The following is a 72089-nucleotide window of genomic DNA, read 5'->3' as shown; positions in this document are numbered from 1 at the left end:
ATAAATTCCCAAAACATGTCCTGTCGGGAGTACTTGAGGACTGAGGCTGAGAACCACTGCGCTAAAATGCAAAATTGAATACTTACCTCTCTGTAATTTTCCTTTCCTGGTTCCTATCCATGGCAGCATATGCACAATCCATACATATGCTACCATGAAGGCACCAGTAAAGTAGCTTGTACACAAATCACACCTTTTTTGTTTTGCCATGCCAATCAGCCTAGTTAAGCTGCAGGTGGGAAATCTGTTGCATGAAACTTGTTTGGGGGGGGTGTAAAATGCATTACTTGGATCGAGCATGCATCTGCAAAACAATTATTAGCAAAACACATTAAACATAAAAATTTGCTACAAATTTTATTGGTCAACAAAACAAGACATGGAAAAGAGCAAGGAAAGCAAAAAATACATGTATGTTAATTTGAGACATTAACAGAATATGGTTTGGAGGTCTGACCATTTTGCAGAGGAAATTAACACGCCCACAAACGGACAGTCTCTTAAGATTTAAACATTTAGTAGTCACAACAGCTTGAGGAAGATTTTGCCAAATAATGCAGCACAGACAATTAAATCAAAGTGAAACTAACATTATGAGTCCCCACTTGGCTGGACTATATTCTACTTATTGGCCTTAAAATGGATATGGGGGCCCAGGTCCCACCCTGAGGGACATATATAAATGTCACCAATTTGGACAACCCCAAAAACGAAACAAGGAGAAGTGCCTTTAAAAATGCTAAATTGCTTAAAAGCTAGTAACTTGGGGGGGGGGTTACTCTGCCTGTAAAGTGGTGCATCTGTAGCATGTATCCAAAAGGCTGCTTCAAAGATGTACGGCTTTAGAGAAAACTTACAAATCTACATTGCAGCTGCATAATTTTAACACAAAACAAAAAATAGCCTGCCCCCCCCCCAATACATACAAGGCCATTGGGGTCTGTTAAGGCTTAAAATGAGAACCCCCACGTGAAAAATACCACCCCAAACTGAAAAAAATATTGGGCCCCTCCAACACACTAACAAACCCCTAGCCAAACACACAGCAAGCCAGCCCATGAAAGGAGGGTGTATGCTTGGGGGCAGGAGGGGCTTGGGCACCCCAAAAGTCAACCACCTTGTTCCCATATTCAGGGGGACAAGGGCCTCTTCCCCACAACCCTAGGCTGGGGTTGTGGGGGGCTGCAGATAGGGAGCTTTACAGAATATGGAAAGCCCCTTTAAACTAGTGGGTACAAGTTGCTTTGTGGTTGGTATTGGGCTGATCCCAACATGCCCCAAAGGCAGCCAGCTATGTTGAGTGCATGTGGCCTTATATGGTTCAGGAGGGGGTTGGGCAATCGCTCTTCTCGCCCCTTTCCTAGCTGGCCCTGTTGTATGCTCTGAAAAAGGATGTGGTTTGGATTGGTGAAGGCAGCTCACAGCCTTTGGAGAATGGCCTTTAAAAGCAAAAGTTTGCCCATGGAAATCCAAGGGGTTAGAGGGGGGAGACAAGAGCATTGGAGAATGGAGTGTGGAGTTTCCCTTTAAGAGCAAAAGTTAGCCCATGGAAATCCAATGGGTTAGAGGGGGGAGACAAGAGCATTGGAGAATGGAGTGTGGAGTTCCCCTTTAAAAGCAAAACTTAGCCCAAGGAAATCATATGCATTAGAGGGGGAAGGTTAAATTGCATTTTTAGGAGGAGCTAGAGGAGCGGGAGTCTTTTTACATAATTTTAACAAAGTGCATGTCACATGTTGGCAACATAACATGCTAACATGACCTGTGTGCAAATCTCCATAAAAAAATATATAAAGGTGAACCCACGCAATTGCATGTACGTTGCTTAACATTTACAAAGATTTTGGCTGCACAGTGAATAAACGCATTTGAACGAGCCCAAGAGCCGCTTGCGCATGCGCACTGCTTACATTGATCTCATGCAGTTCTAAACATACTTGCAGGCAAAGCAGGCTTTCTCTGAAAAAGTTACTTTCTCATTCTATTTTGGGCATATTTGTAACTTGGACAGTTGTTACTAAACTTCCTCACATCACTCCACTTCACCCCATAATATTGGCACCTCCATCTTCTGTTAATATTGAATTGAAGATGCCGTGCGCCATGTCCATAGTGGCGCACAGATTACATCCTCCCGTGCGCCGAGATCGCTATAGTAAATGGAGGCTATATACATGCACAATAAAACAGCAAAAAAAAAACTGTAAAGTCATAACATGCAATCAGTATTCTTTGTTTAACTAATCTGTTGTGGTAAACTAAAATCTGATTATTATACAGTATATCATTGCCCCTTGTATATCATAATTGCTATACATTATATATGATATACATAATTCTCTTTGTTGTATCTTATTAAATAAGCCCAAAAGAAATGTTAACATGGTTCAGTACAATGAATTGTTACATATGACAATATAGAAGACACCAATGAATGTCTGTATGTACTGCATTTTTATATATTTATATACATATATTCACCCCTTTCTGGCAGTGAGAGCTGGGGATCTTGATGCCAGAGACCAGTACGTTGGTTTCTGATCATGTGAGCCCGTCCTACTAGCTGCCAATTGCAAACAATGACTGAGAACTGTTGGTGATGCACTTGGTCCCAATGCTGGGGGGCCAGAGTGAGAACACTTCCAACACAATTCATTGGTGCCAGCTGTATGCATATACTGTATGTGACAGCCCAGCATTATAGCCCAATGTCATGCTGCCACATATATGTGCATAGCCGGTGGGAAGGGGTTAATAAATTAGTGTAAGTACCTTAATTTATCTGTATATTGGTTTTCTGTATTCCCCCCTCACTCAAATTGAGAGAGGGAGCATAAAAGATACATAAGTGGATGTACTGTACATGTTTATCAGGTTGTTTAAACAGATCAGATGACTCGCTTTACAATATCAAGAGAGAAGAAAATAAAATTGAAATACGTGTAGCAAATGCTCAATTCTACCTCAGTGCAACAAAGACACCCTAGCCTAGACCATAGACAGGTGCTCGGTTTAGATAGATAGAATTAGTATGTGCTTTGATAGGTAAATTTAGTTGCCACATTGTAGTCAGTGCGGTTGTGATTGTTTGTAAGGTAAAAGCATAGTTTGCTCACTGTACTAAGTGATAAATTCAGTTAGTCAGGTCTGCTTAGTGTGTTCTGCTGTTGCCACTCTGATAGCCTCTTCTGCATCCAGAGAGCTTGAGAAGTTTATGGATGATAGGTGTGGAGCTATGCAGATGGCAGCATGAATATTGATACAGCCCCAGCCTATCACAGAGAGACAGGCTCTGGTGGCATGCTGAGAGACTGTATATATTCTGTGAGCTCACTGAGCTCTGGGTCTTTTCCTGGAGAGGATTAGTCCAGCCTGGGTGGGCACACTGCCCTCCCAAGCAGTGCTGCTATGACTGCTGTCGTGAGGCCTCAGGTGGGCGACCTTAAGGCCTGAATTCTGAGACCCTGGAGCTTAGAGAAAGCTGACTATGGGGACTGTCCACTGAAGATCTAGTCTGGTATCATTGAAGTAAGTTGTCGCTTGGAAGTTGGAAGGAGGCAACCAGCTGTTCCTTGGGCCTTGAATGAGTACAGACACTTTTGAGAGAGCTTGGGAACCTTTGGGCTTTTGCCACCCCTGTGATGCTACAGAGCTATTGGTCTAGTTAAAGGGGACAGCTGTTGGTCTAGTTAAAGGGGACACCGGCTGATGTCCTGAAGAGCTTTGTCCATGCAATCTTCTACTTAAAGGGACTCTGCTCTTATGGCTCTAAGAAAAAGAGCCATAAGCTGCTCTCCGATGCCCTTCGCCGCTTACCGGAGCCGCCGGCAGTGGCGGAGGTGATTGCGTCCTTCTCCCTGTTAGGCATGGAGATGAGTGAGGGGAAGATGGCCCCCACCTGTCTCCATACCATTGCAGGGCAGAAGCGACGTCAAAACTTCACTTCCACCCATAGCTCTTAAAGCAACATTTTTATTTTTAATTTTTTTTCAAATTACATTTAATATATATATTTTTTTTTTATTGCATTTTAGTGTAAATATGAGACCTGAGGTCTTTTTGACCCCAGATCTCATATTTAAGAGGTCCTGTCATGCTTTTTGTTCTATTACAAGGAATGTTTACATTCCTTGTAATAGGAATAAAAGTAACACAATTTTTTTTTAAAAGAACAGCGTAAAAATAAAAAATAAAAGGTAAAATAAATAAGAATTTTTGGGTTTTTTTTAAACGCGCCCCATCCCACCGAGCTTGCGTGCAGAAGCGAACGCATACGTGAGTAGCACCTGCATATGAAAGCGGTGTTCAAACCACACAAGTTAGGTATTGCCACGATCGTTAGAGCAAGAGCAATAATTCTAGCCCTAGACCTCCTCTGTAACTCAAAACATGCAACCTGCGCAAATACGGTGTGACAAAAAGTATTGCAACGACTGTCATTTTATTCTCTAGGGTGTTAAAAATATTTATATAATGTTTGGGGGTTCTAAGTAATTTTCTAGCAAAAAAAATGATTTTACATTGTAAACAACAAGTTTGAAAAATAGGCCCAGTCCTTAAGTGGTTAATAATTATCAGTCAGTTGCTGCACCTGCAGGGCACTAATGAGGAAAGCTGCTGGGTCCGCATTCCTTTAGACGTGATTTCCCTTTCAGAGTATCACACCAAAAATGACATTTTCGTTGCAGGGGATGCCAAAAATCTGACTTGTATCTTAATACAGACTTTTGGGAAAATCAGTAAGCCAATTACACAAGCAAGAAATTACAAATCTGGGGGGCATTCTGTACACCAACTGTGTATACCCCCTATGTGATTGGGTATCGGGTACATTGTACCCACTACTCATTCACCAAAAAAAAGCTGTGAAATGTGACAAAAAAACAATAGCCGGTTTTTGACAATTCCTTTATTGTAAATTCGCTCTGAACGGTCTTCTCCCCCATCTGTGTCTCCCGCCGCGATCTTCTCCTGGTGCTGTCTCTCTTGCCACCATCTTCTGTTGCGACAAGAGAGACAGCACCAGGAGAAGATGACGGCGGGAGACACGACACGGGGAGAAGACCGCTCAGGGCTATTTTACAGTAAAGGAATTGTCAAAAACTGGCTATTGTTTTTTTGTCACATTTCACTGCTTTCTTTTGGTGAATGAGTAGGGGTACAATGATACCTGATACCCATTCACATAGGGGGGCTTCCAGATTTCCAAAAGGGGCAAATCACATCCGATGTCGGACAGCACAGCAGTGTGAACTGGCCCTAAGGCCCCTTTCTCACTTGTGCGACTTGTCCTGCAACTCCTGCGTCCATAGACCTCAAAATTATATTGGTATTGCTTCAAATCTCATCAAATTTGCTGCAAAAAATGCTTCAAAATCGCGGGACTTTCAGGTCGCACAAGTGTGAAAGGGTGTGAAAGGGTCTTATGGAACTCCGCGCATGCGCCGTCGGTACGAGCGTGTCATGCGCTCGTACCGACGGCGCATGCGCGGAGTTTCGTTTTAAAGCTGTATTGGTTCCTTGCAAGGAAAAGTTTTATGGATGCCAGTGAGGCGATTTTTAATAAACAAGAGATAAAACGTTCTACACCATTGGAGTTTCTCTTTTCTTTTAAACACTTCCATATCGGTGAGAGCTCTCTTCCCTGATTGTACCGCTGTCTGGAAGCCTGTGGCGATCGTTTGTGGATCTACATCCATCATCCCAGCTGAAGTTCCAGCCGCTGTGGAGGGCAAACCCCTAAGCTGTTAGCTCTATGCCTCTGATTAGAGGCTATCTGGTAAGCCTTCAATCTATACCAGGTGACGGGATTTCAACACGGTGACAGTCACGGAGTTATTATTCATAGGAAGTCACATTTAATTGCTTTTTTGGACATTTTGTTTTGATATAAATTTTGCATCTTGGACTTTTTCTAATATGTGGATAAAAAACTGGGAATAGTCACGCACATAATATCACCACAGAAAGTATCAACGTTATTGTTTATTTTTATATTTATTTATCACATATGAAAATTATTGGTGCTTTAATAGCAATATCAATTTTTGTTGTATTTTTGCATTTATATCCAGCGCTGTGCTTTTTGTTATAAAAGCATTAGCATGTTGGGGAATTGAACCAGCAACCCCAATGCAGCTAGATGGAATTACTACCCATTTAGCCAGCGGGCAGCCTTATAGATGTTGTCTGCATCTCTGTGGGGTGAACCAGCCCTAAGTCCATAGACATGCTCAGTGTCACAAGCAATATACAATATATTGTCCTAAGTATTGGGGCGCCTGCCTTTATACGCACATGAACTGTAATGGCATCACAGTCTTAGTCCGTAGAGTTTGAAATTGATTTGGCTCACCCTTTGCAGCTATAACAGCTTCAACTCTTCTGGGAAGGTTGTCCACGAGGTTTAGGAGTGTGTCTATGGGAATTTTTGACAATTCTTCCATAAGTGCATTTGTGAGGTCAGGCACTGATGTTGGACTAGAAGGCCTGGCTTGCAGTCTCCTCTCTAATTCATCCCCAAGGTGTTCTGTTGTGTTGAGGTCAGGATTCTGTGCAGGCCAGTCAAGTTCCTCCACCCCAAACTCACTCATCCATGTCTTTATGGACCTTTCGTTGTGCACTGGTCCAAATCATTTGGTGGAGGAGGGATTATGATGTGGGGTAGTTTTTCAGGGGTTGGGTTTGGCCTCTTAGTTCCAGTGAAGGGAGCTCTTAAGGCATCAGCATACCAAGACATTTTGGACAATTTCATGCTCCCAACTTTGTGGGAACAGTTTGGGGATGGCCCCTCCCTGTTCCAACATGACTGCACACCAGTGCACAAAGCAAGGTCCATAAAGACATGGATGAGCGAGTTTGGGGTGGAGGAACTTGACTGACCTGCACAGAGTCCTAACCTCAACCTGATAGAACACCTTTTGGCTGAATTAGAGCAGAGACCGCGAGCCAGGCCTTCTCATCCAATATCGGTGCCTGGCCTCACAAATGCAATTATGGAAGAATGGTCAAACATTCCCATAGACACACTAAACCCTGTGGACAGCCTTCCTAGCTATCCCAGAACCCATTCTAGCTGCAAAGGATGGGCCAAATCAAATTTTAACCCTACGGACTAAGACTGGGCTGCCAATAAAGTTCATATGTGTGTAAAGGCAGGTGTCCCAATACTTTTGGCTAGATAGTGTATCTAGCAAGATTTACAATGGTGGTGTAACCCTCCTACACATAAATACTACATTTAGACATAGTTTTAGGATCTGAGTCAGGAGTTATGTTTAACAACAAAAGGAGATGAGACAACTTCTCTACATGAAGCAGCATGTTTGGGATAATAATCCAGAAACACAGGGATGCTAATCAGAAGTTCTAACCTCTAAGCCACAGAGCTGCCACGGAAAGCCTCCCACACAAAAATACACATAAATACTGCATTTCTTTGGACATACAGGTGGTGGAATTCTGTAATATTAATATTTATATTACCTTCAAATTTTGGGGAATTACATTTTGATTTCTGATGTTGGTACACATATCACATGTTTTGGGCTCAAATTATGATTATTTGGAAATAATAAAAAGTAAAAAAAAGTGTGACTCGTTTTAAATTTGCATCAGCATTGGTATTGTTTGTGGTTTGTAAAGACACCTGTGTGAGTTTGGGTAAAGATTGTTATGGAAGAAAACAAGAGGGAGAGTAACAAGTGAAAGTGACAGAGAAAAATATATTTTACCAAAACATCAAAACAATCCACATTCTAGCATTCTTAAAAACAAAATAGATTAAGTAGAAGCAACAATGTTGCAAGGAAAATTTATTTCAGAGAAAGATACATTTCATCTCAACATTAAAAGGGATTTATTTGGGGAAAGTTACAATTGTACCATTAGAATTTCACTCCCAAAAGCGCTCTTTAACACAGCGCTCATTTTGGTATTTACTATAGCACCCTGTAATAAGACATTGGAGCTAAAATCAGAGTAGTTTGCATGTCTGATCATGCTCAGTTGTGTTGGCACCTAGTTGCACAGAGACGGGGAATTTATCTCTCCTCAGACTTTTAAAGACATTTCAGTGTAGAAATCACTTTTGACACAGTTTAAAAGCAGAATATCTTTAAACAATATACCACATATTTCAGTACTATTTAGGCAGTTATATCATGCTCTAAACATTATTTTCATGTGCACTACTCCAGATTTTAGCAGAGTAAGGGTTTGTGCACTATTTGTTTTCAGGGAACTATAGTAAATTCGATTTTTGGAGTATTTTTTTACCAGTGATATAGTGAATACCGTTTTAGCGCTAATTCGCTGTAATTAGCGCCGCGGCACTATAGTAAATGAACCCCATAGTGTACATTTAAAATCCGCATTGTCAGATTTTGTATATATTTAGTATGTCAAACCTCTGCCTGGACTGCACCCATTTGCTACTAGTTTCTCTCTTTCAACACTTAAACATTGGGAATGAAATACTGCCACCACTAGAAATGATAAAGAAGCACCTGTGATGACAAGGCCAAAAAGAACCGATGCGTTAGACCTTGTTAGATACATGACCTGTGGAGACCTTATTAACGTTGGTCTCATGAAGCCAGGAAGCTTGTCGATCGCACAGACAACTACAAGAGTTTGGGACCATTTTATTTACCTATCAGATGGTTTGGGGCTCATTTATCAGACTGCGTTAAGAGACTTAAAACTGTTCACATCCATGAACCAGACAAGAGCCTTAAAGGATAAGTTTACCTTTGGGGACATGTTGCATGTTCCACCCATATATGTTTCCTCCTCCTGCAGCTGCTCCCCCATCCCTGTGACAGCACGCCAGGGATGTTTTCCCTGCACTTGCTGACACTATTTGAAAAGAGCAGGCATTTTGACAGCTGTCATCCTCATGTGCGGCTGAGAATGCCGCTGCTGCTAACCATACCTTGAGCTTGCTGGCACCCTGTCATCCTTGGTCTCTGTTTGCTCAGTGATGTCTACAGCCTCACACTGATCACAGCTGCTTGGTATCAGGTGTTCCTTATCCATGCTGTATTATGCTAACTTCAATGTAAGTGTGCTGCTTACTTTAATAAAGTGATTTGTATTTGATACTGACCTTAGCACCCTGCTATTCATTTTCTTCTGCATTTAGGTGATCCTACCCAGATCTTCTGCGGGAGCTGCAGAGGTTCCAGTCTCGGTCCCTTCTCCTGCTTAGCCATCCGTCTATGGATTACTATCTCCTCCATCCATCCGTCCAGTTGCCTGATCCATTCCTCTACCCTGTTGATGGTCTGCAGATACAGATGAAGTTTCCAATGGACTGACTCTGCACTTCTCCTAGGGACGCTGTATCTACTGTGTACTTGTATACTTTTTGGATTCGCTATTAAGCTGTGTCAGGTCCACCATACCAATGTTTTGACAGAGGGAGACTTAATCTTTCCCTTGAGAACTTATGCATATATGTTTCATGTTTTTTTCTGTTTCCTATATTTTTTATGGTCCAGAGGACAAGTCAGCCACATTTATGGACTTATTTTTCTGCAATGTTTATTGTGTTTGTTACCATATTAATGCAAATATTGATAGTTAAATCTACTGATACCAGGCAAGTGCGCCTGTTTTTTTTTGTGTTTTTGGTATGTTCATCTGTTGCCCTCCTGTTGGTACTAGTGTGTACAGTGTTTAGTTCAACACTTCCACCCTCTTCCCTGCTATTCGGTTAGTTTCAGTTCACTTCTAAAGAGGCAGGGCTTAAGATAATGAGTATTTTTTTACAATTCAGATGGATGGAAAAACATCCTCTGTATTGCACCTATTTAAGGTAAAAGTATGTTGGATTCAATTTCTGTATTTTATTAAAATGTTAACCTACTCTGTCGAAGTGGTGATGGAGAGTCATATGGGACGGTATCTTGAATCATAATTTCCTCTGATCATAGGTGCCGTTTATCAATGGATTATTTCTTACTGTCCTTGCATCTTTTCCTCCCCTACCCTTTCCTCCATATCATTCTGGTCTCTTCCCCCCCCCCCTTTTTTTCCCCTCCCTCTCCCTTGACGAACTAAGCCCCCCAGGCTGCGGACCTTGACCACATGGCTGTCTTATTCTTCCTCTTTCTCTTATATACTAGCATCTATTCCTTCTGCTACATTGGGGTATCCTCCCAGCTATAGGTGTCTTTGTTTCTCCACTGAAAACCGAGAGACAACGCAACACTGGGAATGTATCTTTGTTTCACTATTTGTAATTTATTAGGTATGTGGAATCTCAGCTTGCACTGAGATGTGTAAGCCGACAGATGCTTTTTAACCTGCACAATTAAGGTGCTTCTTGCTCTGTTTTTCCTGAATAATGAGATTTGTATAGTTTTTGTCGAGTGTCTGAGGTGTACTCCTTTCTTTAAATAAAGAATATTAAAAAAAAAATGCTAACCTGCCTTTGGATTCTGCCAAGTTAGCAAGGGGCCATACTGACCGCACAGGCTGGTTCCTTGAAAGTATGTCATTGCATTTATCAGCATTTAACAGAACAATAATAAACATATTTCTTTATATATTAATTAGTTGTATTTACAAACTAAAAATACTATGTTTTTAGTTTCACAATTATAAGCATTTATTATAGAACAGGTGTATTTAATTAATTAAAAACATAGGTGAGATACTGTACATATACAGTATGTGCACTGTTTTATCTGCCAAGTGATTTATTTTCTGTTCACGCACTGCTAAACTACAGTATATTTGATGACAATGATACTATGGTTCTATACAAAAGGTATTTTATAGTAGGCGTGTGATTTCTTCCTTTGTCCACAGTACAGTTAGGTTAATTATATTAATCTTAATGCAAAGAATAATGTATGAACTGCAGTAATCCACAGCAGTTAATTAATCAAACTACATTTAACTTATAAAATCAGATTTGCTTCAGATTTTGCTTCTATACTCCTTTTTTTTTTGCTTCTATACTCCTTTTCGCTATGTTATTTAAGTGGTTGTAAACCCTCATGGTTTTTCACCTTAATGCATTCTGTGCATTAAGGTGAAAAACCTTCTGTGGTGCTGCAGCCCCCCCGAGCCCTTGTTTTACTTACCTGACCCCAATCTTTCTCCAGCCGGGAACGAGCACACCAGCTCTAGCTGGTGTCTTGTGTCCTGATTGGATAGATTGATATCAGCGCAGCCATTGGCTCCCACCGATGTCAATCAAATCCAATGACGCGGGCGCCGGGAGGCGGAGCCGGGTTCTGCATGCTGTGTGAATGGACACAGAAGCAGGAGTCGGGAGCGCGTCCGCACGGGTGTCCACCTTAGGAGAGCCTTCTCCAACGTGGGAACTCGATGCGGGGAGAAGCCACCAGCGCCACCGGGGGACTCCAGAAGAGGCAGATCGGGGCCACTCTATGTAAAACGAACTGCACTGTGGAAGTATGTATGACATGTTTGTTATTTAAAAAAAAGAAAAAAACAGAGTTTACAACCCCTTTAAGTGAATGCCTTAGCATAAAGATGGTAGTAAAAGTAAACTTCCCCCATGGCAGCAGTCCCCAGACACAACACGAGCCATTGAGAAGGCAGCTCAGGCCTTGTTCCATCATCAATGGCCAACCTTTTACCATTGCAGTCCCATCATTATTATTAGAATTGTGTAAAGTCATTATATCATATCTTGGAAACTATTTTTATACTTGCTTTCATTTGTCTAACCTTGAATTGTCAGAATACCTGTAAGAGGTGGCTTATCATTTGAATGTTGGAGTGGTAAAAATAAACCAAAACAGGTGTGCTTCCTAAACCATATGTGTATAACTCAATTGTGCCAACAAATACATAACAAATACGTAAAGTTTCAGTGCACAGATCAAAAATGTGAAACATTATACATGTGCATCTCAAAAAATGTGAATATCATCAAAAAAGTTAATTTTATTTAGTAATTCAATTCAAAACGTGAAACTCATATATTTTATACAGATGTGTTACACACAGAGTGATATATTTCAATTATTTCTTCCTTTGGTTTTGATGATTATGGCTTACAGCTAGTAAAAACCTAAAATTCAGTATCTCAGAAAATTAGAATATTACATAAGACCAATAAAAAAAAGGATTTTTAATACAGAAATGTTGGCTTTTGCATGAATTACTGCATCAATGCAGCGTGGCATGGAGGCAATTGGCCCGTGGCACTGCTGAGGTGTTATAGAAGCCCAGGTTGGTTTGATAGCAGCTTTCAGCACATCTGCATTGTTGGGTCTGGTGTCTCTCATCTTTCTCTTGACAATACCCCACAGATTCTTTATGGGGTTTAGGTCAGACGAGTTTGCTGGCCAATCAAACAGAGTGATGCCATAATCATTAAACCAGGTATTGGTACTTTTGGTAGTGTGGGCAGGTGCCAAGTCCTGCTGGAAAATGAAATCAGCATCTCCATAAAGCTGGTCAGCAGAGGGAAGCAGGAAGTGCTCTAGAATTTCCTGGTAGAGGACTGCGCTGACTTTGGATTTGATCAAACACAGTGGACCAACACCAGATGACATAACTCCCCAAATCATCACGGACTGTGGAAAACTTTGCATTTCATTTGGAAATCAAGGTCCCAGAGTCTGGAGGAATTGTGGAGAGGGACAGAATCCAAGTTGCATGAGGTCCAGTGTGAAGTTTCCACAGTCAGTGATGATTTGGGGAGTCATGTCATCTTGTGTTGGTCCACTGTGTTTTATCAAGTCCAAAGTCAGTGCAACCCTCTACAGATATACATTTGGATATGTGCACTGAAATTCCTTTTTATTAAAGGGTAACTCCACTTTTGTGGGAAAAAATAGCAAATAAAGAAAAAATAATATAGCACATATAATTTGCGACATTAATCATATTGTAATTGAATGTTATTAAAAATGACCTTTCCTTTTCAATCTGCAGCCACTGTAATTGTCTGAGAATGCATTGCAATATGGCTACATGGAGTTATTCTGTACACAGAGTGTGTACTGACCACTCCCCAGAAACATAACTTCCTGCTTGTGTAATTGGCTCACCAATTTTCCCAGAAGTCTGCCTAAGATACAAGTCAGATTTCAGGCATCCCCTGCAACAAAAATGTCATTTTTGGAGAGATACTTTCCACAGGAGCATCTCTAAAGGGATGCAGGTCCAGCAGATTTCCTCATTAGTGCCCTGCAGCTGCACACCTGATGGTTAATTATGAAACCATTCCCATTAGACCCACTCAGTACAGAGGCACAGACAAACACACATGGATTTCTTCAGAATAACAAAAGTTGGGGGCGTGTCCTGATGTGAACACAGGAAGACGTGTATCTGGGGAGCTCCAGGCATCCTGATCTGAATCCTTCGCCATCCGTGCATCTGACTTGTCAAATCAGGCTGACACCCTGCCAGCCCATTCCTTGGTATCCCCTGCCTTGTCCTGGGGCAAAATTGCGGAGTCTATCCCCCCTGGGGCCGTCTACTCACCATAGACTCCAGGCACCTGCGGCCGCTGCCATCTTGTAGGCCTGTGCCACTCGGAGGAGATCTGATCCCGGCCGGACTGGAGGTAAGGGACTGTCCTCCATCCATCCATCCACATCTGCCTGCCCATCCACCTGCCTGGTGCGGTCCGGAGGCCGTTTGGCTGCTGGGGAGGTCTGTGGCGGCCGCGGCCTAGCGCGGCCTAGTACAGCCGGTAAAGCACCGGCGTTTCCTGAGAAGCCATCCCGCCGGGGATCCATCCACCCACATCTGCCTGCCCATCCACCTGCCTAGTGCGGTCCGGAGGCCTGTTTGGCTGCTGGGGACTTCCGTAGCGGCCGCGGCCTAGCGCGGCCTAGTACAGCCTACAAAGCACCGGTGTTTCCTGAGCCGCTACCCCGCCGGGGGGGCGCCGCGGCCGGCCTGCCCGAACTCGGGCACATGGATCACCGGCCCCCTTCTGCCCTGCCATCCATCCACACTCCTGCCATCCATCCACCCCCCTGCCAAGGCCTGGTGTGCTGCCCAGCAGAGACTGCTTACCTAAACCGGCTGAAAACTCCTGGGGCCTAGTGTTTATCATCTGCCTCCTTCTGCCTCTCTCACTGCCCTGGACCCTCTCCACCCTAGTGCCCCCAGCTTCACATCCTCACCACCTGGTCCCTGCCTTTGAGTCTGCGGTGAAGTTGGGAGCTGCTGGTGAACACTGACGACCGGCCCAGCGTGTTCGCTCCTGGGGCTCTGCGCCTGCTGCCAAATTGATCGCCCTCTAATTGCCTCCTGCACGCTCACCTGGGCACGGATAAATATCCCATATAGAGGGCTCTCGGGGTGAACTATCTGATGTCCTCCTCCTCCAAAAAAGGGAGGGGGTCCTCCAAAACCACAAAGACCGACGCACCGTCCAGGCTACCGCTGTCATCTTCCCCACAGACCGACCCAATACTAGAGGGGCAGCTTCGGGCCTTGCTGGCCGACCTGGAAATGGACCCTGGCCCGGCTCCAATGGCAGAGGGATCAGCTCCACCGCCTCAAGACAGTACAGCCACGATCCTTGATGCGATCGAGCGAAGTAGGACCTCGCTGCTGGTACGCATCGACCACCTCGCTGAGGAGTGTAACCTTATACGGAACGACCTCGATAAAATAAGGGGGAGAATGACCGAAACCGAGTCCAGAGTATCAGCCACCGAAGATCTTACGGCCACCCATGCCACCTCTATTGCCGAATTGCAGCGCACAGTACAGTCCCTTGTCGCAAAATCGGACGACGCCGAAAACAGGCTGAGGCGCAATAATGTTAGAGTCCTGGGTCTGCCTGAGGGAGAAGAAGGGGACCGCCCTGCTGTATTCGCAGAGGAGTTCTTTAAAAACCTATTGGGCTTCACGGACGTTCCCCCTACATACGTGGTTGAAAGGGCCCACCGGGTGCCCACGGGCCGTGTCATCCCAGGAAGTCCTCCCAGGCCTTTTTTGGTCCGCTTCCTTAACTATCGGGACAGGGACAGGATTCTCTCGGAAGCCCGCAAACACCCCACGCTCAAACATTGCAACTCCTCTATTCTTCTTTTCCCTGACTTCTCGGCCGATCTGCAGAGGAAAAGGAAAACCTTCAATGATGTCCGCAGACGACTCAGAGACAAGAACATTAAATATGGCATGCTCTACCCAAGCCGCTTACGAGTCCAACATGATGGAGCGACCCGCTTCTTTGACAACCCAGCGGATGCTGACGACTGGCTGACCAATTTGCGTTAAAAGTTTCTTCTCAATAAGTCATCTAATGCACGGATCTTCCACATCCTGGTTTTGATCTATCCTACTAAATTGTCTGTAAACACCGGAGTTACCTCAAGTGTACCTCTACACGTAACCCCCCCTCCCAGTTTTTTGTTTTTTGTTAGTTTTGATCTTATCTCTCGGAGCGGAGGGCCGGGTTTGTTTTTTTTTTTTTTTTCTCTACCTATCTGGAGAACTCCACCACCCGGCGGTACTATACAACTGCTCCAGATCACCTGGTTCTCCTGGCTGTGTCGGGACACATATCCCCTAACCCTCACCTACTGTTAGAGGCTGAACACTAGCTGGGGCGATCCCAGGAATTTTGAGCCTCCAGTAAGAGACATTTACTATTCAAGTCGAGCTTAAATTCAGCTCAGTGCTAATGAAGACTGCACTGTGACCTGACTACCAGGTTCACAGGCATAGTGTTTTGTTTTTTTGTTTTTTGGGTATAGGCCGCTTCCTGACCTCCCCCATGTTGTTTCGGGGGATGTTGGGAAATGGTAGGATAAGCACCTGGTGCTTGGGAAGTTTTAAATTGGTTGCTATTTTTTCTATGTTATGTGTGGTTGGCCCTGGCTCTAAATACACTCATCGGGTGGGTTTCAGTTGGGACGCATTCACCCAGAAGTTAGCAATTCTCCCCTGGTGTCATGGAGTCACGTGATCAGGAAACAATGTCGGTGATATCCTGGAATGTCAGAGGCCTCAACTCCAAATTTAAAAGGGCACTGATGTTCCAGTATGTCAAGTCGCACAACCCACAGGTGCTGATCCTACAGGAGACCCACTTGACGGGTGGCAAACTGATGGCCTTGAAAAAGCCCTGGGTGCAGAAATCTTTCCATGCCACGTACTCCTCATATGCCAGCGGGGTCTCTATACTGATAAATAAATCCTACCCGTGTACTGTTGCGGCGGTTCATACAGACCCCCATGGCAAATTTGTAATTTTGGTATTGACGGCCTGGCAACAAAGGTATATCATAGTAGGAGTTTATATCCCACCACCTTTCAAACCGGAAGTGCTATACACTATTTTGGAGAGGATTACCCCGTACTGTCCAGCTAAATTGTTAATCCTAGGGGACTTCAATAATACCCTCTCCCCTGATCTGGATAGGCCCATGCCTTCGCAGTCCTCTACTGGGGACCTGCTGGGGTGGACACTTTCAGCAGGGGTTACTGAGGTATGGAGGTGGTTACACCCCCAGACTAAAGCTTATTGTTTTTCTACCTCATATAAAACCTCCTCTAGAATTGATTATGCGTTTGCAAATCAACTTATGCTAAATGATATAGTGGAGGCAACATACCTACCTAGCGGGCTATCTGATCATTCCCCTCTCAAGATCACTATGCGGACCAGAAACAAACGCAGTGGCTCCATGTGGCACCTTGGGGCCCACTGGATCTCCCATGACGAGATTTCAGGGCAGACTCCACAAACACTGCGCGAATTCTGGGAACATAACGCGGGGTCATCCTCTCCACCCATAGTTTGGGACGCCTTCAAGGCGTTCACTAGAGGACACTATATGTCAGCAATTAAGGCGGTGAAAGTAAATCAACAAGCCAACACAAGGCGGTTGGAGGGGGAGATTGAAGAGGCGTCAGCCACTTACGGGTCTGACCCCTCGGTTTCCAACTTTGAACAGCTGCAGTCCGCAAAGAGAGATCTCCACCTCCATCTCACTGAGGTTACACGCTTAGAGGTATTCCACACCAAACAAAGATTCTTTGAGCAGGGGGATAGAAATGGCAGACTACTGGCAATGATGTCCCATCATGACACCCCCATAACTCTGATCCCCGAACTGATTTCTCCCACGGGTGAATCTATTACGTCCCAAGAAGGTATCCTAAAGGAGTTTCAGGCCTTTTATCAGGCACTATACAGTGCCACACTCCCTCGGGATGTGACCCCTGGCGAGATGGCGCCTCTCCTGGACCCCCTGGCTCTGGGGTGGCTCTCGGATGAGGAGAGGTCCCATCTGGTTAGGCCTATCACTGCGGAGGAGGTACATGCTATCATTAATGCACTGGCAGTTGGGAAGGCACCGGGTCCTGATGGTCTACCCGTCGAATTTTATCGGTCTCATGCGGATCTATTGGCCCCCCTGTTGGCGGACCTGTATACCCGATGTCTGGGGGAGGGAGCGCTCCCACCCTCTATGGCAGATGCACACATTATTCTAATCCTTAAGCCCAATAAAGATCCCAAACAGTGCGCCTCATACAGGCCCATTGCACTTCTTAACACTGATTTCAAAATCTTATCTAAACTAATTACTGTTAGACTCAACCCACTTCTGCCCTCTATTGTAGACACAGATCAGACTGGGTTCATGGCACACAGGTCAGCGGATATTAACCTCCGCAGATTATTCACCAATTTACATGCCATACATGACAATGTGGGCACTAGAACGGTTGCCTCCTTCGATATCGAAAAGGCATTCGATTCAATCGAATGGCCATTTCTCTGGGAAACTCTGCGGAGGATGGGATTTCCGTTGGTTTTTATTGCCTGGCTTCAAACTTTATACAAATCCCCGAAGGCAGCAATCAGATTGGGAGGAAATGTTTCTCCCCCCTTCCCGCTGTCCAGGGGTACCAGGCAGGGCTGCCCCCTCTCTCCGGCATTATTCGCAATAGCTATGGAACCGGTGGCGGAGGCACTGCGGGTCTCACCCCATATAAAAGGATTAAAAATAGCCTGGCTGGAGGAGAGGGTAGCTCTGTATGCGGACGACCTCCTGCTCTTTCTGAATGACGCGGACTCCTCTCTTAGAGGAGCGCTGCAAGTATTGAATGAATTCTCCAAAGTAACAGGATTAAGGGTGAACTGGACAAAATCCCAGTTGCTGGCTATTGACACTGAGGCAAAAAGACTGGCCCCGCAGGATCTGCAGATGCAGTGGGTGGACGAAATGGTGTACTTAGGGGTACGCGTCTCGAGAGACGCATCCAGCTTTATCCCCCTTAACCTAGACCCGGTGGTCCAAGTAGTCAAGGCCAAACTCAAAGCTTGGGAGAACCTTCCTCTATCCCTATTGGGCCGCATTAACTTAATTAAAATGAAAATCATACCTAAATTTACATACCTATTTCGTAATTCCCCACAATGGATACCTTGCTCATTTTTCAAGAAATTGAACCAAATTTTCTCCTCCTTCCTCTGGGGTCCAAATCCCCCTAGATTTAAACTCTCCACACTAATGCGTCCGGTGTCGCAGGGGGGGCTGGCATTCCCAAACTGCCAGAAATATTTTCTGGCAGCCCAGCTGGTCACGGCAGTTTGGTGGCTAGTACCGGATGCGTCCAACCCCGCTGCGGTTCTGGAGGCTGCGGTGGTTCGCTCTGTGGAAGCCCTTACACATTTACCGCTTCGAGGTCCCAAGGCTCCATATGATTTCACCACCTCCATGCACACGACTCTAAGGGCCTGGAGGGCAGGACTGGAACTTGAGAAGTTCCCACGAAATGCAGTCTCCCCGCACACCCCCCTTTGGAACAACCCTACCCTACCCCATCTCTACTCATTACTAGACCCTAAAATATGGGCCAAATGCAGTCTTAAACTGATATCTGACCTCACCACCGGCACCGCCATACACCCCTTCAATCACCTGGTATCCCAATACAATGTGCCTCCCTCGCATCTATTTCGCTATATGCAACTGTCTCATGCGTTCAAAGCCCAAATAATACCCAACGACACGCAAATAGTGCAATCCGATCTGGAGAGGGTCACAAGATATGAATGTACCAAGAAACCGACCTCAGTCCTTTATGCACATCTCCTAAGAGTTTCCTCTCCAGATCTGTCAAAGCTCCGGCAGCAATGGACACAGGATATCCCGACACTGGACTCCGAGGATTGGGAGGACATGTGGGAATTCCCCTTCAAAATCCTGGTCTCACTTCAAGACCGTCTCATACAATATAAAATACTACATTGAGCATATCTCACCCCATATAGATTGCATGAGATGAGAACCTCCCTGTCCTCGGAGTGTTGGAGATGTACTAGGGATCCAGGTGATTTTATACATATTTTCTGGTCCTGTCCAGCAATTAAAAACTACTGGTCAGAAGTAATATCTGTAATCCAAGAAGTGGTGAGAACAGATATAGCCCCAACCCCGCAGATCTGCCTTCTAGGTTTAGTGGAAGAATTAGCCCCCAAGATAGCAGAGAGAACCCTCATAGGGCTCTTGCTCTTTTATGCAAGGAAAATGATCACTCTCTGCTGGAAAAAACGTGCCCCGCCATCCATATTGTTATGGAAAACACATGTCAATAAAGTACTACCACTCTATAAGGAAACCTATCAAAATAGGGGATGCCCCAAAAAATATGATAGAGTGTGGGCCAAATGGCTAGCTGAGGCCTCCACGGCAACCGCAGACTGATTGAACGGGTACATAATACCACTCTACGGGAGAAAGTGATACTGATACATTGGTTGATTTTATGGTAATGTAATCTCGGAAATGGGTTTAATTGACATCTAATATTGTCCCATGGGTCTCAGCTGATAAATCTGATCCTGAAATACTTAATTGAGCAGGAGCCAATACCGCACTAGGTTTGTTTGTTATTGTTTTTTTCTTTCGGACATGCTACAGATGTATGATATTAATGCTGGACGCAGCCCAATGGCCGGCTGGCATTGACTCCTGCGTGGGTCTAGTCCCAATGCTGTGGCAGGTTTAATTGTTGTTAATTGTTTGTATGTCTTATACTCAATAAAAAGATTTTCAAAAAAAAAAAAGAATAACAAAAGTTAGGAACCTGCAACAAAGGTTGTTATAATCCTTGCAATTTACATAGATCACCCAGAGGGGAATGTTTTTTTCTCAGCAAAAGTGGAGTTACTCTTTAGGTGAGATAATTTATGAGGAATGATATTTCAATTATTTGTTGGCACTATTGATTTATACAAGTATGGTTTTGGAAGTGCCCCTATTTTTGCTTATCTATATCGTGCATTCAAATAGTTTGTGTTGTGCATCCACACTTATTATTTTTTCACACTAAGCACAAAAATAATTTTTTATTACTATGGAGCAGTAACCAGTTCATCATAAAGCCACTGTCTGGCATAAATCATTAAAAAGTCTAAAAAGAAAACGACAAGAAATGTAAACCAGATGGACTCTTGATACCATATCACGCCATAAGTAGCGTTATGGTCATTGTTCATTCTGACACTGCAAGTCTCTCAGTTTGTTTTACTGTTCCCGTCATTTAGTGTGTTTACCTGGGCAAACATAACAATGAACTCTGTTTAGTCTGAGTAAACAAAAAAAAATAAAAGCTCTTATAAAGTATACGTTCACTGATAAGTCACCCAGTGCGTGACACAAAAGCTGCTATCACCAAAGTAAAGCCCAGACAGTGAAACTTCCTATTAATCTTTGACTACATGCGTGTGCCAAATACATCAGAGGAGTAGCAGTGCACACTTTGACCTGATAGCATTAGTATTACTGCAATAAACAGTCATTGTTAAAGCGGAGTTCCACCCAAAAATGGAACGTCCGCTTTAAGTACTTGTGACCCCCTGATATGCCACATTTGGCATTTCTTTTTTTGGAGGGGAGCAGGTACCTCGTTTTCACAGGTACCCAGCTGCCACTTCCTCTCCTGGCGCCGTGGCGCAGAGCGGAAGTTCACCTCTCCCCCCCCCCTGCAATCTTCTGGGACACGTCACAGGTGCCAGAAGATTGCCCAGCCATTCACAACGCGCAGCGCGGCTCGCGCATGCGCAGTGCACGCCCGGCAGTGATGCCACAGCCAGGCGCCCCCACTTGCAGTGCCGGCGCCGTAGAGAGGAGGGGGAGAGGAGAGAGGCTTCCGGCAGCTGATGTTTCCACTTTGCTATGGATAATATCTTAACATTTTTGGGTGTTTGTAAAACTGCTCTGGGCAATTTGTCTACACTTTAACCACTTCAGCTCTGGAAGAATTACCCCCCTTCATGACCAGGCCATTTTTTGCAGTACAGCACTGCGTTACTTTAACTGTCAATTGCGCGGTTGTGCGACGCTGTACCCAAATAAAATGTATGTCCCTTTTCCCCCACAAATAGAGCTTTCTTTTGGAGGTATTTGATCACCTTTGTATTTTTTATTGTTTGCGCTATAAACAAAAAAAATCCGCCAATTTTGATAAAAAAAACATTTTTACTTTCTGCTATAAAACATATCCAATAAATAAATGTAAAAAAAAATAATTTCATCATCAGTTTAGGCCAATATGTATTCTGCCACATATTTTTGGTAACAAAATCCCAATAAGCGTATATTGATTGGTTAGCGCAAAAAGTATAGCGTCTACAAACTATGGGATATATTTATGGCATTTTTATTTATTTATTATTTTTATTTTTTTACTAGTAATGGCGGCGATCAGCGACTTATAGTGGGACTGCGATATTGCGGTGGAGAAATCAAACACTAACTGACACCTTTGTGGGAACCAGTGACACTAAAGCCCCGTACACACGGGCAGAATGTGGAGAGACATTTGCAAGTTCAAAAAAAAATGGCCGACTTTCGGCCTATGTGTATGTCGGTCTGCTGGCTTCTGTCGGACGTGCATGCTGAGAAATCCAGCAGCCGTCCGACTCCCGATCAGAGCTCTCAGCCAATGCCAGAGGCACATCTCCCTGTCAGAACACAACAGCTCAGCGGGGAGATTGGTGAACTAACTTAGCATGGTTAAGACAGTGGCTCCAACTGGAGCTGTCAGGTTTTTTTCGTGCAACCCGCTGGATTGCACGAAAAAAAACTGTAGCGTGTACCCAGCTTAATACAGTGATCAGTGCTAAAATATGCACTGTCACTGTGTGACACTGGCTGGGAAGGGGTTAACATCAGGGGTGATCAAAGGGTTAACTGTGTGCCTAGCCTGTGTTTTTGTACAGTGTGGGAGGTGCTTTTACTAGGGGAAAACATGCATCCTTGTCCCTGCTTTGCAGGAACACTTCTTTACTGACAGAATGGCAATCTGCCTTGTTTACATAGGCAGACGGCTGTTCTGAATCTGTACTGAACGATCAGCGGGTGCCGGAGGACATTGAGTCCACAGGACCCACTGTGTATAATCACAGCAGGAGCAAGCCGCCGGTGGCGTGCATTCGCACCCACTACCCAGAAGTGCAGGATCACGTATATATTCATGATCTTGCACACAGCATGTAGCATATAATATATCTGCTATAGGGTGGTCGACAAGTGGTTAACCCCTTTGTGAGTGCCCCGGCATCCCTTTAAGCAGTTTGTAACTTCCTGCATGCGGGAAGGATCATCGATCATGTGACCAATATATGGAATCCAGTCCCAACGATGACCAATCAACTAGTCTGGACCGAGAGCTGTCTTCGAGAGCTCGGTCTTTTTTCTTGGGGCGTGTGATAAGTGCGCTCTCAACCACATATGTGCGGCATATGGGCACCCAGCAACAACATATGTGCGACGTATGGGCATTAAAGCGCACCCCAATATATCTTGGACAGTTGTAAAGGGCTCTTGCACAGCTGAGCTTCAATGTAATTCCTGGGGTATTTCCTCTGCCTGAGCAGTCCAGGTGCAGTGTACAGCTTGTCATTGACATGCATGGCTGTGTACCTCTGTATTGTATACCATGGTTCTATTTTAAACACGAATACAGCGTATACAACATGCTGCCACTACAAAATGCAGCTACCTTTCATTTGAATGAACCCAACTGTAATATACATTAGCTGCTTCTGTGATACTTTCTGCTGTATGGTAAGTGATGCACACAGTCCAATGTCTGAGATGTTTCTGTACTCTTTATACTACTTATTTATTAAGGCAGCAAAATGAACTCTGATAACATGCCAAGGTATACTGCCCTTTGCGATTTATCATAGCAACTACCCAAGGCAACCAAGTGCATTTTTGTTTACCAGAGTCAAATCAGTAAAAAGGTGGTTTCAGGCTGTGTAATAGTGTGCACCATGCACATTATCAGTGCACTTTTCATCTCCATACTGACTAAACACATTTATCTGTGATCTGAATCCAACCCCTAATAATTAAAAGAATGGATAGTGGCGCTGACACTGACTGTGAGAGTGAAAATACCACTAGCACACACACTGATAGCGTGGAGTGAACTAGACGTGATCTAAATGAATGAAAATCTAAAAATGATCTATATACAGTACAGTATGGTGACTAAACCCACAGGAATCACCTTAAAAAAGTGTTGGAGCATAAAATAAACTTCTCAACATCTATGGTGAATTGAGCTCAGCATATGTGCAACAAATGCAAATGAAAAAGGCATGAAAAACCTAGTGAAATAAACCATTAAACCAAGTGGTTGCATGAGCAATGATGCTGAGTGTATGACATGGCTGAAATACAAAAAAAAATTTTTGTAAACATGAAAGTATAGATTTAAAGTATATATAACCACACAAGTGAGATAATGAGATTATAATACACAGCTCGTGACAAGTGTGAGGTGATGATGGTATCGTTATACCACCAAAAATGAACCTCCAAACATACAGCTCAAAAATAAAAATAAAATAAAATGAGGTGAAATACAGTCCAAAATTAGTGTGATTATTGTGACTTCTAGTTCACTCCACGCTATCAGTGTGTGTGCTAGTGGTATTTTCACTCTCACAGTCAGTGTGGGCAGCGCCACTATCCATTCTTTTAATTATTAGGGTTTGGATTCAGATCACATATTGTTTGATGTGGCAGCTTTAATTGAGTCATCTTTTACCATTGAGAGAGTAGTGGTGGTAGTACGAGCTTTGGCGGCTACACCTGTTTACCAACAGTTTTTATCATATTAAAACTAATTTTTCACGTGGACTAGAGCACAGCTAGGTTCACTATATGAGATCACCTGAACTGGAGGAAGTCATGCTTGAATCAAAAAAACACCCAAAAATGGTTTAAGACAAAGCGTGGGGAGAGTACTGAACTGGCCAGCAATGAGTCCAGAGCTAAATCCCACAGAGCACCTATGGAGAGATCTGAAAACAGCAGTTGAGAAAAGGAACATTTCCAATCTGGGAGACCTGGAGCAGTTGGCGAAAGAAGAGTGGTCCAAAATTCCAGTAGAGAGATGTAAGAAACTCATTGATGGTTACAGTGAGCGATTGATTTCAGTTATTTTTTCCAAGGGTTGTGCTACCAAATATTAAATTTAGGGTGCCAATAATTTTGTGCCGTCCATTTTTGGAGTTTTGCATTGAATATGTCAGATTTGGCTTTTTGTTTAAGAATGCCTAAACATTTGTAACTGCAGCAATTTTCTGGGTGAAGTGGTGCATTATTTGACAGAAATGCAGGGGTGCCAATATTTGTGGCCATGACTGTACTTACCTCAAAACTGTAAGTACCAGGTTCCATGGGATGCCACAGAACCCAGTTTATGTAGATCTGCATTAAGTGATTGATAACTTTACAGCTCCTAACTTGCCCCCTTCCAGACTGCACTCATTCCATATTAATGAATATATCATCTGCTACCCTACCTCTACTTTGGCCCTAGATTTTCACTGCCCTACCAGCAATCCCCCATGCTTCATGCACCATATAAGGGGGGTGACAGCATTGCCTGCGTGACCAGCAGTCTGGTAGAAGCAGTCCATTATGCCCCTAGCTGCATCAGCAGGTTTCTAAGCAGGGCTTCATTGCAAATTACATGGACAGTCTTTACCAACCAGTCAAGCAGCCACTGTTCACTGCAAAGAGGAATCATTATGTTCTCTAATGAGGAGATTTGCTCTCACTTGCAATTTTTTAATAGAATAGGCAGTGAGAGGAAATCACAAAAATGGAGAAAGGTCAGCAATATAATCCTGTTAGAGGTTCTATTTATTCCCCACTATGTACAGAACTAAACAAGTTCCTGCTGGAGTTCCACCTAAATCAAGATCCCCACCAAGAATCTTTAAAGAAAAATTCAGTGTTAGCATATTTGTTTAAAAAGTTCCTCTAAAACAATTAACACAAAAGAAAAATAATTTTCATTGATACTTTATTTGAAATGGAATGCACTTTAAAAAATAAATCAATTCTCTTTGATATCATGAAAACTATTTACACAGAAAAAGTGGAAACATGACTGTCCCCTTCTAACAGTAGGTGACATGGAATTTTTGGTGAACGATTACAACCCCAAGGAACATTTGCGTGCTTTACTTTCCATGTCATCCAAATTTACATATTGTGAATTCAAAGAAAGAACAGAAGAGAATGGGGCATATCACGCAGCGGTAACATCTGACTGTACAGACATAAAAAGATAAATCACATTATAAAATGTGACTTTTTCTGCTGAAATAACTCAGTTTTTCTTCTGCTTCCAGAAATCGTGATTTTACACCACCCACTACAGAATTTTATAACAATTTGTTTTTGATGATTCATTGCTCATTAGACTTTATAATTCTATTCCATAAATGGGATGGAAACCCCCGGGAACAAATATCATGTACTCATCAGAGTAAGAGCATAGAATAATATGTTCCCTGACAGATTGTCCATGGGAGGATTGGTGTCTTGGCTGTTATTTTAGCATTCGTTGGAACTGCTGTCTGGCTTGCCACTAATATCATTACATCTATAAATGGATTATATTATTGAAGATACAAACTGTAGACAGAATTCAAGTAGACGTAAGAAATGAAAGCCAGCATTGAAACTTGATTCCATTGTAGATGACATCAGCACTGATGGATGCATGAGCATGTTCTTCATAACACTACGACAAGCCAGTACCAAGCACGTCACTGGAAAATATGTGTTACCCAGAAATTCTGCCCTTTCTTCATTCACACATTCTGAATGGCTCACTGTTCTCTGTTCTGTACATTTTGATGGTTCTGGGACCTCTGCTATATCATGAGAATACACTGTGAAAGCACCAAGTATATATTATAGCTGAGATTCTGCCACTTAACAGCTACCAAAGTATGTACTGTCTGCAGAATGGCTGGGGACGTGTAGCTCCACAAATGTCAAGAAGATGGACACAAAAATTGTATATGCATTTTCTGAACATTCCCCGGTTATAGCTATAGCTAAACAAATATTTTGTGTACTGAATAACTCACTATTATAACAAGACATTTACCCATTTATTTATAGCTCTAGTCAATGCCAACATGTAAAGAAAAATCAATAAGCAAAGAAATCTTGCAGATTCAAAGTAAAAAATAAAAAAAATCACAATCATAAAGAAAGCAAACAAAATCATGGCACTCCATCCAAAATTCTATGTACAAAAAATAATGACAATATATAAAATCAAGCCAAAATTTAAAAAAGCAAAAAAAAGATTTTTATTTTTTCTTCATTAACGTTACATATTTCCATGTAGCCTTATTAGTTCCTTCATTTTGTTTCTGGAAGAGCTAGATGTTATCTAAAACATATAACAAAACTGACAATGTAGACATGTGTCTATCACTAGTGTGCATTATGAAGCTTGAGACCTGATTGAGAGTTTTGATTCAAGATCTTTCCACAAGCAGCTTAATGACTTAACATAATCACTTTAGAGAGAGACAATTTATAATGCAAACTTTAGTGCTGATCATAAGTGCTGCAGTATTTGCAGTGGTATTGCTTCACTTTCAGGGTTATTAACCAAAGCAGTGTAAAATGTCACAGCCCATAACAACTAGTCAAATGTCAGTTTATTGTAGAGTGATCTGTTCCAGAATGATTTGGAACTGATTCTATTGGGTACTGCTTTTCACACTATGATTATTCTTTCATACTTTTGCACATGCTGTAAAATATTGCAACATAACCCCCATTGCTGTTTGTGTGCTGTCATTCACTTGTGCCACAAACAGACCTTTTTACTGGGAACCTAATCCAGCATATCTGGCTACCAAGAGGTCTAACATAAAATAAATAAAGTGATTACAATATTCTGAGCACATGTAATGACAGGAGCTTGGTGTATTAAATAATTAATATTAATTATCAATTAAATTGTTAATATAGTTTTGTGTTCTCTGTATGGGTATTGATATAAATGCTCTGTTTTGGTTTCTGTCATCCTCCAGTTCTTTCTAACTGTACTATACACTTGATGCAATTTTCATACTAGAATGTAATTATTTCCTAAACAGGCAAAGAGAGGTGAGTTAAAAGACAAAGGATGACATTTTTTAGACCTCAGTAACAGAGCCAAAGAAACACACCATAAGAGGTTATTTACAAAAACTGGATAGTACAAAATCTGGTGTGGCTCGCCCTTCCATGTGTTCCTTGCTGCAAAGGCCAGTTAAAGCTGGGGCAGTGGCCATTTGTTTGGAATACTGTTGAAGGGACACACTGGACACCTTTGCTGCCATTGTGCTATGTTCTGAGTGTCTAGTGCGCCCCTATGCCTTTAAAGAGGGGTGGGCTACCTCTAGGCTCACCTACCCTCTGCCTATCCATTATTATGCATGTGCTTCCATTGTGGAGGCTCTCAAAATTTAGAGTTAGGACTGCAAATAATACTAGGGTGCCGTGAAGTGGCTCTGCAACTTAGGCATGTATTTGCAAATGTGTGCAAACTAAACTCCTGTTTGTAACGCATACCGTTAGACAGGTCAATTTGGTTGGTTGCAGACTGGTCGGTAAGTTGGGAGCTGGGAATTTCCTTAGGTTTTGTCGCCCTTCCATGTGCTCCTTGCTGCTAAGGCCAACAGGTGGGGGCAGTGACCATTTATCTGTACTGCATATAAATCAATCCGCTTCCAGGATTTATTGTCAAAGCTTAATTGAACAAGCTGAAGTTAAAAATTGATTGGCTACCATGTACAGTTGCACCAATTCTGAATTGTCCAGTTTTAGTAAAACCCCCTTACAGTTTTAAATTCACCCCATGAAATCTCAAATTAAAGCATAATTAAATGAAAAACTTTTTTTTTTTTTTTTCATTTTCAATAGAGTAGAAAGGGGTTAAAGGCCCTAAATCTTTTTAGGAAGATTTGCTCTCTCTATTTATCATGCTTACAATTATCAAAAGTGAAAAATATCCCAGTGGTTATCCCCAGAATAGTAATAGAAGGGAAATATTCCAATTGAGATAATAGTTCTGAGTACAACCGGGAATTTCACTTTGGATGGATTTCCTATTGCACCCTGTTTTGGCTATTGGAGTGGAAGTGAAGGAAAATCTCTCCAATAGGAAACAATGACAAAAAAAAAAAAAAAACAGGGGGGTTAAAACCCTACCTTACTCCAAAGTGAAAAAAAATGTTAGCCTTTAGTGCTATGGGATTGATAAATAACAATTAATAGAAGGTTTGAAATGGCTTTCCTGAAGAAAATGGTGCTCCAGGCTCCTCCTGTGATTTTCACATAACCAAACACCTAGCATTTTGTTGTGTACTCTGTGCTATTATTTAATATGATCTTTTGTTCCTTTCAACAGAGATTGCATAACCAGTTGCCTAAGGTCCAATATTCACCACTTCAGCAGCATCCTCAACAGTATTTCAGTCCTTCAAATACTCCTTTATATTTATCAAAGAAAGTCTGTTCATAATGGTTTATAAGGAACTTAGCAGTTTAGAAACATAGGAGCTGCCACCATTCACCTGCTGGATTTCAAGTACCCTTTAACGTGTGACAGAACTTAGTAAATCGCTGATAAACCTAGTATGCATAAATATTCTGGGTCAAGGATTTATTATTAGTAAAGCAAAGTAAGAGGCAAGGCAAGAGATGGTAACGTTGGGGTGAAGCCACTAATGGCAGCTCCTATATTCCCTTTGCTAATTCCTTTAAAGGAAACCTGAGCTGACAGAAGCCTGAAGTTTGCTATTACCGACCTCGCTTTCTCAAAATTCTAATTGCATGCTGTCACGTTGATCAAATGTCTTATCAAAAGTCCAATGTTAGTTCTTTGAGTGACTGCTCTGAAGCAAGCATGCACATGAAGAGTCCGGACCTCACTTGGTCAGAGAATTAACATTACTTTTAACATTAGAAAGAGATTAGTAATGGCCGCCTGCATGATTTGTTTTTTTTAGCAAAGATTGTCTTTATAGTGTATGTCCAGCTTTAGATAAAAAATAACCCCATCTAGGTCATCAATTTACATTGCAATGATTTTAACTAACTGTAATGCGGATGTATACATTTCTTTGGTATGAAGAATTAGCTATCAGTTTCACTATGTTCTCTCTAGACTGATTCCTGAATTGGAGGGTTAGGTTTCATTATAATCACTGGAGCAAATCTTAGTGTTCTAATGAGGTAAGCTGCAGTGCCTGAAAATGCAAATTCCAAAATGCAACTTCTATTGCAGGAGATACATAATATTTGAGTGTAGACTTCTGAGAAAATCATTGAGCCAATCACACAAAGAGGAAATTAGATTTCTAGGGGATGAACTATACACAGGCGTGTACAAAACACAGTAAGTTTGCAGTATTACAAGGAAGCAATATTTGATTTTTTTGACTGTTTTAGAAAATTACAGAGGCAACAGATTGCAAAAAAATATATAATTACAATACATACATAGATCAAAATTTGGCCGGTTCAACAGGGACTGGCCAAATTTCAATCCATGTATGGGTAGGCTAATTGTACACAAGTCAATCTATCAATTGACTTGTGTACAACCAGCCTGTTAGAAAATTTTCTCTCAATCAACGCTGCCGATTTTAGCTGGCAGTGCTCACCGGTGTATTCTGACTGCAGGGACATCTCTCCGCAGTCAGAATACAATAGCTCCGCCGGAGGGATTACCCCATCCACATCCAAAGTGTTAATGGGGGGAATCGAGTAATTTTCTTTCCTTCAACCTGCTGACTGAAAGAAAAAAAATGACTTATGTATGGGCAATCTAAAAAACAATACTACTAAAAACATAAATTGAGTCAGAAAAATTTTAATCATAATTAATGACCTCTTCAATTTCATCAATAAATTTATATTTCTACAATTGTGTAATTTCCAAATAACCTATTAAATTTCCTTTAAGGAAACATTAACACATTTTAAAGTGTACATTTGGGCAGAATTTTCCTATTAACTATCAGTATGGCAGAGAGGAGGTATTGCTTTTCTAATTAATTTGAGGCCAACTTTGTCCAGACTGCACTTATTAAAATGCTTTTGTGGTTGAAGTAGATGTAGGAGGATTTGGAAAACATGTTGCTATGACTATCAAACTGAATCAAAGATGGTATTTATAGATGATGTCTGTTTTATAATAGCTATGTAAAGTCTCATTAAATGAGACATAGTTAACACCGTAATTAAAAAGATACCACAGAAGGGAAAAAAAAAAACTTTTCCCCACATATTCCGGACTGGTTAATATTCATTAGTGACCTGTTAACTATGTAACATAAAAACACTTTTTTTTCCATTGCTTTTCTGGCTTATATGTGGCCAAGACTGACTCAGGTTTCCGTCCTTTGCATATATGCACCAAAACCAAAGGACATAATAGAAGTCTATGGCAAAGAACAGGTAGCCCACATGAAAACCACGGGGACACTGCAGGGCACCCACACTGAGCGAGGAGCGCACCAGATCAGTGTGAAAGAGGCCTTAATCTCATTCATCCCCTCCTTTCCCTTCTTCATACTGTATAAAATTTAAGTAATTTATTGTTTAGCAAGAAGGTGGAAAGTTGGGTCCAACAATCATTAAAGAAACATAATTGCACTAGAATATAAATAGTTTGGCTACTAAAATGGTAACCTAGACTTTTAATGGTTGGTAAGCACAATTGTGCTGCCATGCAAAATAAATATGTAGTTATTCAAAGTGAAATACACTTGATTTCCAAAATTAAATGTTATCCTGTTGTTCCCAAAAGCAGCTTTAGAGCAAGAAATAATTAGTTCATATTTCTGCATTCAGAGTCACTGTACTGTCAATGGACCTATCCTAACAGTTTCTATATAATCAGTTATGTGACATACTGTAGCTCATATACAACATAATAAAAATGGTAAGGATTAAGGAATAGAAGCAACTTAGGTATATATTTCCCTAAAAAGGACAGAAACAGGCTTAGTTAAAATTTGTATTGTAATACATTAAAACTTAAATGCAACAGCAACTTTTTGTCACTACATTGGAGTATTTTGAAGCATCACAAAAAGAGCATAGGAGATCTAATTTAAAAAAGACTCAAGATTATATAATACTCTCATTTTACTTTATAAAAATGTATGTGTTGTTAGAGGCAGCAGTGTTGGGTTTATATAAGAGCCTCCTGGTGCATCGTGGTCCTGGAGCCAAATTTCCCTTGATGGGAACAATGAGAGCTACGATTAGGGCCTGGGACAATATTCAGGACCTACTGGCGCCTGCGTCTGAATCCCTATCGCCGGCTTCGTCGCTGTGGCTGAATCCCCAATTTCTATCTATACCTGATCCGGTAATATGGGCGTCAAAAGGGGTTAAGACCTTAGGTGACATTGTTAAAGGGGGAGAATTATCTCAATTTGCTGGTCTGAAACAAAGATTTGGCCTGCCTAACCCGTATCTGTTCTGCTACCTTCAATTGAGACATGCATTTATCTCTCAATTCGGCTTTATCAGGGTGACAATGAAACCCTCCACATTGGAAAATGTCCTACTTGACGAGTCCATAAAAAAAACCCTTATTGGAATAATACAAGGAGTTCTTCCCTGCTCCTTCTCCCTTGGTAATCAGGTGTAGGAAGCAGTGGATGGCAAAGGTTCCAGACTTGGGAGGAGAGGATTGGGATGATATGTGGAGTTTCCCCTTTTCCTATTTAGTGTCAGAAAGAGATCAATTTATCCAATTTAAATGTTTGCATAAGATATATTATACCCCAGCAAAACTAGTCAAAATGTACCCGGAAACTTCAGCGGAGTGTTGGGTTTGCTCACACTCTTTGGCTGATTTTAGTCATATATTTTGGCACTGCCTGGTAGCTCAGGAGTTCTGGATTGCTGTTGTTCGCTATTTTACAGGGATCACCTCTGTGCCAGTTTTTATGACGGTGTCAACCTGCCTGCTTGGCTTGGCACCAACTAGGTCTCAGCACACTTTACTTAGCCTGCTTCTATTGTATACTCACAAGGTGCTGATCCTCTATTGGAAAAAGCCAATAACACCCTCATTGTCTTACTGGAAAGAACTTGTGAAAAAGGTGACTCCATTCTATAAAGCTACATATCTAAGCAGGGGCTGCCCAAACAAGTTTGATAAGGTTTGGAAGGTCTGGCTGGAGAGCCCTGCCTCCGTTGCATAGGGTGGTCTTGATGTTGGGTATGTGGGCGAAGACTGGTTCGAAGGTAGTGAACAATGTGCCATACTCAAGAATTTGCGCTAAATGCTGAGGTTTTTGTTGAAGCCAGTTTAGCACATACTAGATACATGACTGTGTTCTCAATTTTAGAGGCTGCATACTGATTTAATGTATGAGTTATTGCTTTGGTTATTCTTGCCCCCGAGGGGGTCCTAATCCGGGATAGTGGAGTTCCCTGCAAGGTGGTGAGCTTGGATGGAGAGGGAATGGGAGAGGGGAGGGGGAGTTTTTGAAGTACTGTTTTGATTTGAATTCTATAGCAAATTCTGCCCTGTACGGCGAGGAGTTTTTGTTATGTATTTACATAAAATAATAAATCCAAATTATAAAAAAAAAAATGTATGTTCCCACAGATCAAAGATTACAAATTATGAAAACAGGACATATATGTGGCCATCGCTCGTCATGTCACAGCTGGGACAGTCTAAAAAAAGCAATACAAAGCTGTGATCCCATGAACCAGTAAGGCAGGCCATAGATGATGTGAATTTCATGGTTGCAGGAAAGAAATTCGCAGGATTCCTCCATCAACACAGTCGGGGGTTGATTTAATAAAACTGAACAGTGCAAAATCTGGTGCAGCTCTGCATTGAAACCAATCAGATTCCATGTTTTTTTTTTTTTGTCAAAGCTTAATTGAACAAGCTAATGTTAGAAGCTGAATGGCTACCATGCATAGCTGCACCATACTTTGCACTCTCCAATTTTAGAAAATCAACCCCATAGTGTTGACAGGGGAATCTCTCCTGTGGAGACATTGTCTGCTCCCAATGGGGGCAGGCAGGGAAAGCCATCCCCGCTGGCAGAAGACAGTGGTAATTGCTAGTGGCTATAGCAGCCACTAGCGATCATCACAAGTGAATCCGGCAGGATCACTCAACTTGGTACATTCAGTCTGCCCACACATGGTTCGAATCATGGCTGGTTCAGCAGGAGATTCAAACCGTCTATGGCTGGCATCTTTCTTCCCAAGCTTCATGGGTCAGTCAAGTTACAATACTGGGAATGGTCAGAATTGAGCTGGTGTTCACTTATTCTCACTGATGTTAAAGCAGAGCAGAGTTAGGAAACACATTTTTCTAGATGCTGGAGTCAGGAGGTCAGCCAATGTACAATCTAGAGCAAAAACACCATCTGAAACTAAAGTCAATTTGTTAATAAGTATTATATTCAGAAAAATAAATGGCTCTGCCATTACAGTCTGCAGAAATGTTTGCTCGGAGTTCCTTATTATTATGTTTAGCCCTAAAAATGGCACACATACTTTTTTCATGAACAAATCAGTATAAAGATACCTACAAATCTGATCATACACCAGTAAAATTTTGTTAGAAATGGTTTGTTTTCAGAATGATTGTTTCTAATGGTTAGTGGGGTTAAACTGACATTTGTTTTTGACCGTAGTAAAGAAAAAATTGCAGGATAGAATTTTTTTACACAAACGAATAATTTTATAACTGTGAATGTGGTTTTCATTTAGGAAAAATGGTACAAATTGCAATGAAACATATTTAATATGTCTGGGATTCAAATGAAATAGCATGTCTGGATGAAACTGTAAGGGCTTTTGAATGAATTTAGTTAACTGAATGATGGCAAGAAAGAATGTTCTGACAAGAGATCTTTTTACAAATGTTCTTAAGGCATGATATATTGCTTGTTATGGTCATTGGTGACACAAAGGGTTCATGTGTCAGGCAATCACACTTGATAAGTCTAATTTAATTCCATAAACAAATAAACACAAATACAGTCTGTCTTTTGGCCCTGTACCCCGTTACCATCACCTTTATCTACTGGGAGTCAGTTACATAATGCACTTTATTTAACAAGCTTTAGCACTCATTATATGAACAATGCTTATAGACACACAGTAACAGCGTTTTATACAGCATTTATATACAAACAGCAATGTACTCCCGAAAGTGAAGCTGGCCGCTTTGATTCAAAATGGCCATACGTTGTAAAAGTGTAGTATTAGCCATCCAGCTGCCAATTATGTATTCAGATTTACGTTTCCTTTTCCCTGCTGTTCCAAAGAAAAGGCTTCTTGATTTTAAATCTGACATTTACAAAGACTGAGGAAAAATAGACATTTGCCAAAGAATCAAGAGTGCTTATATGTGAAGGTCTCTCAGCCTCTTTGGAGCTAATAGATGCGACAAGCTGGTTGCAAAGACAGCGGCTAAAGATGCAAATCCTCCTGACAACATAGAGACAGAAAGCATCAAATGGGAATTATCAGCCTGACCAAACAGAACCATCAGATGCCTTTGTTTGATTTTCATCCTCCGCTCGACTTGTATCACGCTGGATATTCTGTCTTGCAAGTTTGCTCAACGGTAAAAAATACATTTTTCATATGGTTTAACTTTATGTGTGGAGCTCAGCAGAAAATGTTGGCATCCTCAATGGTACAAAAGGCAAACCTTTCCTGTGCCTCCTTCAGTGTTCTAAAACATTAACACTTTAAGCACAGAAAAAAAATAGGCAAGATATAGATGATGTAGGCAGCATTACTTTGGACTAATTTCCTCTTAGGCAGTCATATTTGGCAGTAAAAGGAAGAGAGAAATAAATACATTGCAAAAATGATAGTACATAATGTCCTGACCAATTTTTAATTTTGACATCATATGGTTCATGAATAACTGCAGACCTTCAAGCTGCAGGGGGTGTCCAGTCGAGCATTCCATTCCCAACCTTCTGAATGTATGTGATGAATTCAACAAAAAAGACTTCTTGTACCAAGTAAAGTGCATCTTTATTCAACCTGAAACAGAGCAATAGGTAGCTAGTTAGTGAGATATATAAAAGCACACATACATTAAGAGATCAACCTCTGGAACTCCAAAAGGAATCCTTTTTTAATTTTCAACAGAGTGAGGATGGGTTGAAACCTTTGTCGGTTTTTTTTTTTTATGTTTTGTGGCTTGTTGTGGAAATTCAGTTAGAGAGATTTCCCCTCACTATCGTGTTTACCACCCACAAGTAGAATAATCCCCCCAACAGGAACTCTGGCAACATTACAAATTAGAAAGAGGTTCTATCCCTTTCTCATTCTTCTCAGAGTTCTAACAGAGTTCTATTGCTTCAGTTCATTCACACTTTAGCTGTAAGGGCCTTTTCACACAAGCAGACTGATCAGGTCTGGTCCGCCTGTTAGTTTTTTAGGTGGACCCGATTGACCCCCTCCAGTCTCTTCTATTCCTCTGATCCATTCCCCATCCATCGGACGGCAGTCGGGTGTAAACGAACAGGCGGTCTGTTTACATCTGACCGCCCATAGATTAAAGCGGGCTGTGTCCGAAAATAGAAAAGGAAAGATGGCGCAAGGATTGGGACATACACAATGTTATAGAGAAAAGCTCATGCTGTTAAAAACACTCATACATTGTAGATAAAAATAAGAATATTTCAAAATTTGTTCTCAAAGGTTATCAGAAGGTTATAAAAAAAGTCCCAATTTAGTAAATGAGTCCAATAAGGTACTATAACGGCACTAGAGGTAGCTCCCTTGGGAGAGAAGCAGGCTCTGGAAAACAAAGTAAAACAACAAGGTGCGCCAGACTAACTGCAGTATTGGTAAAAAGGAAATGTATTAAATTATCAGCCAATTGGCTACTCACATAATGTCTGTGAAAAATATCTGAGGAAAAAGCAGAAGCTTTGAAACACGTCATCTGACACGTCCCAATGTCACTTCTGGTTTCCGGACCCTCCCAAGTATGTTCCACGCTAGTTTTACACCGCAAAGCAGGAACCTGGCCGTCCCTTTCCATCTCCTTGCAGTCTGCTGCAGTCTGCTGGGACACCTTCTGCATAAAGTCTCGGACTCCCCCAGTGACCATGGACTTTCTTTGGAATCATATGCCTGTTTTTCACAGACATTATTAGCTAATTGGCTGATAATTTAATACATTTCCTTTTTACCAATACTGCACTTAGTCTGGCGCACCTTGTTGTTTTTACTATGTCTGTGTCCGCTTTGCATAGGCAGAGCAGACATGGATCAGCCATCCACCTGCTCATCAGGGATCAGCAGACAGATTCCCCCTGAGCAGGCGGATTCCAATGGAGCCCGCCCCATGTGTAGGGGCCTAAAAGGCAGCTTTGTACAGCCACACTGTTTTCAAAAAGGACAGAAGGTGGGGGAGAAGACCCTCTGCTCGTTGCCACAGAGTAGGGAGTACTGGTGGCGGCAGGTGGGTGCATAGGAGCATGTTACACCCTAAACATGGGTTTAACATGTAACATGTTCCTAAAGGTGAACTGTACATTTCCTTTAACAAACACCATGGATCAGAGCTAAAAATGGAATGTATCAGTTTACAACTTCTTCTGCCTTTAAAAAGACATATAAAGAAAATATCAAATGAGCTATTCAGCCTCAGCTGTAAATTCCAAAGGATGAGCATAATAGTTCTGAGCAGATTTTAAAGACCATTAAACGGAAAAGCTGATAAAGTGAGTATTTATAGTGAGATGTCACAGCATATGCTTACAATATGGAGGATTATTGTAGATAATTCATCAAGCTTCACCTGCTACAGAATTGCATTCTCCATGAAAATAAGCCAGTTACTATGCAAACATTTAATCATTTGAGGGTTTTGAACAAATAAAATATGTCCTACAAAAAATTCAATAAAGATTTTAGGACGCATTACATACATCCAGCTCTCCTCACCCCACCACTAATACCGGCTGTCAAAATGACAATCGCTTGTATTTCACATGGTATCATAGCAATTGCTTTGTTTTACACAACAGGAGCAGATTTTAAAATGCAGTCGCTCTTATGTAAAATGGCACTTGCAGATAGTCTGCAGGTGTCATTGGGTAAATGCAATGAACCAATGTATTGTTTCATTGTATTTACTATTTCTTTTATATACAGATCAAAGGTGTGACCTTTGCCCTTCACATGACATAACTTAAAGAAACTTTACAAGTTATTTTTTAAATAAAATTTCTATTTAACCCCTTACTTTAACTATATATAGATATATCTATATATATCTATATATAGATATATCTATCTATATATAGATATATCTATACAGTGGAACCTCGGTTTGCGAGTAACGCGGTTAGCGAGCGTTTCGCAAACCGAGCACTGTATTTCTAAAATTCCCAACTCGGTTTGTGAGTGTTGTCTCGCAAAACGAACAGGATTCAGGCTAAAAGCGGTGTGCAGTACCGCTTTTGGCCTGAGGTGGGGGGCGTCGGAGCCAAGCAGAGCCGAAAGTCGCCATTCGGAAATGCACGGAAAGGCCCGAGGACAGTTTGGCTGACCTCGACAAACCTCGGAAAGGCTTGTGAACGGAGTCTTTCCGAGGTTTGCTGAGGTCCGCTGAAGTGTCCCTCTGGCCTTTTCGGCCATTTCTGAGGCTCTCCGGCGCCCCCCGCCTCTGGTGCATGCTGTATTGCATCCCACTATATATATATATATATATATATATATATATATATATATATATATATATTCTTTCTTTTTTTTTTTTTTGTTACTTTTTTTAGTGCCAAATTTCAAGTAAATATACAAAAATGGAAAAAAGCCAAATAACTGTCATGCTTTGAACCAGAAACATCATTTTAGTGTAATATAAAATGGGACAAATTATAGAATATAGATGGTTAGAATCTCGGCCGGTTCAGCAGGGACTGGCCGAGATTCGATCCATGTATGGGCAGGCTGATTGTACCCAAGTTGATCCCTTGACTTGTATTAACATGCATTAATAACACTCACTCATTAACTCATTTATTATCAAAATAACTATTTATTTTTAGTTCATGCTTTTTCCCGGCAACTTCCTAAAGCGTAATATCACCAAACCTGAAAATTTAGTTCTGGATAGATTCCAGCACACTGGGTCTTAACCAGTTTTACCCCATAAGTACTTTTGACTCATACAGCAAGTTTATCATAATAAAGATTTAGTAAATAATAAAATGTACATAAATAACGAAGGGCACTGGTAATAAATCTACTTAAATCAAGAGGTATTTAAGATTAACTGACCAAAACCATAAGGAACTCTGTAAACACTAGCTTTTCATAAAGGGGTACACACTTTAAAGAGACTTTGTCACTGCAAAGTAACAAGATCTCTTTAAAGCCCACCCTTATACACACCTTAACCTTCCCCTGACCCTTCCTCTGCTTCAGCTACTGCAAAATACCAGTTATTAATGGATACAGGGAGCCACAAGGTCACCTCCTTCCATCATGTGACCATTTTTACATCTAGCGATTGGCTCTAAGAAGCAATGATTAATGGGAGGAGGTCAAATGCTCCCCCATGCCTGGAATCATGCATATATCATAGAAGCTGCATTGGAAGAAAGAAAAGCGGGGAAGCATTGTTAAGATTTGTATAACTGGGTCATGGGTTAGGTTTTAAGGAAGAATATTGCTTTGCCAAGGAGATAGGGTCTCCTAAATAAAAATTGGATTAGATTACTTACTGCTCACATATATGCATTGAGCAACCTTAAAGTTCACCTTTGTTCATCTTTTTTTTACCACACTCTCTTCAACACACTGCTCGATTAGTTCTGCCTTACTTCCTGGACAGACTTTAGGTCATAACACAGGAAGGAGTTGACCAGCTGATCTCATTAGCACACACCCTGCGTCATCTACCCTCAGCTGGTCAACTCCTTCCTGTGTCATTACCTAAAGTCTGATCAGCAAGTAAAGCAGAATTAATAATCAGTGTGTTTTAACAGCTATGAAGAGAGTTAGGTAAGCGGGTGCAGAATTAATGGAAAGCTGTTTTATTTTTGCAAAATAGGTACATTGCTGCTATATTGATACATAGGGGAGCTGAAATGTAGAAAAAATAAATAACAGGTGAACAAAGTTGAACTTTTTTTTTCATTTTGGATAGAGCAAGGGAGGAATTAGGGTTATAACCCTGCTGTGTTAATTTTTTGCCACCTGTGCCCCATTGGGGAGATTTACCTTCACTTCCTGTCCCACAGCCGAAACAGGAAGTGAGAGGAAATCCCTGCAAATGAATGGAATTCCTTGGGGACATCCAAGCCACCAGAACTAGTGTCTTCATTGAAAGATTTCTCCTCTATTCCTGTTCTGGTGTCAACCCAAAATGTTGTTTTTTCTTTTACTTTCACTTTCAATGCTAATGGTAAACAAAACAAATAGACAAGCTGAATCTCCCTAAAAGGGGCACAGACAGCAATAAAAAAACTGACAGCTGTTCTAATCCCTCTCCACTCTATCCAAAACTAAACAAAACGTTTTTCCTTTAGTTATACTTTAAGGGATGTCTTCTTGTACAGACTCCAGGCTCCATCTACCACACCTCCCAACTACCCCGGATTCCACGGGACCGTCCCAAGATTTAAACAGAATCCCAGCATCCTAGGGATCCAGGCTGGAGCTCAAAGCCCAGTGCCAGAACAAGTTCTGGTACATGGCTCTGCTAATTTACTCCACAGGGACTTGCTAGCACAAGGTGCCCTGGGTCCCCGGCACTGTGATCGGCTGCTCTAGTATTGTAAAAGGCAGGCAGCAGGGAGAGATGCCAGATGCCTGTCATAATAATACACCTAAGAGCCAAACAAAGCTTTTTCTTTTTCTATACTTTTTTCTAGGCTCTTCCTTCGCTCTGACCTTATCATCCACAATAGGAGGAGGAGGAGCCTAGAAGGAGTGACATCCCTATTTGGATTGAGCCATGGTAATCTGAGGTCTGTAATGGAGATCAGAGATTTACACTGGGGGAGTTGGGGGATTACACTCTGGAGAGTACACGGAGGGTATTACATTGGGGGGGATTACACTGGGGGGAGAATACTGAAGGGATTACAATAAGGGAAGTAGTGGGATTACACTGGAGGAGCACACTGAGGGTATTACATTGTGGGGTATTACACAGAGTGGAGTGCACTGGAGGGATTACAATGAGGGCAGTACACTGGAGGGATAATAATGAGGGCAGTACACTGGAGGGATTACAATGAGGGCAGTACACTGGAGGGATTACAATGAGGGCAGTACACTGGAGGGATAACAATGAGGGCAGTACACTGAAGGGATTACACTATACACTGTTTGTATTACATTGTGGGTATTACACTGGGTGGAGTACACTGGAGGGATTACTTTGAGGGCAGTACACTGGTGGGTATTACACTGTACACTGTGGGTATTACTTTGGGGGTTTTACACTGGGGGGGGGGGGGACACTGGAGGGATTATAATGAGGTTAGTACACTGGTGGGATTACACTGGGAGAGTACACTGAGGGTATTGCATTGGGGTGATTACACTGGGAGGAGTGCACTAGAGGGATTACACAGTACACTGTGGGTATTACATTGGGGGTATTACAATGAGGGAAGTACACTGGAGAGATTACACAGTACACTGTTGGTATTACATTGGGGGTATTACACTGGAGGGATTACAATGAGGGCAGTACACTGGAGGGATTACACTGTACACTGTTGGTATTACATTGGGGGTATTACACTGGAGGGATAACAATGAGGGCAGTACACTGGAGGGATTACACTATACACTGTTTGTATTACATTGTGGGTATTACACTGGGTGGAGTACACTTGAGGGATTACTTTGAGGGCAGTACACTGGTGGGTATTACACTGTACACTGTGGGTATTACTTTGGGGGTTTTACACTGGGGGGGGGAACACTGGAGGGATTATAATGAGGTTAGTACACTGGTGGGATTACACTGGGAGAGTACACTGAGGGTATTGCATTGGGGTGATTACACTGGGAGGAGTGCACTAGAGGGATTACACAGTACACTGTGGGTATTACATTGGGGGTATTACAATGAGGGAAGTACACTGGAGAGATTACACAGTACACTGTTGGTATTACATTGGGGGTATTACACTGGAGGGATTACAATGAGGGCAGTACACTGGAGGGATTACACTGTACACTGTGGGTATTACACTGTGGGTATTACACGGGGGGGGGGGGGGGGAGTTCACTGGAGGGATTACAATGAGGGCAGTATATACAAACAGACATCTCCTCTAAATAGGACTTTTTAGGGCATACACAACTTCAGAAATATTTTTGAATTTGTGTGTGCCCTAAAAAGTCCTATTTAGAGGGGATGCCAGTTTGTATACTCTGTATTGGGGATGTGGGTCTCACACTTCTTTCCTAAAACTTTCCTAATTTTTTCAAATTATTACAATGAGGGCAGTACACTGGATGGATTACACTGTACACTGTGGGTGTTGCATAGGGGGTATTACACGGGGGGGGTACACTGGAGGGATTACAATGAGGACAGTACACTGGAGGTATTACACTGTACACTGTGGGTGTTGCATAGGGGGTATTACACGGGGGGTACACTGGAGGGATTACAATGAGGGCAGTACACTGGAGGTATTACACTGTACACTGTGGGTGTTGCATAGGGGGTATTACACGGGGGGTACACTGGAGGGATTACAATGAGGGCAGTACACTGGAGGTATTACACTGTACACTATGGGTATTACATAGGGGGTATTACACTGGGGGGGGGGGGGGGCAGTACACTGGAGGGATTACAATGAGGGCAGTACACTGGGGGGATTACACTGGTAGTACACTGAGGGCATTAAATTGGGGGGGGGGTTAGAATGGGAGCGATACACTGAGGGTATTACATTGGGGGGATTACACTGGGAGAAGTGCACTGGAGGGATTACACGGGGGGAGTAAACTGGGGTTATTATTACACTGAGGAATTACAATGGGGGGGGGAGTACACGGAGGTTGGGGGTGGAGTAAGGGAGACACAGTGGGGGGGGGGGGTTAAATTATTTGTGCTGGGAGGAATTATTTTGTAGGGGGGAAAAAGAAGATATGTGCTGGGGGCAATTTGGAAGGGGATAGTGTTTGGGCTAGATACACACATAACAAAAGCATTAAAATATTGCTCCATCCATGAAATATGAACTCTTATCTGTCATTACTCAGTAGTTTGGCCTGCAGCATTTATAGTATAGAATGAAGAAGACTATGTCAAAATAAACACCATTTAAACGAATTCCCAGCATCCTAGGGATCTGGCACATGGCTCTACTAATTCACTCCATAGGGACTTGCTGGCACAAGGTGCCCTGGGTCCCCGGCACTGCGATTGCCCACTCTAGTATTGTGAAAGGCAAGCAGGGAGAGATGTCTTTCACAATAATACACCTAAGAGCCAAACAATGCTTTTTCTATACTGTTTTCTAGGCTCTTCCTTCGCTCTGACCTTATCATCGACAACAGGAGAAGAAGAAGCCTAGGAAGAGTGACAGCCCTTTGGATAGCGCCATGGTAATCTGAGGTCTGTAATGGAGATTAGAGATTTACACTGGGGGAGTGGGGGGATTCAACTCTGGAGAGTACACTGAGGGTATTACATTGGGGGGGATTACACTGGGGGGGGGTTTACTGGGGGGATTACAATGAGGGCAGTGTACTGGTGGGATTACACTGGGGGAGTACACCGAGGATATTACACTGAGAGGAGTGCATTGGAGGGATTACAATGAGGGCAGTACACTGGAGGGATTACACTATACACTGTGGGTATTTCATTGGGGGTATTACACTGAGAGGAGTGCACTGGAGGGATTACAATGAGGGCAGTACACTGGAGGGATTACACTATACACTGTGGGTATTTCATTGGGGGTATTACACTGAGAGGAGTGCATTGGAGGGATTACAATGAGGGCAGTACACTGGAGGGATTACACTATACACTGTTTGTATTTCATTGGGGGTATTACACTGAGAGGAGTGCACTGGAGGGATTACAATGAGGGCAGTACACTGGAGGGATTACACTATACACTGTGGGTATTTCTTTGGGGGTATTACACTGAGAGGAGTGCACTGGAGGGATTAAGGGCAGTACACTGGGGGGATTACACTGTGGGTATTAAATTGGTGGTATTACACTGGGGGAGTACACTGGAGGGATTATAATGAGGGCAGTACACTGGAGGGATTACACTGTACACTGTGAATATTACACTGGAGGGATTATAATGAGGGCAGTACACTGGAGGGATTACACTGTACACTGTGAATATTACACTGGAGGGATTACAATGAGGGCAGTACACTTGGGGGATTACACTGGGAGTAGTACACTGAGGGTATTAAATTGGGGGGGGGTTACAATGGGAGGGGTACACTGAGGGTATTACATTGGGGAGATTACACTGGGAGGAAAGAACTAGAGAGATTAACATGAGAGCAGTACACTGGAGGGATTACACTGGGGGGGGGGGTAAACTGGGGTTATTACACTGAAAAATTTACACTGGGGGAAGTACACGAGGGATTGGGGGGGGTAAGGGAGACACAGTGGCCTGGGGGGGGGGGGGATAATTTGTGCTGGGAGGAACTATTTTGTGGGGGAGGGGGATACATGCTGGGGGCAATTTGGAAGAGGATGGGGTGATGGGGTTTGGGATAGATATACACATAACAATAGCATTCAAATATTGCTCCATCCATGAAATATGAACTCTGTGATAAAACCACCAGTGATGTCATTACTTGGTAGTTTGCCCTGCAGCATTTATAGTATAGACTGAAGAAGACTATGTCAAAACAAACACCATCTAACCGACACAAATATAGCATGCTATCCAATATCTCTTTACAACTTCCTTTATCTTCAAAGAAGATATATAAAGAAAATACCAGATGAGCCATTTATCCTTAGCTTTGACGTTCACAGAATGAGTACAACTCCAGTAAGCAGTTTTTAGAGATCACTAAACAGAAAATGGAATAAATTATGTACAGTATGTACTATAGTAATACAATAGGGAGGTTCAGGGAAGTTAAATGGCACACTTTCACCTGCTTAAGAACTATATGCTTTATGAGACTGAGCTAGGCAGTAAGCAAAAAAGTACTGAACAATTCCCATCAAACACTGCAGAAGTGAAAAAGTTCACTTGGTTTATAGAGGAGAAAGGTGCTACACTCACATTTGCCCTCCTACGGTTAGCTTTTCCACTTGCAGGAGAAGTTATTGGGGGAAATATACACAATTATGCTTCCCGGATCAGTGTTCAGGTGTCCTCTCTTGCATGTATATGTTCCTGATTTAGCCTGGTTCACACTGATGCAATGCGGGAAACGCAGAGATTCCTGTGCGTTTCCTGCACCGCATAGCAATCGCACTGTGTTCATGTGATCTGCTGCGGTTGTCAATTGAAAGTTAACGACTACCCAAAAGCAGCTCACAAAACACAGTGCGTTTCTCTGAACTGGATCGCATGGGTATGAACATCTATGCGATCCGGTTCCAGTGCAAACCAAAAAAAACTGCCCGCAACTTTTTCATTCGGTGTGATTTCAACCATTCAGAATGAATAGGCTCAAATCACAAGGCACGGAATAGCATTTGATTTGCACAGGAATGAGGTGCTAATTACGGTATGATTTTGGAAAAATTAATTTAACTAAAAAGTTACCATTTTCACCATCTGTGAATCATTGAGCCTTTCATGCAAAATTTGCATGACATTTTTTTTACTTTTTTTCTTTATATAGAAGGTGTGTTTCTGTAGGTCATTTAGTGTAGTTTATATTTCATTCAATTGAGTGTTCCATTGAACCCTTGGCTCCCGCTGCTGTCAATCAGAGCCAGTGACAAGGGGGCAGGGTGCGGGGCCAAGTCCCGCTCTGTGTGTCTTAGACCCCTTTCACACTGGAGGCGTTTTTCAGGCGCTACAGCGCTAAAAATAGCGCCTAAAAAAAGCCTCAGCTGTAAACCCAGTGTGAAAGCCCAAGTGCCTTCACACTGGGGTGCTGCGCTGGCAGGGCGTCACAAAAAGTCCTGCCAGCAGCTTCTTTGCATACACCGCTCCTCTACCGCAATGGGGCAGCGCAGCCATACCGCCGGCAAAGCGTCGCTGCAGCGGCGTTTTGCGGGCGGATTTAACCCCTTTTTGGCCGCTAGTGGGGGTTAATACGGCCCTGCTAGCGGCCGAATAGCGCCGCTAGAACGACAGTAAATAGCGCCGCTTTACCACTGACGCCTGGGGCAGCTCAGTGTGAAAGGGGTCTTATGGACACACAGAGCAGAGCTCGGGAGAGAGCATGCCCGAGTGCCCCCACAGCAAGTGGCTTTCTGTGGGGGCACTCAACAGGGGGAGGAGCGCCAGCGAGGGATCCAAGAAGAGGATCGGGGCTGTTCTGTGGCAAGCTATTGCACAGAGCAGGTAAGTATGTCTGTTATTTTAATGGAAAAAAAAAAAAACCTTTACAATCACTTTAACTTTTCTGAATTATTTCTAGATTATCTGTCTAAAACATAGAATATACTGTATGTATATATGTATTCAAAGTGAACGCAAGTTCCCTCTATTTATTGACAGTGAACAGCCCCTAATCCTTTAGTAAATAAACCCACTGTCTAGGTCACATACTATTGTCCTCATAGGTGAGACTCCCCTCCAAGCAGATAACAATCCATCTCAGAGTCATCCTAAAAAATCGGCTCAGATTTACTACTCTATGAATTTGTGTCCCTGTGCCAATGATATGTACACAAAACTGACGCTGACATTTACTTTCTCATATCTCTCAGTGTCACAGTTATCTGTCTGATCATTATCTCATAACTGCAGCTTACAGCCAAAGCATAATAGATTAGTGTTCTAATCTTCTGAACGTCACTGGGACTGCCGGATCCAAGTTTTATGATGGAACTATAAATGTATACAAGAACCAGATTGCAGATTTGGCTTTATTTGTATACAGTAATAAATTGTCTGCAGATTCTCAAACCAACGAAATTACTTTTTTCCAAAATAAAATTGATTTAAAGTGTATGTAAACTCTAACAATAAATTGCTCTGCTTTGTTCCCTTTGGTCTTATAAATATACCATTGAATGGGTTTTATTATATCTGTTCCACAATTGCAAAACAAAGTTAGCTGTTCATCCAGCCGGAAATTTTGTGAACTGACAGCTTTCTGTGCTATCTACCTCTGGACTGTTATCAGTTAACACAATTCCCTGCTATCTCTGTGGACTACAGAACACCTCCCCCGTTATAGAGAAGACAGGGAAGTGTTATGCAGTCCTAACACAGTGGGGTTGATTTACTAAAACTGGAGTGCAAAATCTGGTGCAGATCTGCATAGAAACCAATCAGCTTCCATTTTTTTTTTTTTGTCAAAGCTTAATTGAACAAGCTGAAGTTAGAAAATGATTGGCTACCATGCACAGCTACACCAGATTTTGCACTCTCCAGATTTAGTGAATCAACCCAACTGTTATGTAGCCCATACTTCCTATTCTATGGTGACAACGCTGCTTAGTACAGTTGTCACCCTAGGACAGGAGGTTAGGAAATGGCAAGATTATCAGATTAACCCCTTAGCGCCGGCGCCTCCCAGCCCTTTAAGAGGTTTCAGACTCTGGGAGGTGGGCATTTCGGTCATGTGACCGCTGTGCTTGGCTGTCACAGCAGTCACGTCATTGGAAAGCCCCCGATTGCAGATTACCCACCGGTAATTGTGACAGGAGCGCGCAAAGTGCACGCTCTCTGCACAACCTTGCTTACATTTTGGTACACATATATGCAGCCTCTTACCATTAAGGCCCACCCACCAAGAGGCTGCATATATGTGTAGACTGGCGTGAAGAGGTTAAAATAAAGGAAAGTGAAGAAGAAACTAATGCAGCCCACCGCATCTCAGGACAGGTAAGCTGCAAGATCAATTTTTTGTTCTTTTTGTTCTCTCTTGTGCTTCAAAAATGTCATCGAAAATCCCAGTAAGGCATTTCCTGCCTATGTCTAGAAATCTGAAATGGATAAAATAATGACACAATTTAGATACCAACTTTACAACTTTAAAGCTTCATAGACACAGCCATAAAAATGTTACCGATCATATAGGTGAAAATTTTCAGAAACAAAAGTTCCTGCATAAATAGTCGGTAAAACGCTTGCCTTTTAAAAGTGTAAAATTGTAGTTCTATATCCTTTTTTGTTCCTTTTGTAAGCATTTTCTCAGAAGCCAATTTTTTCCATTTTTGGTTATGGATCTGAAGGCAGTACATGTTTAGGCACCTTTGTGCATGTCCCCGTTACAAACAACACACCTGCATTCACATCTGTAAACAAGGAACGCTTTGAAATGCGTTTTCCTCTACCTGTGTGCATGAAGCCCTAACTATGGTTTCTGTATCAAAGCCCTTAAAGGATAAATAATGGTAGAACATTTCTAGTTTTGGATAGGGTGTAGAGGGATGAAAACATCAATTCGGTTTTTATTGCTGTCTGTGACTTTGTTAGGGAGATTCACCCTCTCTATTTGTCCTGTTTACCATTATCACTGAGAGTGAAAGTGAAAGAAAATCCCACATTTTGAGTTGTCACCAGAACAAGAATATAGGAGAAATCTGGTTCTGGTGACATCCAGGGATTTCCTCACTTTGGAGGGATTTCCCCTCACTTCCTGTTTGACTATGGGACAGGAAGTGAAGGGAATTCTCCCCAATGGGACACAGGTGACAAAAAAGACCTGACAGGGGTTCCAACCCTCCCTAAGGCTGATGACACATGGGCAACTCTGGCTCTAGTGATCCCATTGTTGAAAATTTGTCAACATTGGCAGGATTGATAAGAGGGTGCTTATTTCATACTTATGGAATGGCTCCCTCTGTAGATGAAGGATGTCACTCCTGTCACCAGTGACTGAGATTAAAGCAGGGTATGCACAGACCGTAAATGTCAAATTGTGCTCAGTGTGTACCATTGCCTGTTCAACAGAAGCTGGTCTAAGGATCGGCTACTGTCAAACCGTCCTGCTAGAAAACCAACATTCGATTGGTGCAATCAGGCAGGCCCTTACACTACATGTTTGAAGATAAATCTAAAGGAAATTGAATTAGAAAATTGTATAATGTATGGCCAGGTTAAGGCTAGTTTCACACTACGCAGGTGTGGGACTGTGTGCAATTGCATGCCACCCCGCACCCGCATCAAAAACATGCTGCTTTTAGCAGACACACGGGGGTGCCAATAATTCAAACAAATGGGCTTCTGTGCTTGTGCAAATGTGTCCACTGGGGAACTGGCATAGTGTAGTCCTAGCCTTACCATTGTTCAGGCCAGCGACAGAGCAACATCTTGCTGCATATGGCTACAGAAGCAGTGATGCCATAGGGCATCTTTTGGGGGGGGGGGGGGGGGCAGGTACCTGATTTTGATAGATGCCATGGCAAACTCAGCCGAACGTTTGCCCCCCTCCTCTTTCCCCCACAGCCGGTCCATTCACAGACCGTAGCGTGCTTTGCGTAGTAGGGAACCAGCTGTGAAGCCGCAAGGCTTCATTTCCGGTCTCCCTTAGTGGAGATGGCGGCGGCAGCACTTGAAAGCCAATTGATAAAAATCAGCTCAGGTGAGGACAGTGTTGGATCCCTGGACAGGTAAGTGTCCTAATATTAAAAGTCAGCAGCTACAATAATATTTGTAGCTGCTGACATTTTTTTTTTTTGTGAAGGAGCCTGGAGCTCCACTTTATACACACTATAAGAAAACTGTATGAAAACAGTACACGTTAAACAAAAATCGTTCGTTCTGTTCACATACGAGAAACATTTTGGAGTTTGCCCCTTTGGAAATTTTTGTTTGGAAAGTCTGAATCAGATGCCGAAAGTTGTGTACACACTATACGAAAATCGAACAATTGCTCCTCGTACTGAATTTTTCTTCTGATTTTCTCATAGTGTATGCCCCACTTTAGACAGCCCATAAATGCCATCATTTTATTTTGTTCAATGAAAAACCTGATCCTATTCCCCCATCCACAAATTCTATGTGGTTAGGGGAATCCTCCTGCCAGAGCCTTCCCCGCTGTCGGAATACAATGATCAGTGCTGCTGGCAGGGCTGCTGTTAGAAACCACGGGGCCCCATACAGACAACCTGCCATGGGGCCCCATACAGACAAATGAAAAGAACTCACCACCCCAGATGTAACTGATACGTCCACTGGAACACACACCTGAGTGCTAGCCTCCGTGGTAAATTGTCAAAATAAGAAACGGTTGCACCTCACGTGGGCTCCAAGTAAAGTTTATTGGAATTTGAAAATATCCAAAATGACACCAGAGAACACCAGCAGTGGTCAAGGTAGTCACACAGCAGAAATATGCTTAATGATTGAGCACATTTCTGTTGTGTGAAATATATTCATATTCCAATAAACTTCACTTGGAGCCCACGTAAGGTGCAGCCGTTTCCAATATTGCCCCATACAGAAACCCTGCCATGGGTCACATACAGGCAACCTACCACGGGGGCCCATACAGATAACCTACCATGGGGCCTCATACAGATAACCTACCATGGGGCCCCATACAGATAACCTACCATGGGGCCCCATACAGATAACCTACCATGGGGCCTCATACAGACAACCTACCACGGGGGCCCATACAGATAACCTACCATGGGGCCCCAAACAGATAACCTACCATGGGGCACCATACAGACAGCCTACCATGGGGCCCCATACAGATAACCTACCATGGGGCCCCATACAGATAACCTACCATGGGGCACCATACAGACAGCCTACCATGGGGCCCCATACAGATAACCTACCATGGGGCCTCATACAGACAACCTACCACGGGGGCCCATACAGATAACCTACCATGGGGCCCCATACAGATAACCTACCATGGGGCCTCATACAGACAACCTACCACGGGGGCCCATACAGATAACCTACCATGGGGCCCCATACAGGCAACCTACCACAGGAGCCCATACAGATAACCTACCATGGGGCCTCATACAGAAAACCTACCACGGGGGCCCATACAGATAACCTACCATGGGGCCCCATACAGACAACCTACCATGGGGCCCCATACAGACAACCTACCATGGGGGCCCCATACAGACAACCTGACATGTAACCCCATACAGACAACCTACCTCGGGGCCCCATACAACCTACCATGGGGCCCCATACAGACAACCTGCCACCACGCATCATACAGACAACCTGACATGGGGTCCCATACAGCCAATGCTTCAGTTATGAATGAACACAGTGAGTGCTCAGTACCGATCACTCATTGTGTTCATTCAGGAAAGGAAGGGGCTGGTAAATATGACATATTTAACTAACCTGCAGCAGTGGGAAACGTATGTTGTACAGGGAGGGTGATTGGTGGGGGGGGCAGGCCAATTACTGGAACCTATCCTTTGTATGGCTCTCTCTGCAGCAGCTGAAAGCCAACAGGAAGGAGGGGAGAAGAAGCCAGCTTTCAGCCGCTGCAGAGAGAGCCATACAGGGGATTGGCTGCAGTAATTGGTCCCCTGCCGCTGTGATCATCATTCCTGCACACATCCGATTCACCCTGCCGCCTGGGCAGCACAGGACTGGTGGTACCCCCCTTGGCTGCTGGCTGTAGCCGGCAACACTGATTGATCGGGAAAAACCCAGTTCTGTACAACCACCATGGGTTCTTCCCGATCAATCAGTATTCCTGTCCTTACATGAATTACAATTCATCTGGTCTCTCCTGAAGCGGCCAAATTTCACTCCATGTCTGGGCTTATGCACCAGAGGGCTCTAACCCAGCTGGGTTTGATTCCCATCAGGAGATATCACCATCAGCCTGACTCTATCCAAAGTTTATCCTTTGGGGAGGTTGCTTTGTGTGGAAGTGATTGCTAGCTGTGTGGCCCAGTACCTGGAATGGATGGACTATGCGGAGTTGGAGCTGCTCCTGATCCGGTGTCCATGCTGCTGGACCAGATGTTGTTGCTTCTGTCGGGTAGATTTCACGGCCAGGATGGCTTGTCTGTTCTTATAATGAACCATCTGCAGGGTGATCTCCGCATTCCAACCCTCGTCCTGCGGGCACCGAAAATCAATCTCCCGGCCCTCGGCCATCACCACCGTGAAGTACACGTACTTGCCTTTCCGCTCCACACAGTCCACCGTCTTCATATTGGAGAAGTGCAGCTCCTTGATGCGGGCCGGCTCGGGCGGAGGACTGTGCTGCTCCAGCTGTTTAGGAGGGATGAGGAGCAATCCTTCCTCGGTCAGCAGACAGCGCTTCTTCTTCCACAGCTGCAGCAAACCATCACTCCTCTTCTCCAACACTCCCTCCTTCACCACCTTACAGCTGCTCTCCAACATCCTCCCGAAAACACCGAGTCACCTACAAGAGGCAATGCGAGAGGACGACCTGCAAGAGAAGCATCAACAGTCAGCAGTGACAATGCCCGCCCGGCCGCCCGGCTCTGCGAGGAGTCAGTGGGCTGAAGTGTGACGGCATCGAGCCTGCAATCCGCTTCACTATATCATCATCTTCTACCCCGCTCCTCTACCACCGCTTGCATGCTAGCGCCACCTGCTGGACGCGCTCACCTATTGGACTGTCTGCAGCAGACAACTTTACATTTCTTACATCTTCCCATTCCCATAAATCTGACTGCATTAACCCCTCAGTGCCTGCAGATAAAACAAATCTTACGCTATGTTCACACTGTCACGTTCCAGGAACGCAATCGCACGCGTTCCTGAGACGCAGTGGTAGCTGGTACTCAATTTTAGCCTTCAGCCAGCCACCCCCCCCTGTCCTCAGCCAGTCAACCACCCCCCACCCGATTGATCGCTACTTCCCCCCGTCACTCAATCGATTGCATTTTCCCAGCCACCCACTCACCTCCCCTCAGCCAGTCAACCACCCCCCTACCCGATTGATCGCTGCTTCCCCCCCATCACTCAATCCATTGTATCTTCCCAGCCACCCACTCACCACCACCCCCCACCCGATTGATCGCTGCTTCCCCCGTTACTCAATCAATTGCATCTTCCCAGCCACCCACTCATCCCCCCCAGCCAGTCAACCACCCCCCCACCCGATTGATCACTGCTTCCCCCCGTCACTCAATCGATTGCATCTTCCCAGCCACCCACTCACCACCACCCCACCCCACCCGATTGATCGCTGCTTCCCCCCGTCACTCAATCAATTGCATCTTCCGAGCCACCTACTCATCCCCCCCAGCCAGTCAACCACCCCCCCACCCGAATGATCGCTGCTTCCCTCGTCACTCAATCGATTGCATCTTCCTAGCCACCCACTCACCCCCCTCCCTCAGCCAGTCAACCACCACCCCCCCGCTTCCCTCTGTCACTCAATCAATTGCATCTTCCCAGCCACCCACTCACCCCCCCCATCGCTCAATCGATTGCTGTTCCCCCCCACCCCACGGTCGCTGAATTAATCAATCGCTGGTTGGCACATCATCCCTTTAATCCAGGACACATATTAATTACACAGGTTCTGTGGTTGATTAAGGTGGTAATTAAACTCACTTGGTGCCTTATCTGCATTAAATCATCCTCAGAACCTGTGTAATTCATAAGTGTCCTGGATTAAAGGGATAAGGTGCCAACCCTACACTTCACCCAACAGGTCCCCCGCCAGCCCCACACTTGAACTTGCGGTTAATCGGGACTTAGGTCTCCCGGCCAAACGGGATCAGCTTCCTGATTGGCCAGGAGGAGAAACAGGAAGACATTAGCGAATATTATTTTGCTAATGTCACCCAACTGGGTGGGCTCACTGTGTCCCGAGCCCACCCTTTTTGAAGCCAATTAGAGCCTCCAGTAGGGTTGCCACCTTATCTCTTTAGCCCAGGTTTGCCCTGACTGCGGGAATGAAATTGTGTGAGTTCAGCTGAACTCGCACGATTTAATTTCCACATGTCAGTCCCGACTTCAGGGGCGATTTCAGAGACATCTGTGGGGGTTTCTGCACAGATGTCAATGGAAATCGTACCACCAAATTGCCAAAAGTAGTACAAAAACTATTTTTGGGAATTGTCGCACGATTCGGACGGTGCCATTGCCAGCAATTGCCACCGATTTGGCATGCCAAATCACATCAATGTGAACCAGGGCTGAAACCGGAACACATATTAATTACACAGGTCCTGTGTCTAATTTTCAAAAAGGGTCCGGGTCTTCTTTCCCCAGTCCTACCTGCAGGATGCAACCTGCACAAGTGTGCACCGGGTCTTGATGTCCGAACCCAGCTTTGAAACTTTGGATATGTGTTCCCACAAAAAAAAATGTATACAATTAAAAAAAAAAATGGGGCAAACTGGATGGACCATATGATCTTTTTTTTTTCTGCTGTCATTTTTCTGTTTCCATGTTTATTGTGTTAGTAAAACCGTACAAGTCATCGCAACTTCTTAGTGTATTCCTGGAAATCATACCTTATTTTTTCATCTTTTGGGCCTTCTTTTGGTGTTAAATAACAATTGGTATCTCCCAATTTTCCTTATAGTCAAAGGAAAAATTGTCCCAAAATAGCATTAAAAAAATGATCTTTTAAACTTTAGCTGTATATTTTTTGCCATTCACCTGACCCACCATCCACAAAATAAATACATTCTCCTACTCCTGATGGACACCATGTATTTTTTGTTATTTGTATCTGTAGTAGGGCCAAGAAACAATAGTGCACAATATTTTATCATACCCCAAACACTGTGGGGTTGATTTACTAAAACTGGAGAGTGCAAAATCAGATGCAGCGCTGCATAAAAACCAATCCGTTCCGTGATTTTTTGCCAAAGCTTAATTGAACAAGCTGAAATAAGAAGCTGATTGGCTACCATGCACAGCTGCACCAGATGTTGCACTCGCCGTATTAGTAAATCAACACCACCGATCCTGACTTTTAACCCCCTGACATTTAGACCCAAATGTGATCTGTGACTGTGACATTAACAATGATCCTGATCTAGCTAATTAATCTTTATTACTATTATGATCATTATAATAATTATTATTAATATTTTAATTTGATTTAGTTTGCATGGCCATCTCGCTGCTGCCTTGGCTTCAGTACTGTTTCAGTCACTAGTCCAGAACAAGTGTAGAGATTCTGACTTTTTCCTGACTTTTATTTGTGACCCAAAAGCCAGGCACAGTCAGGTAAATAGGATTTTTAGAAGAGAACCAGGAATTTAAGACCCCATATTTCTGTAGATTCAACTTAAATGTTGTTATATTTTGTTTGTGAATCTCTCTATAAACATTGCAAAAAAAAAAAAAAAAATGTGATGCCAGGGATTTAGGCTAAGTAGTTCACACTGCGGCACACTTGGAAATGCGGTGGATCTCTTTTCAGTGGGTGGCATAGCAGCAGCTTCCAGGCTTTTCGAAGGTAATCCTGCTGCCTCCTGAATGTCTATTTTTATTTATTTTTTTATTTTTTTATTTGCCACCTGTCAACTCAACACGCCAGGATAAATTTGCTGCAGCATGTATGCATGCCCCTCCAGTTGTATGTTATCTTTTAGGCGAGTGGTCAAGGGGCTGTAAAACCATGGCTCTACCACCTGCTTTTACCACCCATGTAAAAGAGGCCCTTTTTTTTTTGCCATGGTCCATGTTTATGGTCTAGCTTAATCCTATGTTAAACCTATTACTATAAAGACATGTTAGCTATTAGCATCATTTCTGAGAAATGATTGTAAGTGCAGAATGTAGAAAAGGCTAAGCTGCTTTCTATAACTGCTGAGCTTAGGGAGAAGACATAACTTTATACTACATCTGTTAGTAATCAATCCCAGCCCTTCAGCAGCATGTATTTTCTGTTTTACTTATTTTCTAAAGCTAGGGCGTTAATTCACAAAGACCATATGTCCCTCCAGTTCAGCAAACTGTGGTCATTTTAAGGGTCTGATCGTTTTAACAGACTAACCTGAAAAAAAAAAATATTCCTAAAATATTTCTGAGAATTGTAGTGACATGGAAATGTATCCCCCCCTCCAAGAGCCCTCCTGTAGACCCAGCAGCATTCCTGTATGTTGTTTATGTTGCTCAGCCTAACCATAGACATGAGATTATCATTAGCCCTTCTAGACAAGAGGGTTACACATGCTGCAACCTCTGCAGGGACCCTCTGGCCCAAAATTCATGTTGTAAAATTTGTTGTTCCCAGACAGATTTTACTGTTTGTATGATTTACAGTTGCCAGTGCCACTACGGTTACTGTACAGAGCAATTGTGTGGTTGTTGGCTCTTCCAACCCCAATCTCATGTCTATGGGTAACCCAAGAATTATTTCTTCTAACATAGTGGCAGCTATGATATAAGGTTAACCTTCTTGTGGCGCTGCAAGTCATTTTCCCAATAAGAAGAAAACAGGTATGCGTGAAGAATTTATCTAACCCTCTGACTACAATGATGTGAATTAGTGAACGGGGGACAAATTTCTTTAGTCTCTGTTCACAATTGATCGTATAGTTTGGAAATTTTGATGTTTTTTAGGTTTTATTTGTGTGTTTTTGCTTGATTTTTTTTTTGTTTTGTTTTTTTTCATGCGATTTTAGAAGCAACATGCTGTACAGGAGTATCTTTAGGGCAGGATCGCACGTTTTTGGCTACATAGACTTTTATATAGGACCTCATGAAAAAAGGTGTGCAACGTGTGTTTTTGCCCTTTTTTTTGCACAGTTACCAGGCTCTCCATCTAAAGTTTGTGGAGCCTAAAAAAAAAGCTCATGTGTCACAAGTGACTGAGTGTTCATATGTGAATGGGAATCATTTAAATCTATGGGATTCTAGATGTTGAGCATTGTTGCACAGAAAAAAAAAAAAAAAAGTGCGACAAAATGGGTGTTAGTAGGAAACGTATAGTGGGGTTGAGTTACTAAAACTGGAGAGTGCAAAAATCTGGCGCAGCTCTGCATAGTTATAAGCTGATTGGAGCTGCACTCTCCGCTTTTAGTAAATCAACCCCATAATGTCCTCCAATAAAACCTCATTTATTGCCAAACCTGTGATGCTTTTATAAAAAATCTTTGCTATCAAACGAGTAGTTTCGTTTTTTTTTTTATAACATATTGTTTCTTTTTTGTAACACTGCAGCCACCTAACTAGTATCTATTGTATGTAAGCTCCAAATTAGAGGATCCATTTAAGTCACCGTGTATGCATTATGAGATCAGTTCAATAAAACCCCACATTTGTGTCTTTATAGCTGTGTTACTAATGTATTCAAACCAAAACTACTACTTCTCCTGCCCTATATGTTTCATTGGGTAAGTTATGCTAATAAAACATGACTAGGTATGAACAATAGAATTTATAGGATACTTACTTGGCAAGCTGCTCCGTTTGTGAATTCCCAACAGGCGGATGTATAGATATGTATACCATTAATAACAATGGAAGCCAAATCTTATAGCCAACGATGAATGTTAAAAGCAGTACAGCCTTCCTCTTGTGTGTGACTGCAACAGCTGCAATCCTGCACTATGGCTTTTGAACTAACTCCCGCCCACTGCCAGCACAGAACGCAGAGAAAGCATACCCTGGGATGTTGCAAGATGCTTTAAGCCACAAGACTGGAAGTGGAGAGGAAGAGAAGGAGGGGGTAGAGTGGTAGCAGTCCTATCATAAGCCACACACCATTCATCATTTCTACACATGGCTTTATTAGCCTTCCATGCTGAGAGCAAACTGTAGAAGGCATATGGCATGTGTACATTGTGTTCATATTTGCTTCTGGCTGAAAGGCTTCTCACTAGTATCTTTATTACAGGGTAGGAACCCCTTAGCATGAGAGCGCTGACCTCAGTAAAAATCATCCCGGCTTTATGGGAAAATTCCTTTTTATTATTAGCTTTTACATCCAGACAAATGTCTCTCTCCTAGATCACCTGCATATTTTTGAATTTTTAACTATACAGTCCTACAACTATGAATGGTAAGCAGCAGTTAAAAAAGGAAAGCAACATGAAGCCCTGGACAACAGTAGTGCACCAACAGGGTAACTAGGAAACTGAATTCTAGTTCCTTGAGCACAGATGAGCCTCCAATTTCAAGAAAGCTTATCAAAGCCATTTCAAGAATGGAGGAATCACCATTTAGGCAGGGGGTGTAGATAAGATAAAAAATATAGGGGTCCAACCCCACCCCCACCCCCACAGGGCATGCATTTGCATTATAAAGCCCCAGGCAGCAGATACCAGAATGCTGCCAGTGCCTACTAGTCCAGCCTCCTAGACGCCCACATTCCCAGTGGCGGTGGCAGTTTTGCAGGCAGGTCCCACACTTTGCCAACCCCCATTCTCACCCACCACATGCAATGTCTGTGTACATTACACATTGAGTTGGTGGTGAGCAGAGCATGTATGCAGATGGGACAGTGGTGGCATTGACACTCAAACAGACCCTGGAATGAGTCAGCCAATCTGTGATGACTGCACTTGCCTAACTGATGTAGAGGAGGTCTTAAATAACACCTAAACAGTGGGTAGGCTCAAGTTTTAAGCCCCCCTCAATAATAGTTTTGCCACACCCACAATTCTCCATGGGGTGCTGCTCGCTTCCCTAATTGTTCTCCACTAGGTGTGCAAGGCTGAACTCCCCTGCCCTAGAAAAAAAAAATCAATAGCCTGTAGAGTATACATTCATATCTGTGTTATTCTCTTTGGACATATTTGTATTGTAGGTGTTAATACCTGGTTTATATATTGCATGCAAACAAAAAAAGTTTAGGTACTCCCTGTTGATTGCAATATCCATATGGAGTTTGTTCAGTTCATTTCTAGAGGTAGCATGTGTCTAAATGGCCATCACTCAGTTGGGGTCCTTAGTTTTCTTCCCATTAAGGATAGTGGATTTTGTACTGTATATTCATCGAATAGTCCAAAATGATATATTTAGATTAATTGGCTCCTACCCAGATTTGTCCTACAGTGTGTGTACTGTAAGTTGGTGGTGGATGAACAACCTGGGTCAGGGGTAAATCTAAATGATTCACTGTTTTCTGTAGCTTTTCTTGCTAATACATGTAAACTTCAACTGAATGACATTTAGTTTAAAAAGGTACCGTGGGGGCGATTTACTAAAACTGGTGCACACAGAATCTGGTGCAGCTGTGCATAGTAACCAATCAGCTTCCAGGTTTTATTGTCAAAGCTTAAGCAAGCTTTGAACAAGCTGAAGTTAGAAACTGATTGGTTACTATGCACAGCTTCACCAGATTCTGTGTACACCAGATTTAGTAAATCTCCCCCGTGTGTCAAAACAATGGCCATTTTTATTAAATAAAATGTTTATCTTTACCTTCTTTTATCCTTTGTTACTGTTACAGTACTGCTGATGCCCTGCAGCCTTTTCGCAGCAATTTCCTGTACTACATACAGTAAAGTACAGACACTCCAAAAATGAATATGTGGCATTCTTAGGATGGGTTTTCTTGATGGAGACAACATTGGATCATGCTATTGTAATGTGTGCTTATAAAGGCTCCTTGTAGTCCATGTGACAGTGTGGCAATGAAGGAGCACAACTGGGGAACAGGAGCAGAACAGTTGTCTCTCTACAACAGTAAGTGCATGAACAAGGACCTCCATGGCAGGACCACCTTGTTATTATTTTAAGGAAAGCTCTATTTTTAAAATATTGACAGTGATTTTGAGAGACAATGGGTTAAAGAAGAATTATCACTACAAATTAAAATCATTTTGATCTCCCAGGAGACCCCGCGCATACAGCATTTGGTTCTGATTAGATCCATAGCTGTACTGCTGGCTGATGCCAAATGTATGTCAATTTCTACATGAGGGGTAGCCAGCATTGAAGCCACTGTCCCTCTAGTCTGTGTGCTGTGTGTTTCTTATTCTGAGTAATGTACCTTGGATCAGGTAATGCAGAACAACAGAACTCATCACAGGCACATTACTCTGTGCTTGTCAATTCATAATCCAGAAAACATATACAAGATATATACAAGAAGCATAGTACACAAGAAGTACAGTGTAGATTGGTGCACTATACTTATGTACTGTTTGAGCAAGGTGCAGCGTGCTGTGGCGGGCAGTAAACACATAGAGTCCAAGTTAGGCAATAGTGAAATTTTGTAGCAAGGTCCAACACAACTCAACTAGGCCAGGTGGATAAGCCTAAAGCAGTCTGTAGACTTAGAAGATCCCATCAGCGTCTGCAATGAGGAAAGGAATGCGGCCTGGCAAAAGGAAAGGATTCCTGAAGTGAGGTAGATGTAGCCCCTGCACTGTCCCTACTCCTCCAGAACATTCCCTATCTCTAAGCACTAACCCTGCCAGACGGGGAACTTGTCCCTACACTAGCCACTCACATAAAGTGCCCCAAACCCAGAGGCTGGAACCTGAAATAGACTCTGCCTGACCCAATATGGCCACCAAAGTCACATGGGGCGCCAGCATCCAATCAGACAGCTGTCCTCTATGACCGCAGGAAGTCAAAGAGGATCTTAAGCCAATGTGTATTGATCTGGGGACGAATCAGCTGACATGGCGGACCAGTCAATCAATATCTTCTAATGCTTGCTGCATCTCTTGTACTTGGCAGGTGTGAAGAAATGCTCTAACATAAGAATGCTTTGAAAAATATATTAATTGTTTATTTGTTATCAATTTAGAAAATGCAAAGCGAGCAAACAGAACAAAAATCTAAATAAATCAATATTTGGTGTAACTACCCTTTGGCTTTAAAGCAGAATCAATTCTTACATTTACACAATTTCATATGTAGATTAAAACACAGTCATTAACTGAAACAGAAACAGCTTTATAGGAGGCTTAAAGCTGGGTAAGGAATAGCCAAACACTGCTACTAAGGTGAGGTTACAGAAAACAGTTTCATGTCACAGGTCATACACCATGGAAAGACTGAGCACAGCAACAAGACACAAGGTAGTTATAATGCTACAGCACGGTCTCTCCCAGGCAAAGATGTCAAAGCAGACAGGGGTCTCAAGCTGTTGCTGTTGATGCTGTTCAAGCTCTTTAGAAGAAGCACAAAGATCCAGGCAACAATGAGGAATGTAGAGGCAGTGGTCGGCCAAGGAAACAATGCAGCAGATGAAAGACACATTATGCTTATTTCCCTTCGACAGCAGAAGATGTCCAGCAGTGCCATCAGCACAGAACTGTCTGAAACCAGTGGGACCCAAGTACACCCATCTACTGTCTGGAGAATCTATCCAGAAGTGGTCTCCATGGAAGAATTGCAGGCAAAAACCCATAAGTCTGATGTGGAAAGAAAGCTAAGCGACTCAACTATGCACGAAAACATAGGGAACTGGGGTACAGAAAATTAGCAGAAAATGCTCTGGACTGATGAGTCAAAATTTGAAATATTTGGCTGTAGCAGAAGGCAGTTTGTTTGCAGAAGGGCTGGAGAGTGGTACATTAATGAGTGTCTGCAGGCAACAGTGAAGCATGGTGGAGGTTCCTTGCAAGTTTGGGGCTCCATTTTTGCTAATAGTGTTGGAGATTGGGCCAGGATCAATGGTGTCCTTAATGCTGATATTTATCCATCATGCCATACCATCAGGGAGGCGTGTGATTGGCCCCAAAATATTCTGCAATAGGACAACGACCCCAAACATATACCGTATATACTCGAGTTTAAGTCAATCCGAGTATAAGTCGAGGCCCTAATTTACCACAAAAAAAATGGGAAAAACTTATTAACTCGAGTATAAGAATAGGGTGGGAAATGCAGCAGCTACTGGTAAATTTCAAAAATAAAAATAGATACCAACAATGTTTTTGAATATTTATTTAAAAGAAAAAACAGTAAACTAGCTCTGTAAGTGGAAAAGAGGGTCAATAAAAACTATATGGTATCAACAATAACTTTAAAAGTACAAAAACCTTAGCTCAATCAGCAACGAAGCTAAAACACAAGAGTTAAAATCCTTCAAAACTGGATTCCTCCTCATCATCTGTATGTCCAAACAGAGCTTCAGCATTAGCTGGTGTGAGGTTATCAGCATAGACATTGTCATCGCAGTCATTACCGTCACTGCTGTCGTTCCCAAACAAAGCGCTGTCTTCACTGCCATCCATAGCATTACTAATGCCACATTTCTTGAAGGCGCGTTGCACCATGTCCTCCGGAATCTCTTCCCATGCATCACGAACCCACGTTGCTATCAATTCTATGTCGGGCTTCATCAGATTTCCACCTTTTGTCATTCGGGCTTGACCAGATGACATCCATTCATGCCACATCTTTCGCACACAGTCTTTGAAAGGTTTATTTAAACACACATCTAGCGGCTGCAATACAGATGTAAGCCCACCTGGAATAACAGCCAAAGTAACTTGAGAAGATTTTGCCAATTTTTTTATGTCATCAGATGTGTGGGCTCTGAACATATCCCAAACTAGCAATGATGGTTTTTTCTTTAAGGCTGATCCTGGTCGTCCGTTCCAAATTTCTTCCAGCCATTTTTTTGTTCCGTCTTCATCCATCCAGCCTTTAATATGTGCGCACACTGTAATTCGTGGTGGGAATTTGACCTTTTTAGGCAAGGTCTTTCTTTTAAAAATAACGACAGGCCACAGCTTGGTTCCATTAGCCAAACATGACAGAACGACTGTAAAATGTTTTTTTTCATTTCCTGTGGTTCTGAGAAAAATTGTTTTGGCTCTCAAACTTGCCACAGTTCTGTTGCTTGGAAGATCAAAGGTCATAGGTGTTTCATCCATATTTCCAATATCTCCCAGGTCATAGTTATGGATCCTTCTTTGTTTTATGATGAATGAATGGAATGACATCACTTTTTCATCAAGGTCTTTTGGCAACTTCTGTGAAATCTTTGTTCTTTGCCGCAAACATAGGCCAAACCTATTCATGAAGCGGGTACACCATCCTGCTGACGCAACAAAATTTTCAATGCCTGGTGCTTTTAATTTGTAATTTTTAGTCATTTGAAGGGCACGTAAGTGAATTCCCATGTGTGTTACGCAGTAACCATTTTGACGACACTCCATAACCCATTTATGCAATTCAGTCTCTAGAGCCCCATATGAAGTTATTAAACCACGTCGAGCTTTTTTATCCTTTGGAATCTTTTCCAAGTCAGCTTTCATTTTGCGCCAGTCCCTCACTAGTTTTTCACTAACACAAAATTCCCTACTTGCAATACAGTTATTGCTTTCTTCTGCTCTTGACACAACCTTAAAGTGGTGTTCCAGCCAAAATTAAACTTTTTAAATAAAAATACCCCTATAATACACAAGCTTAATGTATTCTAGTAAAGTCAGTCTGTAAACTACGGTCTGTTTTGTTAGTTTATAGCAGTAGTTTGTTATTTTATAAACTTACAGCAGGCCGTGGCCATCTTAAAGTGGTGTTCTGGCCGAAATTATACTTTTTAAATAAAAATACCCCTATAATACACAAGCTTAATGTATTCTAGTAAAGTTAGTCTGTAAACTAAGGTCTGTTTTGTTACTTACAGCAGGCCGTGGCCATCTTAAGTGTGGGCATCTGAAGCCAGACTGTATTTCTTCCTGGATCTCATCCTTGCATATCTCGCACATGCTCAGTGCAGCACAAGCAGTGTAATAGGTTTCAAGTCAGGTTTCCATAGCAACGGCAGTTTCAGAGGAAGTTGCCGCCCCTTCCCAGAAGGCATTGCAAACATGAAATGATGCGATGGGCCATGGCCAGGGAGGAGGAAGTGAAAAATGAATACAGCAGATATACAGTATGTGCTGAGAAAAAAAATAAAAAAATATCCAATTTGTTTACAGTGCACAGTTTAGTGAGGGATGCTAAAGAGTTGTAAAAGTGGGTGGAACTCCACTTTAAGTCATCTGAAGCCAGACTGTATTTCTTCCTGGATCTCATCCTTGCAGATCTCGCACATGCTCAGTGCAGCACAAGCAGTGTAATAGTTTTCAGGTCATGTTTCCATAGCAACGGCAGTGTCAGAGGAAGTTTATGCCCCTTCCCAGAAGGCATTGCAAACAGGAAATTATGCGATGGGCCATGGCCAGGGAGGAGGAAGTGAAAAATGAATACAGCAGGTATACAGTAGGTGCTGAGAAAAAAAATGTAAAAATATCCAATTCGTTTACAGTGCACAGTTTAGTGTGGGTTGCTGAAGAGTTGTAAAAGTGGGTGGAACTCCACTTTAAATTTGAAATCAGTTTCGTATGAACTGCGTTTTTGTTTTGGTCCAGGATTACCAGTAGAAGTATTGGGATCCATTTCTAACAGGATAACAAAAAAAGACTTGTATAGTTTGAGGCCTAATGCAGGCTGATGATATTACACAATGTGATGACATGACTGTTTGCATAGAGCAGCCTGTGTTAGGGCTCATAATATACATTCTACCAGTGCCCATGAAATGCAGCCTGCCAGTGCCCATTATATACAGCCTGCCAGTGCCCATTATATACCAGTATCCATTATATACAGCCTGCCAGAGCCCATTATATACCAGTGTCCATTATATACAGCCTGCCAGTGTCCATTATATACGGCCTGCCAGTGTCCATTATATACTGCCTGCCAGTGTCCATTATATACCGCCTGCCAGTGTCCATTATATACAGCCTGCCAGTGTCCATTATATACGGCCTGCCAGTGTCCATTATATACAGCCTGCCAGTGTCCATTATATACGGCCTGCCAGCGTCCATTATATACAACCTGCCAGTGTCCATTATATACAGCCTGCCAGTGTCCATTATATACGGCCTGCCAGTGTCCATTATATACGGCCTGCCAGCGTCCATTATATACAGCCTGCCAGTGTCCATTATATACAGCCTGCCAGCGTCCATTATATACAGCCTGCCAGTGTCCATTATGTACAGCCTGCCAGCGTCCATTATATACAGCCTGCCAGTGTCCATTATATACAGCCTGCCAGTGTCCATTATATACAACCTGCCAGCGGCCATAAAATTTGCCCATCAGAGTGCCCCGTAACATAAAATTTGCCCATCAGAGTGCCCCTTAACATAAAATGTGTCCATCAGAGTGCCCCTTAACAGAAAATTTGTCCATCAGAGTGCCCCTTAACAGAAAATTTGCCCATCAGAGTGCCCCTTAACATAAAATTTGTCCATCAGAGTGCCCCTTAACAGAAAATGTGCCCATTAGAGTGCCCCTTAACAGAAAATGTGTCCATCGGAGCGCCCCTTAACAGAAAATTTGCCCATCAGAGTGCCCCTTAACAGAAAATATGTCCAACAGCGTGTCCCTTAACACAAAATTTGCCCATGGACATACAATTTTATATTAAGGGACACTCTGATTGGGCAAATTGTATGTTAAGGGGCACCCTGATGGGCACATTTTATATTAGGGGCACTCTGATGGGCACAGCAAAACGTGCCCCCTAATGTAAAAACTGCCCATCAAAGTGCCCCTTAATACAAAATGTGCCCATCAGTGTTGCTCTTAAAATAAAATATGCCCATCAGAGTACCCCTTAACATAAAATGTGCCCATCAGCTTGCCCCTTAACATAAAATAAGGGTCACACTGATGGGCACCATTTATGTTATGGGCACATTTTATTTTAAGGGGCACGCTGATGGGTATATTTTTAATGTGCGTGCTGATGGGCACATTTTTGTTAAAGGGCACTCTGATGGGCATAACAAAATGTGTCCATCAGTGTGCCCCTTAAGAAAATATGCCCATCAGTGTGCACATTAAAAATATACCCATCAGCGTTCCCTTTAAAATAAAATTTGTCCATCAGAGTGCCCCTTAACATAAAAAAGTTGCCCATCAGCGTGACCTTTAACAAAATATGCCCAGCAGTGTGCACAATAAAAATATGCCCAGCCATTAGTGATCACTAGTTGGCCCACATTACACTACCTTGAATGCAGGAGGGGCGGATTGCGGAAGCTGCAAGATGTGGAAAGCCTAAGCCAGGACCCGGGAACCGCGAGTAGCAGGGGGGCGGGGCTCACACGTGACGTCACGCCCCTACTCGCGGCCCGTGAGTGCAAGCTCGTCTTCGTCTCCAAGACCTGCGGTGAGGAGCAGGGGGCGGGCGCACGCACACAGCGTCACTGGTTGCTGGGGAAACCCGCGGTCCTAGCAAACTAGTGACGGCTTTGGCGAACCCATCGGCAGGACCCCGCCCCCTTTTCTCCTCCATTACTTGCATTTTAAGTTCAATGACTGGACTATAAGTCGAGGTGGCTTTTTTCAGCCCAAAAAATGGGCTGAAAAATTCGACTTATACTCGAGTATATACGGTAGTTAATATCATTAAGAACTATCTTCAGCATAAAGAAGAACAAAAAGTCCTGGAAGTGATGGTTTGGCCCCCACAGAGCCCTGATCTCAACATCATCTAGTCTGTCTGGGATTACATAAAGAGAGAGAAGGATTTGAGGCAGCCTACATCCACAGAAGATCTGTGGTTAGTTCTCCAAGATGTTTGGATCAACCTACCTGCTGAGTTCTATCAAAAACTGTGTACAAGTGTACCTAGAAGAATTGATGCTGTGTTGAAGGCAAAGGGTGGTCACAACTAATATTGATTTGATTTGGATTTGTCCTCTGTTCATTTACTCTCCATTTTGTTAGTTAATAAAAATAAAATATTAACACTTCTATTACTGAATGCATTCTTAATTTACAGTATATATATATATATATATATATATATATATATATATATATATATGTGTGTTGGATATAAAAAGTCTACACACCCCCGTTAAAATGTCAGGTTTCTGTGATGTAAAGAAATGAGACAAAGATAATTCATTTCAGAACTTTTTCCCCCTTTGTAAAACTGTACAACTCAGTTGAACAACAAACTGAAATCTTTTAGGTGGTGGGACGTAAAAATAAAAAACTAAAATAATATGGTTGCATAAGTGTACAAACCCTTAAACTAATACTTTGTTGAAGCACCTTTTGATTTTATTACATCACTCAGTCTTTTTGGGTATGAGTCTACCAGCATGGCACATCTTGATTTGGCAATATTTGCCCACTCTGCTTTGCAAAAACACTCCAAATCTGTCAGATTGCGAGGGTATCTCCTGTGCACAGCCCTCTTCAGATCACCCCGCAGATTTTCAATTGGATTCAGGTCTGGGCTCTGGCTGGGCCATTCCAAAACTTTAATCTTCTTCTGGTGAAGTTATTCCATTGTTGATTTGGATGTATGCTTTGGGTCATTGTCATGCTGAAAGATGAAGTTCCTCTTCATGTTCAACTTTCTAGCAGAAGCCTGAAGGTTTTGTGCCAATATTGACTGGTATTTGGAACTGTTCATAATTCCCTCTACCTTGACTAAGACCCCTGTTCCAGCTGAAGAAAAACAGCCCCAAAGCATGATGCTGCCACCACTATGCTTCACTGTGGGTATGGTGTTCTTTTGGTGATGTGCGGTGTTGTTTTTGGGCCAAACATATCTTTTGGAATTATGGCCAAAAAGTTTAACCTTGGTTTCATCAGACCATAACACATTTTCCCACATGGTTCTGGGAGACTTCAGATGTGTCTTTGCAAAATGTAGCCAGGCTTGGAAGTTTTTCTTCGTAAGAAAAGGCTTCCGTCTTGCCACTCTACCCCATAGCCCAGACATATGAAGAATACGGGAGATTGTTGTCACATGTACCACACAGCCAGTACTTGCCAGATATTCCTGCAGCTCCTTTAATGTTGCTGTAGGCCTCTTGGCAGCCTCCCTGACCAGTTTTCTTCTCATCTTTTCATCAATTTTGGAGGGACATCCAGTTCTTGGTAATGTCACAGTTGTGTCATATTTTCTCAACTTGATGATAACTGTCTTCACTGTGTTCCATGGTATATCTAATGTTGTTTTGTATCCTTCTCCTGACTGATACCTTTTAACAATGAGATCCCTCTGATGTTTTGGAAGCTCTCTGCGGACCATGGCTTTTGCTGTAGGATGCGACTAATAAAATGTCAGGAAAGACCTACTACAACAGCTGAACATTATTTGGGGTTAATCAGAGGCACTTTAAATGATGGGAGGTGTGTACTGACTCCTATTTAACATGAGTTTGAATGTGATTGATTAATTCTGAACACAGCTACATCCCCAGTTATAAGAGGGTGTGCACACTTGTGCAACCACATTATTTTCGTTTTCTATTTTTTCTTCCCTCCACCTAAAAGATTTAAGTTTGTTTTTCAATTGAGTTGTACACTTTATAGGCTACATTAAAGGTGGAAAACATTCTGAAATGATTTATCTTTGTCTCATTTTTTTACATCACAGAAACCTGACATTTTAACAGGGGTGTGCAGACTTTTTGTAGCCACCCTATATATACACTGCTCAAAAAATTAAAGGAACACTTTGAAAACACATAAGATCTCAAAGGGGAAAAATATCATGCTGGATATCTATACTGATATGGACTGGGTAATGTGTTAGGAAAGAAAGGATGTCACATTGTTTGATGGAAATGAAAATGATCAACCTACAGAAGGCTGAATTCAAAGACCCCCCCAAAAATCAAAGTGAAAAAATGATGCAGCAGGCTAGTCCATTTTGCTGAAATTTCATTGCAGCAACTTCAAATGGTACTCAGTAGTTTGTATGGCCCCCACATGCTCGTATGCATGTCTGACAACATTGGGGCATGCTCCTAATGAGATGACGGATGGTGTCCTGGGGTATTTCCTCCCAGATCTGGACCAGGGCATTACTGAACTTCTGAACAGACTGAGGTGCAACATGGCGGCGTCAGATGGACGGAAACATAATGTCCCAGAGGTGTTCTATTGGATTTAGGTCAGGCGAGCGTGGGGGCCATTCAATGGTATCAAGTCCTTTATCCTCCAGGAACTGGCTGCATATTCTCACCACATGAGGCTGAGCATTGTGGTGCACCAGGAGGAACCCAGGACCCACTGCACTAGCGTAGGGTTTGACAGCGGGTCCAAGGATTTCATCCCAATACCCAATGGCAGTTGGGGTGACATTGTCTAGCCTGTTGAGGTCTGCGCGTCCCTCCATTGATATGCCTCCCCAGACCATCCCTCACCCACCACCAAACCGGTCACGTTGAACCGTTGAACGATGTTACAGGCAGCATAATGTTCTCCACAGCTTCTCTAGACCCTTTCATGTCTGTCACATGTGCTCAGGATGAACCTGCTCTCATCTGTGAAAAGCACAAGGCGCCAGTGGCGGACCTGCCAATTCTGGTGTTCAATGGCAAATGCCAATCGAGCTCCACGGTGCTGGTCAGTGAGCACAGGGTCCACTAGAGGATGTCAGGCCCTCAGGCCACCCTCATGAAGTCTGTTTCTGATTGTTTGGCCAGAGACATTCACACCAGTGGCCTGCTGGAGGTCATTTTGTAGGGCTCTGCCAGAGCTCATCCTGTTCCTCCTTGCACAAAGGAGCAGATATCAGTCCTGCTGATGGGTTAAGGACCTTCTACGGCCCTGTACAGCTCTCCCAGAGTAACTGCCTGTCTCCTGGAATCTCTTCTATGCTCTTGAGAATGTGCTGGGAGACACAGCAAACCTTCTGGCAATGGCACGTATTGATGTGCCATCCTGGAGGAGTTGGACTGCCTGTGCAACCTCTATAGAGTTCAGGTATCGCCTCATGCTACCAGTAGTGACACTGACCCTAGCCAAACGCAAAACTAGTGAAGAACAGCAAAGATAAATAGGGGAAAATAATGTCAGTGGCCTCCACCTGTAAAGCCATTTCTGTTTTGGAGGTTGTCTCATTGTTGCCCATCTAGTGAACCTAGATGGGCAACAATGTAAGTGTTCCTTTCATTTTTTGAGCAGTGTAATATATATATATATATATATATATATATATATATATATATATTTCACACATATTTTTTTTTTTTACACTTTTTTTTTAGTTAGTTTATAATAAAATAAAAAACATAGCAGATTTTTTTATGAACACAGTATACCAAATAGAAATCCTTATATGCCCTTCAAAAAATGATTTAGGTGGGTCAAAAAGTTTCACAGCTACAGTCAAGTTAACTGATGCTGCTAAATTTGGGCTGAGCGTTTAGTCTTTATTGACCTCTGGCCATGAGAGGGTTTCGTATTAACTATATATCCCAGATAATGACTGACTGTAAACAGCAAATGTGCCTTCTACCAGTGGCTTAAGCCTGGAACACACTATTCGTTTTTTCTTTTTTGTTCAACCCAGCGGGCTGAACGAAAAAAAAAACTGAAGAGCTCAAGAGAAGCTGCTGTACTAACCACCCAATGTTAGTACATCGTTCTCCCCCCGCTGAACTATTGTGTTCTGAATTTGAGATGACAGATGATAAAAAAAGTGTGGCCATTTAACTGCACAGTGAAAAGCAACCCCTTTGCCTCTGCAGCCTACATGTGTCTAATGATAATTCCAGCGCTGCCACCAGCCGCTAATTCTCAAAAAGTGTTAAATAAAGCTGAAGATGTAAAATTTAATTATTTGTAAGTCTGCATATTTATAATAATTGAATAGTAAAATTTAAAATGTTTACATAAACTGGTGGACCCGCTGATTGGCTTCAGCTATGTCCAATCCGGCATGTGCCCCAGACGTGTCAGATCGTGTTCCAGGTACGCGATCTGGCGCAGAGCAGCCACCCTGCCGCAGTATATATGCGGCAGGGCCGGACAGGCCTACCGGGATACCGTGAAATTTCCCGGTAGGCCGCCTGCCCTGGGGCCGCTTTGAGCGGCGAATGCAGCGCTCTCCTCCCTCTGTCCTCCGGTGCTCGTATGTTACGGAGCTGGGTCTGTGTGCAAGGTCCCGCCCCCCTAGACCAGCTCGCGTGATAGATTGAATTAGTGTTCCGCGGCTTCCGTCTATCACACGAGCTGGTCTAGGGGGGCGGGACCTTGCACACAGACCCAGCTCCGTGACATATGAGCACCGGAGGACAGAGGGAGGAGAGCGCTGTGTTATCCAGACAATGGTGAGACCATGAGGCTGCATTGATGGGCACCATGAAGCTACAATGATGGGCACAGTGAGGCTGCAATGATTGGCACAGTGATGCTGCATTGATGGGCACAGGGATGCTGCATTGATGGGCACAGGGAGGCTGTATTGATGGGCACAGGGAGGCTGCATTGATGGGCACAGGGAGGCTGCATTGGTGGGCACAGTGAGACTGCATTCGTGGGCACAGTGAGGCTGCATTGGTGGGCACGTCGAGGCTGCATTGGGGGCACGGCGAGGCTGCATTGATGGGCACGGTGAGGCTGCATTGATGGGCACGGTGAGGCTGCAATTGGTGGGCACACAGAGTCTGCAATTGGTGAGCACAGAGAGGCTGCAATTGGTGGGCACAGAGACTGCAACTGGTGGGCACAAAGAGGCTGCAATTGGTGGGCACACATAGGCTGCAATTGGTGGGCACACATAGGCTGCAATTGGTGGGAACAGAGAGGCTGCAATTGGTGGGCACAGAGAGGCTGCAATTGGTAGGCACAGTGAGGCTGCATTCATGGACACAGAGAAACTGCACTGGTGGGCACAGCAAAGCTGCACTGGTGGGCACAGTGAGGCTGCATTGGTGGGCACAGCGAGGCTGCATTGATGGGCACAGTAAGGCTGCAATGATGGGCACAGAGAGGCTGCATCGATGGGCACCATGAAGCTAAAATGATGGGCACAGTAAGGCTGCAATGATGGGCACAGTGAGGCTGCAATGATGGGCACAGGGAGGCTGCATTGGTGGGCACAGTGAGACTGCATTCATGGCACGGTAAAGCTGCATTTGATGGGCGCCATGAGGCTGCAATGATGGGCACAGTGAGGCTGCATTGGTGGGCACAGCGAGGCTGCATTGGTGGGCACGGCGAGGCTGCATTGATGGGCACGACGAGGCTGCATTGATGGGCACGGCGAGGCTGCATTTGATGGGCACTGATGAGGCTGCATTGATCTCTTGTATCATGTCTGCAGTCTCTGGCCATCTCTTGTACTATGTCTGCAGTCTCTGACCATCTTTAGTATGATGTCCTCAGTCTCTAACCATCTCCTGTACCATGCCCGCTGTCTCCGACCATCTCCTGTACCATGCCCGCTGCCTCCGACCATCTCTTGTATCATGTCCACAGCCTCTGACCATTTCTTGTATCATGTTCTCAGTCTCTACCCATCTCTTGTATCATGTTCTCAGTCTCTACCCATCTCTTGTATCCTGTCCACAGTCTCTACCCATCTCTTGTATCCTGTCCTCTGTCTCTAGCCATCTTTTGTATCATGTCCTCAGTCTCTAGCCATCTCTTGTATCCTGTCCTCAGTCTCTACCCATCTCTTGTATCATGTCCTCAGTCTCTACCCATCTCTTGTATCATGTCCTCAGTCTCTACCCATCTCTTGTATCCTGTCCTCAGTCTCTACCCATCTCTTGTATCCTGTCCTCAGTCTCTAGCCATCTCTTGTATCCTGTCCTCAGTCTCTAGCCATTTCTTGTATCATGTCCTCAGTCTCTAGCCATCTCTTGTATTCTGTCCTCAGTCTTTAAACATCACTTGTATCATGTCCGCAACCTCTGACCATCTCTTGTCTTATATCATGTCTGCAGTCTCTGAGAGGGAGTCTGGAGAGGAGTTAAGAGTGGGAGTGCCACCAGGATGAGGGTCATGGGAGAAGTCAGATGTGTGTGGACTGTGGAGA

The 72089-nt window shown here is 43.1% G+C and overlaps 1 protein-coding gene across 2 annotated transcripts; it reads right to left on the bottom strand.

Annotated features, from left to right (window-relative positions):
* Window positions 1-26584: 26584 nt before the first annotated feature.
* Window positions 26585-57039, bottom strand: PHLDA1 (pleckstrin homology like domain family A member 1). 2 transcript variants are annotated; one of them, XM_073620018.1, is made up of 3 exons: window positions 56772-57039; window positions 51330-51830; window positions 26585-35351 (listed from the first exon to the last, which is right to left on the bottom strand). In XM_073620018.1, the coding sequence occupies exon 2, from the start codon at window positions 51779-51781 to the stop codon at window positions 51344-51346; it is 438 nt and encodes a 145-aa protein (XP_073476119.1). In that variant the 5' UTR covers window positions 51782-51830; window positions 56772-57039; the 3' UTR covers window positions 26585-35351; window positions 51330-51343. The 2 variants fall into 2 exon arrangements, with proteins under 2 accessions (XP_073476119.1, XP_073476120.1); XM_073620019.1 differs by lacking the exon at window positions 56772-57039 and having other exon boundaries at window positions 51330-52035.
* Between the last annotated feature and the right edge of the window lie 15050 nt (window positions 57040-72089).

This window comes from Aquarana catesbeiana, linkage group LG03 (assembly GCF_042186555.1).
Source record: "Aquarana catesbeiana isolate 2022-GZ linkage group LG03, ASM4218655v1, whole genome shotgun sequence".
Taxonomy (NCBI): domain Eukaryota; kingdom Metazoa; phylum Chordata; class Amphibia; order Anura; family Ranidae; genus Aquarana; species Aquarana catesbeiana.
Note: the sequence above shows the minus strand (reverse complement) of the source record. Positions and strands in the feature narration are given on the sequence as shown.

Bases quoted from the DNA above. Each gene is read 5' to 3' on its own strand.
- PHLDA1 (XM_073620018.1), bottom strand. From the start codon at position 51,781: ATGTTGGAGAGCAGCTGTAAGGTGGTGAAGGAGGGAGTGTTGGAGAAG.